We start from the raw sequence: 72089 nt of genomic DNA, 5'->3' as shown, positions 1-72089 counted from the left end.
GACCCCGGGGTCACCACACCCCCTGTTTTCCCCCAATCAGACTGACATGACCCCGGGGTCACCACACCCCCTGTTTTCCCCCAATCAGAACGACATGACCCCGGGTCACCACACCCCCTGTTTTCCCCCCAATCAGACTGACATGACCCCGGGGTCACCACACCCCCTGTTTTCCCCAATCAGACTGACATGACCCCGGGGTCACCACACCCCCTGTTTTCCCCCCCAATCAGAACGACATGACCCCGGGGTCACCACACCCCCTGTTTTCCCCAATCAGAACGACATGACCCCGGGGTCACCACACCCCCTGTTTTCCCCCCAATCAGAACGACATGACCCCGGGGTCACCACACCCCCTGTTTTCCCCCCAATCAGAACGACATGACCCCGGGGTCACCACACCCCCTGTTTTCCCCCCAATCAGAACGACATGACCCCGGGTCACCACACCCCCTGTTTTCCCCAATCAGACTGACATGACCCCGGGGTCACCACACCCCCTGTTTTCCCCCCATCAGACCGACATGACCCCGGGGTCACCACACCCCCTGTTTTCCCCAATCAGACCGACATGACCCCGGGGTCACCACACCCCCTGTTTTCCCCCAATCAGAACGACATGACCCGGGGTCACCACACCCCCTGTTTTCCCCAATCAGAACGACATGACCCCGGGGTCACCACACCCCCTGTTTTCCCCCAATCAGAACGACATGACCCCGGGGTCACCACACCCCCTGTTTTCCCCAATCAGAACGACATGACCCCGGGGTCACCACACCCCCTGTTTTCCCCCAATCAGAACAACATGACCCCGGGGTCACCACACCCCCTGTTTTCCCCAATCAGACTGACATGACCCCGGGGTCACCACACCCCTGTTTTCCCCCAATCAGAACGACATGACCCCGGGGTCACCACACCCCCTGTTTTCCCAATCAGACTGACATGACCCCGGGGTCACCACACCCCCTGTTTTCCCCCAATCAGAACGACATGACCCCGGGGTCACCACACCCCCCTGTTTTCCCCCCAATCAGAACGACATGACCCCGGGGTCACCACACCCCCTGTTTTCCCCAATCAGACTGACATGACCCCGGGGTCACCACACCCCCTGTTTTCCCCAATCAGACTGACATGACCCCCGGGGTCACCACACCCCCTGTTTTCCCCAATCAGAACGACATGACCCCGGGGTCACCACACCCCCTGTTTTCCCCCAATCAGAACAACATGACCCCGGGGTCACCACACCCCCTGTTTTCCTCCAATCAGAACGACATGACCCCGAGGTCACCACACCCCCTGTTTTAGAACTCTCCCTGATCATTTCACACTTTATTTTATAAATCATAACTGTCCCGTATATCAGGAGCTCCGCCCAGCGAGGCAGAAATAGCGGAAATACAAAATCTGCCCCCTATAGGGGACCTGCACTCCAAGTGCCCCTGGGATGGTGCTCTACTGACACCCTGTGGTCATTATGATAAGTGCAGACAGTGGTGATCACTCAGGATATACAATATATTGAAGATAAGACGTTTCTGCTTCTCCTCCTGTCCTGTCTTTGTGTCGGGGGATGGGGGGGGAGGGGGATGGGGGGCACCTCTCAGGGGAAGCCGGAGACTGACCCCCGACTGCCAATGGGCATATCTGCAGACAGGAAAAGGACAAAGTGGAGGGAAATCTGTGACATTGGAAGTATTTGTCTTTGATGGCACCAACACTGACTGTAGAGGAGTCACCGCACTGACACCAAGGACCGCCATCATTAGCCCCCTATAACTGGAGACCCCCAATGGGTCCTTCTCCTCTGAGTGCGGTATACAGCCCCCCCCCCCCGGCTCTATGAAGACTCCATTGAACCACGTGTGTGGCATGGTTGTTGGTGGCAGACGGCCGGTCTGAGGATTTCTGGGATTTTCACACACAACCATCTCTCGGGATTACAGAGAATGGTGGGAAAAAGAGAAAATATCCAGTGAGTGGCGGTTGTGTGGAGGAAAATGTCTTGTTGATGTCAGAGGCTGCGCACCCCCCACCCCAAAGGACCTTTTCCCATGTTGATGTCCCCAGAGCCTCTTCCCGACAACCCTGGGCTGTGGTTGTGGGGGGTCTGCGGGCGGGAGGGGCTGATCGGAATCTGGAAGCCCCTCCCCCCCTATGTAAATGGGAATCAGGTACATTGTACCCATTCACCAAAAAAAGTGTCAAAAAGTAAAAACCACAAGAAAGTTTTTTTATAAAAAATTGAAAAATAGTGTCCCTCGATGTACGTCTATCATCACGTGATTTCAGAACGGGGCGGTGCCACCAGGTGATGTAGCCGGGTGGCCCCGCCCCTTGCCTATATAAGAACGGTCAAAGTGCAGAGCGGGGATATGGCAGGAGGCCCCCCGTGATTTTTAATTTGTGACACTTTTTTGGTGAATGGGTAGGGGTACGATGTACCTGATACCCATTCACATGGGGGGCGGGATCTGGGGGGCCCCCTCATTAAAGGGCTTTCAGATTCCGATAAGCCCCCCACCCGCAGACCCCGACAACCACAGGTCAGGGTTGTCGGGAAAAGGCCCTTGTCCCCATCAACATGGGGACAAGGTGCTTTGGGGTTGTTAGGTACCTGGTAGTAGAGCCTGACTTGTAGGAGAAGACCTCTCATACAACGCTGGTTAAAGAGCCACTGGAGTGGGGACAGTGGTCTCGTGAGCACAGTGGGGTAGGAGTGTCTGTTGAGATGAAAGGCTCTGATGCTGGAGCAGAGTAGAGATCCCTCCAGGGATGGCTGGACTGCAGGTGAGGTGGTAACAGGAAGCAGCAGGCTGCAGCGCTGAGGATGCAGAAGTCCCTGGAGCAGGAGCTGAGGGTGCAACAGCACAGCAGCAAACGGCAGGCACAGGCAGGGTCAGACAGTCCGGATCAGCAGGCAGAGGCAGAGTCGGTAGGCAGGCAGAGGTCGGTAACGATACTGGTAGATGTAGTAGCAGGGTCAGGCAGGCCGGGTCGGATTGGAGAAAGAGGATGGTCAGACAAGCCGGGTCAATAGGGTAATCAATCAATCAGGTACAGGTTTAGCAGATCCACAGAGCTGAGACGAAACAGCAGCGCATCCCTGCAGTAGGAGAACTTTTATGCACCTTTTGGCGCCAAACGGCGCTAAGGCGAACGCGCGCCCGAGCGCCGCGCTGACGCACAGTAGCAGCTGGAGATTGCTGTATTGCCTGAACAGGGGCGCGCCGGCGCATAGGCGCACGCACATGCGCCGGTCTGGTGCTGACAGATCCCTGACGCCCCCCTCCAAAGGGCAGCCTCCGGATGCCCACACGCCTTCTTTTCTCAGGGTGGGCAGAGAAGTAAGCGCAAACTAATCGCCTGGCGTGGACATTGCTGTCTCCTTCCCATGAGTTACTTTCTGGGCCGTAACCTTTCCATTTAATTAGAAATTGGTTTTGTCCTTGTCTTCTTCCACAGTCAAGAATAGCCTCAACCTCAAATTCCTCGCTTCCATCTACTAAGACGGGTTCAGGAGGTCTAGTTCCTCTATCAGGGAAGGGATCAGGTATAGCAGGTTTAAGCAGAGACACATGAAATACCGGGTGAATCTTGAGAGAATCAGGCAAGGTCAGTTCATAAGATACTTCATTAACTTTCCACTTAACCGGGAAGGGTCCCATAAATCTAGGTGCCAACTTCTTGGACATGCTAACTTGATATTACTGGTAGAAAGCCATACCTGATCACCAGGCTGTAACTTCAACTCCCCTCTTCTTCTTCGATCGAAGACTGTCTTGCTGTCCGCCTGGGCCTTGGACACTGCCTCCTGCAACATCTGATTGTTGTGGCTGAGGAAATCCACTGTATTCTGCACTGCCGGAACTGAGGATTCTGAAAGGAAATCGGGTAGAAAGGTTAAATGGAAGCCATAATTGGCGAAAAAAGGGGATTGACCGGTGGCTGAATGTTTGGCATTGTTGTATGCGAATTCTGCTAGGGGTAGCAGGGACACCCAATCATCCTGTGTGAAGGAAGTAAAGCATCTAATGTACTGTTCAAGAGTCTGATTGGTCCTCTCTGTCTGCCCATTAGTTTGAGGATGATAGGCCAAGGACAAGGCCAGTTCAATTTTTAGGATCTCACACAGGGCTCTCCAAAAATGTGAGGTGAATTGTACCCCTCTGTCCGAAACTACTTGCAGGTACTCCTTGTAATCTGATGATTTCCTTAATGAATATGCGGGTGGTTTCAATAGCAGAAGGAGTTCCCCTTAAGGGGAGAAAGTGGGCCATCTTGGTTAGACAGTCTACCACCACAAAGATGGCTGAACACCCCTCGGAACATGGAAGCTCTACTATAAAATCCATGGAAATCATTCTCCAGGGTCTATCAGGTACAGGCAAAGGTTTTAACAGACCCCAAGCTCGATTTCTAGACGTCTTATTCTGGGTGCAGGTAGGGCAGGAGCTGACATATTTTTCACAATAGTCCTTCAGATTGGGCCACCAGAATGTGCGTTGCACAAGTTCCAGGGTCTTGCGGACCCCAAAATGGCCTGCCAGTGGATGATCATGAAGAAGCGTCAAGACCTTGACCCGAACCTTCTCAGGGACAAAAATTTGACTTCCCTTCCATAGCAATCCATCTCTAGATGTCAGAGTAATCCCTGTGGGCCTAGATGACTCAGAGGATGCTTCTTTAATCTGGGAGAGTAGGTCTGTTTGCAGGAGTAGGAAATTGTTTGCGGGCAAGATGTTGTCATGAATGGATAAGTCCTTCGGGTTGTCATGCATACGTGATAATGCATCCGCTTTGATATTTTTTGAGCCTGGCCGGTAAGTTATATGAAAACAAAAACGTGAGAAAAACAGAGCCCAGCGGGCTTGCCGAGGCTTCTGTCGTTTAGCGGATCTCAAATACTCTAGGTTCTTGTGGTCTATGTAAATTAATACTGGATGCATGGCCCCCTCCAACAGGTACCTCCACTCCTCCAGAGCAGTTTTAATAGCGAGAAGCTCCCGGTCGCCAACATCGTAGTTCTTCTCCGCAGGAGAAAGTTTACGGGAGAAAAACCTCACAGGGTGTATTAGATCTTTGCTGCCCCTTCGTTGTGAGAGTATTGCACCCACCGCTATTTCAGAAGCGTCAACTTCCAAAATGAACGGTAGTGACGGTTCAGGATGGCTGAGGATTGGGGCCGAGGTAAACAGTCTTTTGAGATTCTCAAAGGCATCTTGGGCTGACTGGTTCCAGGAAAAACGGGCATTCTGTTTAGTCAACTGCGTGATGGGTGGAATTATGGCCGAGAATCCCCTGATGAATTTCCTATAAAAGTTTGCAAAACCGATAAACCGCTGAATCCCCTTTTTGTCTAGGGGTACCGGCCAGTCCAGAACAGCGGATACCTTCTGGGGATCCATTTTAATGCTCGTTGGAGAGATTATCAATCCCAGAAATTGGATGCTTTGCTGCTCGAACTCACATTTCTCTGCCTTTGCATAAAGTCTGTGTAAGCGGAGGCGACTCAACACCCTGCAGACATGTTCTCAATGCAGATCAAGAGATTCCGAGAAGATCAGGATATCGTCCAGGTATGCGATCACAAACACGTCTAGAAAGTCCCTGAGAACATCGTTAATCAGATGTTGGAAGGTCACAGGGGCGTTGCAGAGTCCGAAGGGCATAACCAAGTACTCGTAGTGCCCGAATCGGGTCCGAAAAGCTGTTTTCCACTCATGCCCGGCCCGAATGCGGATCAGGTTGTAGGCCCCTCTTAGATCGAGTTTAGTAAAGATAACCGCAGTCCTTAAATTTTGGAATAGTTCAGGTATCAAAGGTAGGGGATACCGATTTTTAACCGTAATTTTGTTCAGTTCCCGATAATCTATACACGGGCGGAGAGTCTCGTCCTTCTTGGTGAAAAAAATATTCCGGCACCTGCTGGAGAAGTTGAGTGGCGGATGAACCCCTTAGCCAAGTTCTCATCAACATATGTTTTTAGTGCCTCCTGCTCCTTCTCCGATAAAGGGAAGATACGTCCGAATGGGATCTCGGATCCTGGCAACAACTCAATTGGGCAGTTGTAGGGGCGATGAGGCGGAAGGGAATCTGCCTCCTTCTTGCTAAAAACATCGATGAACTCATGGTAATGTTTGGGTATGGACTGGAATAGTTTCTGGTCAGTGTCAAGGCATAGCAGAGTAGCTGAAGACTCGGGATCTCCCTTCAGACAGTGTTCCTGGCAGTAGGATGATACAAACTTTACTTCTCCAGAGACCCAGTTGATGTGCGGATTGTGGGCTTGGAGCCAGGGAATGCCCAAGATAATTGGAAATAGTGGAGACGTAATGGCATCGAGGGTCAGCAGTTCCTTATGTTGGGAAGAAATGGTAGCAGGCAAGGGAAGAGTCTCCTGAGTTACCAATGTCAGGGATCTGTCAGCACCAGACCGGCGCATGTGCGTGCGTCTATATGCACCCCTGTTCAGGCAATACAGCAATCTCCAGCTGTTACTGTGCGTCAGTGCGGCACTCGGGCGTGCGTGCGTACGTGCCGGCGCGCGCACCGAGCGCCGCGCTGAAGCATAGTATCAGCTGGAGATTGCTGTATTGCCTGGACAGGGGCGCGCCAGCATATAGGCCGGTCTGGTGCTGACAGATCCCTGACAGGGGTGGGAGGGTCAGAGGGGTCAGAGCCCCCCCCCCGCCCCAAAGCACCCCCCAATGCTCACTTACACCCCCCCTTTCCTGACCTGCCAGGCTGCATGCTTGGATAAGGGTCTGGTATCTACTGAGGGGGACCCCACACCATTTTTTTAAACATTTTTCTATTGCCGGGAAATGCTTTTCTTTAATATAAATCTGTTGGTGGGGAATCCCGCTGACAGCTGATGACGGTTGTGAAGGACGCGGACGGCCGGCTTCCCTGCCCGCTGCTTAACAACCAGCTATTTCTTCACACAGAATTCGGATCGGCTGATCGTTTTTCCAATTCCGAAATCTAATTGTTCTGAAAACTTGGAATTCATTAGAGAATCAATCAATTTAATGAATTTTAACAAAAACTCAACTAAACGAAATCCATAACGAAATGAAATTAGTAACATAACGAATCTATCCGAAACTAAACCAATTTGTCTGTTCTGCACATTTCTGGTCTCAATGCGCTTTCCCCCCCTAAGGGATTAGTAGACTCTCAGTTCTCCCTTCCCCCCTTCTACTCCCACACGGACACACCTGGGTGTTCCTTTGGCTCCCCCCTACACGTATCGTCACAAATCACATGACTTCATCAGAGGATTATGCTGGGCACAGTAATGTGGATTATTCACAGATTTGCACATTTCGGTGAATTGACATATTTATAGATGATTTGGGTAATTTTTTACTATTTATTCCCTTGAATATTGGTTTTGGTGTATTCTGAGAGCAGCGCGACACTGACCTATAATATACTTCACCTTACTACATTCCCTGAATTAGGGTAAAAAATGCTTCACTACCCATTCTTCTGCCCCCCCCCCCCCACTACCTGTTCTTCTGCCCCCCAGTACCTGTTGTTCTGCCCCCCCCCTCCATTACCTGTTCTTCTGCCCCCCCAGTATCTGTTCTTCTGTCCCCCACTATCTGTTCTTCTGCCCCCCTTCTCTACCTGTTCTTCTGCCCCCCTCCATTGACTGTTCTTCTGCACCCCTCCACTACCTGTTCTTCTGCCCCCCCCTCCACCACCTGTTCTTCTGCCCCCCTCCACTATCTGTTCTTCTGCCCCCCTCCACTACCTGTTCTTCTGCCCCCCAGTACCTGTTCTTCTGCCCCCCAGTACCTGTTCTTCTGCCCCCCAGTAACTGTTCTTCTGCCCCCCTCCATTACCTGTTCTTCTGCCCCCCAGTACCTGTTCTTCTGCCCCCCAGTACCTGTTCTTCTGCCCCCCAGTAACTGTTCTTCTGCCCCCCTCCATTACCTGTTCTTCTGCCCCCCAGTACCTGTTCTTCTGCCCCCCCCTCCACTACCTGTTCTTCTGCCCCCCCTCCACTACCTGTTCTTCTGCCCCCCCTCCAACACCTGTTCTTCTGCCCCCCCTCCACTACCTGTTCTTCTGCCCCCCCTCCACTACCCATTCTTCTGCCCCCCACTATCTGTTCTTCTGCCCCCCCTCCACTACCTGTTCTTCTGCCCCCCCTCCACTACCTGTTCTTCTGCCCCCCCTCCAACACCTGTTCTTCTGCCCCCCCTCCACTACCTGTTCTTCTGCCCCCCCTCCACTACCCATTCTTCTGCCCCCCCTCCACCACCCGTTCTTCTGCCCCCCTCTACCACCTGTTCTTCTGCCCCCCTCCACTACTTGTTCTTCTGCCCCCCCCTCCACTACCTGTTCTTCTGCCCCCCACCACTACCTGTTCTTCTGCCCCCCTCCACTACCTGTTCTTCTGCACCCCTCCACTATGTGTTCTTCTGCCCCCCTCCACTACCTGTTCTTCTGCCCCCCAGTACCTGTTCTTCTGCCCCCCTCCATTACCTGTTCTTCTGCCCCCCAGTACCTGTTCTTCTGCCCCCCACTATCTGTTCTTCTGCCCCCCCCTCCACTACCTGTTCTTCTGCCCCCCCTCCACTACCTGTTCTTCTGCCCCCCCTCCAACACCTGTTCTTCTGCCCCCCCTCCACTACCTGTTCTTCTGCCCCCCCTCCACCACCCATTCTTCTGCCCCCCCCTCCACCACCCGTTCTTCTGCCCCCCTCTACCACCTGTTCTTCTGCCCCCCTCCACTACTTGTTCTTCTGCCCCCCCTCCACTACCTGTTCTTCTGCCCCCCTCCACTACCTGTTCTTCTGCCCCCCAGTACCTGTTCTTCTGCCCCCCACTATCTGTTCTTCTGCCCCCCCCTCCACTACCTGTTCTTCTGCCCCCCCCTCCACTACCTGTTCTTCTGCCCCCCCTCCAACACCTGTTCTTCTGCCCCCCCTCCACTACCTGTTCTTCTGCCCCCCCTCCACTACCCATTCTTCTGCCCCCCCTCCACCACCCGTTCTTCTGCCCCCCCTCTACCACCTGTTCTTCTGCCCCCCTCCACTACTTGTTCTTCTGCCCCCCCTCCACTACCTGTTCTTCTGCCCCCCTCCACTACCTGTTCTTCTGCCCCCCTCCACTACCTGTTCTTCTGCACCCCTCCACTATCTGTTCTTCTGCCCCCCTCCACTACCTGTTCTTCTGCCCCCCAGTACCTGTTCTTCTGCCCCCCAGTACCTGTTCTTCTGCCCCCTTCCATTACCTGTTCTTCTGCCCCCCAGTACCTGTTCTTCTGCCCCCCACTATCTGTTCTTCTGCCCCCCCCTCCACTACCTGTTCTTCTGCCCCCCCTCCACCACCCATTCTTCTGCCCCCCCTCCACCACCCATTCTTCTGCCCCCCCTCCACCACCCATTCTTCTGCCCCCCCCTCCACCACCCGTTCTTCTGCCCCCCCTCTACCACCTGTTCTTCTGCCCCCCTCCACTACTTGTTCTTCTGCCCCCCCTCCACTACCTGTTCTTCTGCCCCCCTCCACTACCTGTTCTTCTGCCCCCCCTCCACTATCTGTTCTTCTGCCCCCCCTCCACTACCTGTTCTTCTGCCCCCCTCCACTATCTGTTCTTCTGCCCCCCTCCACTACCTGTTCTTCTGCCCCCCTCCACTATCTGTTCTTCTGCCCCCCTCCACTACCTGTTCTTCTGCCCCCCAGTACCTGTTCTTCTGCCCCCCAGTACCTGTTCTTCTGCCCCCCTCCATTACCTGTTCTTCTGCCCCCCAGTACCTGTTCTTCTGCCCCCCACTATCTGTTCTTCTGCCCCCCCCCCTCCACTACCTGTTCTTCTGCCCCCCCCTCCAACACCTGTTCTTCTGCCCCCCCTCCACTACCTGTTCTTCTGCCCCCCCCTCCACTACCCATTCTTCTGCCCCCCCTCCACTACCTGTTCTTCTGCCCCCCCCTCCACTACCCATTCTTCTGCCCCCCCTCCACCACCTGTTCTTCTGCCCCCCTCCACTACTTGTTCTTCTGCCCCCCCTCCACTACCTGTTCTTCTGCCCCCCTCCACTACCTGTTCTTCTGCCCCCCTCCACTATCTGTTCTTCTGCCCCCCTCCACTACCTGTTCTTCTGCCCCCCAGTACCTGTTCTTCTGCCCCCCAGTACCTGTTCTGCCCCCCAGTACCTGTTCTTCTGCCCCCCTCCATTACCTGTTCTTCTGCCCCTCCACTACCTGTTCTTCTGCCCCCCTCCATTGACTGTTCTTCTGCACACCTCCACTACCTGTTCTTCTGCCCCCCCTCCACTACCTGTTCTTCTGCCCCCCCCTCCACCACCTGTTCTTCTGCCCCCCTCCACTATCTGTTCTTCTGCCCCCCTCCACTACCTGTTCTTCTGCCCCCCAGTACCTGACCTTCTGCCCCCCAGTACCTGTTCTTCTGCCCCCAGTACCTGTTCTTCTGCCCCCCTCCATTACCTGTTCTTCTGCCCCCCTCCATTACCTGTTCTTCTGCCCCCCAGTACCTGTTCTTCTGCCCCCCACTATCTGTTCTTCTGCCCCCCCCCCTCCACTACCTGTTCTTCTGCCCCCCCTCCACTACCTGTTCTTCTGCCCCCCCTCCAACACCTGTTCTTCTGCCTCCCCCTCCACTACCTGTTCTTCTGCCCCCCTCCACTACCTGTTCTTCTGCCCCCCTCCACTACCTGTTCTTCTGCCCCCCCTCCACTACCTGTTCTTCTGCCCCCCTCCACTATCTGTTCTTCTGCCCCCCTCCACTACCTGTTCTTCTGCCCCCCAGTACCTGTTCTTCTGCCCCCCTCCATTACCTGTTCTTCTGCCCCTCTCCATTACCTGTTCTTCTGCCCCCCAGTACCTGTTCTTCTGCCCCCCACTATCTGTTCTTCTGCCCCCCCCTCCACTACCTGTTCTTCTGCCCCCCCCTCCACTACCTGTTCTGCCCCCCCTCCAACACCTGTTCTTCTGCCCCCCCTCCACTACCTGTTCTTCTGCCCCCCCTCCACTACCCATTCTTCTGCCCCCCTCCACCACCTGTTCTTCTGCCCCCTCCACTACTTGTTCTTCTGCCCCCCCTCCACTACCTGTTCTTCTGCCCCCCTCCACTACCTGTTCTTCTGCCCCCCTCCACTACCTGTTCTTCTGCCCCCCTCCACTACCTGTTCTTCTGCGGTAGGGGACCCCAGAAGAGGAGGTAAGGAACCAATATCATTACAGAGCTGCTAATTAAAACTTAAAAAAATTGTATTGAAAAAAAAATTGGTCTGGTCTCCGCCCCCTCCTGTAGTGGGTGTAGCCTACTGGGCACCTCCCACAGCTCTGCTCTCTCTCCTCTTGTGCTGGGGGAGTGGTCCTGTCTCCACCCCCTCCTGTAGTGGGTGGAACCTACTGGGCCCCTCCCACAGCTCTGTGCTCTCTCCTTGTGCTGGGGGAGTGGTCTTGTCTCCGCCCCCTCCTGTAGTGGGTGGAATCTGCTGGGCTCCTCCCACAGCTCTGCTCTCTCTCCTCTTGTGCTGGGGGAGTGGTCCTGTCTCCACCCCCTCCTGTAGTGGGTGGAACCTACTGGGCCCCTCGCACAGCTCTGCGCTCTCTCCTTGTGCTGTGGGAGTGGTCTTGTCTCTGCCCCCTCCTGTAGTGGGTGGAACCTACTGGGCCCCTCCCACAGCTCTGTGCTCTCTCTTTGTGCAGGGGGCATGGTCCTGTCTCCACCCCCTCCTGTTTATTTTTAAAAAAATGGCGTGGGGTCCCCCCCGAACCATCCCAGACCACATTCACCAAAAAGTGTCAAAACGTAATAAAAACACAATTCCTTGACACTAGTTTTTTTTTTTTTTTTTTTTAAGGAATTGTTAAAAACTGTGTTTTTATTACGTTTTGACACTTTTTTGGTGAATGGGTACTATGTACCCCATACTCATTCACATGGGGGGGCTGGATCTGGGGGACACCTTCTTAAAGGCGGCTTCCAGATTCCGATAAGCCCCCTGCCTGCAGACCCCCACAGCCCAGGGTTGTGGGGAAGAGACTTTTGTCCCCCTGGGGACAATGTGCTTTGGGGTGGGGGACACAGAGCCCCCCCCCGCCCCAAAGCACCCTTCCTGTTGGCCAGGCTGCATGCTCAGATAAGGGTCTGGTATGGACTGGAGGGAGGGGGGACCCTACGCTGTTTTGTCTTCTTTTATATAGCCGGGTGCCAGCAATTTAAATGTGATTTGACTTGTTGTTGTTTCTTTATAAATGTCAGTTTTGCTGCAGCAGGTTCTATACATGGTACAGATGCTCCACCTTTCAGGCAGATTAAGGGACCCCCCCCCCCCCCAGGCACTATATTGAAAGGAATTTTTCATTTTTATTATTTCACTTTAAATATCAGTAAATCACTGCACCTTTAAAAATGATTGTTTTTAAAATATATGTCTTTATTGATACATGTCCTCCAGGGCAGGACCCGGACCCTCATACCCTGTTATGGCCAATTACTTGCATATACCCCTTTAAAATGGGAACTTTTGATTTTTCAAGTTCGGCTCCCATAGACTTCAATGGGGTTTGCCGTTTGGATCAGAACTTTTTCTCTGTGCTGGAGTTCTGCTGCGAACCAAACTAGGTGGTGTTCTGGCCATCTTACCTGACAACCAATCTAACCCACTGACTCGGAATAAGTACAAATGATAAAATATAGCCACTAGATGCCGACACTATACCACACAATCTAATATAAACTTTCTGCTATGAAGATGATGCAGTATGGGGAACAGCCCCTAGATGCCGACATTGTACTACACATAGATGATGCAATATGGGTAATGGACACTAGATGCCGACATTGTACCACACAATCTAATATAAACTTTCTGCTATGAAGATGATGCAGTATGGGGAACAGCCCCTAGATGCCGACATTGTACTACACATAGATGATGCAATATGGGTAATGGACACTAGATGCCGACATTGTACCACACATTGTGTTATAAAGATGATGCAATATTGGAAACGGCCACTAGATGCCGACATTATACCACACATTCTATTAAGAGTTGTCGTGGAGTTTAGATGAGTTCACCTCTGTGTTCTGGGAAGCTAAGAGATGTAACCAATGACTTCTTGTCTGAATGACTCTGACCTCCGCACCCCCCTTTAGTCTTCCATAGGTGTACCGCCTCCTCACCTGTACTGAAATAGCTTCCTCTGATTTCACCGCACACTGTGAGCATCTCCCAATGTGCATTAAAAGCTGCAGCAAGTCAGATGTCCCGGCTGGAGGACGTCCAGCATTATATAGCTCTTTCTTCCCCAGCCTGACTGCCCCTGGCTCCGCCCCTTTCATTAATTGGATTCCAGTACTTTCAATCAAAGAGGCACAGCATCACATTTGGGCGCTGCCTAGGGTGGTCTGCATGCAAATGAAGCCTACTTAGAATCACCCACTCACCAGCCAGGCCGAAACATCCCAAGGCAATGAGGAAGCAATGCTACCCTCCATACTGCCCCGCCTTACCACTGAGAGGGGAAAGCAATGAATCACCAGAAACCAACTGCGTTTATACTACCCCCTTCCACCAAATGTGGTGCTAGTCATTTTATAAAGGGTGCTGTAGGGGAGCTGACTTGTAAAGGGACAATATGAGTAAAAATCTCTAGCACTTTCTTGTAGCACGCCACTCTTTTCTGGACTCATGCCACTCATTCTGGACGTCTCCCTGGTCTCTTGGCATCCTAGAAAGCACATTCCCCCTCTCTGGCATCTCCTGAAAAGTGTCCCCAATCTATGGGTGTCTCCCAAGGCATGACCCCAGTCTCTGAGCATCTCCTGAAGCATGTCCCCAGTCTCTGGGCGTTCCCAGAAGCATGTCCAGAGTCTCTGGGCGTTCCCGGAAGCATATCCCCAGTCTCTGGGCGTTCCCGGAAGCATATCCCCAATCCTGGGCCTTCCCAGAAGCATGTCCCCAGTCTCTGGGCCTTCCCATGAGCATGTCCCCAGTCTCTGGGCCTTCCTAGAAGCATGTCCCCAGTCTCTGGGCCTTCCCATGAGCATGTCTCCAGTCTCTGGGCCTTCCCAGAGGCATGTCCCCAGTCTCTGGGTCTTCACAGAAGCATGTCCCCAATCTCTGGGCATTCCCATGAACGTGTCCCCAGTCTCTGGGTGTTTGCAGAAGCATGTCCCCAGTCTCTGAACATCTCCTGAAGCATATCTCCATCTCTGGGTGTCTCTCAAAGAACGTCTCTATCTCTAGGCTTCGCCTGAGGCATGTCCCTGGTCTCCAGGAGTCTCCCAAAGACCATCTACGATCTTCAGGCATCTCCTAAGATGCATTCTCCGGTCTCTCAGTTTCCTCCGAAGCAAATCTCCAGTCCCTGGACATCTTCTGAAGCACATCCCCATCTCTGCGCATCCCCAGAAGCATGTCCCCAGTCTCTGAGTGTCTCCTGAAGTGTGTTCCCAATCTCTGGGCATTTTGAAGTGTGTCCCTGGTCTCTGGGCTTCTTCTGAAATGCATCCCCAATCTATGGGCATCTCCCTACGTGCATCCCCTGTCTCTCAGCATCCCCAAAGCACATCCCCAGAATCGTGTCCCCAGAAGCACATTCCCAGTCTCTGGGCATCTCCCAAAGGTTTTTCCCTGTCTCTGGGCATCTCCCAAAGGTTTTTCCCTGTCTCTGGGCATCTCCCAAAGGTTCTTCCTCGTCTCTGGGTGTCTCCCAAAGAACATGCCTAATCTCAGGGCATCTCCCATAGTGTGTTTTCAATCTCTGGGTGTCTCCCGAGGGGTATCCACAGTCCCCGATGTCTCCCAAGGTGTGTCCCTAATTTTTGGACATCTCCTGAGGTGTCCCCCCAGTCTCTGGGCATCCCCTTAAGCATTTGTCTAGTTTCTAGGTGTTTCCAGTCTATGGGTGTATACTGAACCACGTCCCCCCATTTCTGGGCATCTCCAACTGTGTATCCCTAATCTCTGAGTGTCCCCTGAGGTGTGACATTCTCCTGAGATTCTGCGAATCCCTCAAAGTGTGTTCCCAATCTATGGGCCTCTTCTGAAGTGTGTCCCTTGTCTCTCAGCATCCCCCAAAGCACATCCCCAGAAGCACATTCCCAGTCTCTGGGCACCTCCTGAAGCATTTCCCTATCTCCGGGCATCTCCCGAATCATGTCCTCGTCTCTGGGCATCTCCCAAAGTGTGTTCCTAATCTATGGGAATCTCCCTACTTGTGTCCCCTGTCTCTCAGTGCCCACCAAAGCACATGCCCAGAATTATGTCACCAGAAGGACATTCACTGTCTCTGAACTCCTGAAATGTGTCCCCAATGTCTGGGCATCCCCCAAAGTGTGTTCCCAATCTATGGGCTTCTTCCAAAAAGTATCCCTGTCTCTCAGTGTCCCCCAAAACACATTCCCAGAATCACATCCCCAGAAGCACATTCCCAATCTCGAACGCCTCCTGTAGTAGTTCTGCAGTCTGTCCTGGACCATGGGCAGTCCCTGGGTACATTATACTATATATAGATTTTCTTTTTTTTTTAAACATTGATAATTTTATTTACAGGTTATTGACCTCATTTACATACAGTTCTGAAAAATGTGTAGATACCCTTTAAATGGAATTTGGGGGGTGGGGTGGGTATCACTGTAGTGATGGTGTCTGACATTTTCTAGTTGGTTTGGGTGGAATGTCCAGGGGCTGTTGTCGGAGGTCTGGTGTTGGTGAAGGTTGATGAATAGGGATGGACAGATTGGGGTTATAATGTACTTTTTATTATATTTATAGATCTCATAGTTTGGTTGAGCTTATTTTTCATATCACATCAATGGCATCAACAGAGAGATAAAGGCACCTCTATAAAGGGCCCCTGTTGGCTTCATAGAGCAGTTAGTGAGATATGACCCCCACCCTGCTGTACAGGCTCACCAGTAGGTCTGTCCTTGCCATGGCAGCCATGGGGAAATATCTCCTTATTATTGATAATCCATGGTTAATCCACTGACCAATTCATAGTCCATGGGCCATGATTCCTCGGTGTGGAGACATTACGTGTTGGCTCCATAGAGCAGTCCTACAGATATGACCCTAATCCCCTATTACAGCTTCACCATCCAGGCTAAATTACCAGCAGGTCTGTCCTTGCCACGGCAGCCATGAGATAAATATTTATGTATTAAGGAAGCCTGGTGACCAGTCCATGGGCCACCATTCCTTGGTCTGGAGACATCATCTGATGGCTTCATAGAGCAGTCAGTGAGATATGACCCTAACCCCCCCCCCCCCCCCCCCCATACAGCCTCACCTTCCAGTCTAAATTACTAGAAAGTCTGTCCCTGCCATGGCAGCTATTGTGAAAATATCACTTTTTTAAGGTAGCCTGGTGTCCAGTCTGTGGGCCATCGTTCCTCCGTCCGTAGACATCACCTGTTGGTAATATACTCTCTGCTCCATAGATACGGTCTTACATTCCAGGCTAAATTACCAGCAGGCCTGTCTTTGCCATGGCAGCCATGGGGAAATATCCCTTTATTAGGGAAGCTCGGTGCCCAGTCCATGGGCCATATTTTCTTCGTCCGGAAACATCACCTGTTGGCTCCACAGAGCATGTCAGTGAGATACGACCCTAACCCCCCCATTACAGTCTCACCATCCAGGCTAAATTACCAGCAGGTCTGTCCCTGTCATGGCAGCCATGAGGGAAACATCTCTTCATTAGGGAAGCTTTGTGACCAGTCCATGGGCCATTGTTCCCCAGTCCAGAAACAGCTCCTCCTTGAAGGGCCATGTTGGCCCAGTAGAGCAGTGAAATACGATAGAGAGATATGATGGTTTAAATAATGATGGCGGAAAGAGTACCCCTTTTCTAAGGAAGTCTGGTGTAGAGTCCATGGTCCATTGTTCCGCAGACCATGTTCCTCACTAGCGCTTCCTCCAATCAGTCAGTGAGGGGACTCAGACCATATGATGCCACAACTCCAAATTATATGATAATCCTTGGGCCGCTTGGCGTTCTGTGCAGAGGAGGTCACATGTTTCTCTGATAAGCAATGCAGTTTCTGCTCTGACCATCAGCTGGCATCATAGAGCACATTTTTATTATTTGTGGCCAAGTGCCCCACAATCCATAGACTTGAGTTACAGATCCATCCAGAGCCACACTGCTCCTCCTTGCTATACGTATCTGCACCGCATTTAGGAGCTGGAAGGTAATTCCTCCCGAAAGAACAACCTTGGCACAGACTTAGCTCTCTTGTGACCACTGCAATCTTTTTCAACATTTAATATATAATAGTTCCTCTGTACGCTGCAATGGAAGCATTTGGACAAACCATCCACTAAGGATCCTGAGAAACCGCCTGAACAAGTTGGGAATGTAGATTGGAAAAGCTCATGGACAATTCAATATCTACTGCTTCTGAGTACACCATGCCCCCTTGTACTGGGCTAAAGGAGCCCTTTGGGGAGCACTTTATGTCCTGAGTTGAAGGGGGAGGGGCGTTTTCGGTGATGCCTCACCTTCCTTGCTCAGCAGGGGCTGTCTTTAACAAGTAAAGGAGTGGCCATCAAATGAGGCCATGTCCAAAGAAGGCTTCTGCAAGAAGCGGGCCAGTTTGTCAGCGAGGTTGTCCAGCTGGTTGGCATCGGCATTTTTCAGCAGATTCGCCCGTCGGACAAAGTAATGGCGCAGGAAGCGTTGTCTGGAACACTTCAGAAGTCTGCGGACCAGACGAAGGAAGCAGGATCCGAAATCCAGCCATGACTTCGAGGACGGGTTGCTTTCACACTCCCAAAGGAGGATCATCTGCCGAGAACAAAGAAAGATGGTGACACAGATATGGAATGTCTCCTCCCAACAACATGGAGTCTGTCTCCTCCCACTGTATGGAGTCTGTCCCCTCCCTCTTGATGGAGTCTGTCTTCTCCCACTACATAGAGTCTGCCCTCACCCAACAATATGGAGTTTGTCTCCTCCCCCTATATGGAGTCTGTCTCCTCCCTCTTGATGGAGTCTGTCTCCTCCCACTATAGGGAGTCTGTCCCCTCCCACTATAGGGAGCCTGCCCCCTCTCTCTGGATGGAGTCTGTCCCCTCCCTCTTGATGGAGTCTGTCTCCTCCCACTATATAGAGCAGTGGTTGTGCGTTCATTAAGGGCGCACGGGCACCGCCCCCTCTATCCATTGCCACTGTATGAATCTATCCATTGCCACTGTAGCCACCCCCTATTCAGGTGTCCGGCCCCTTTTTGGACGCCGGGAGCCTGAATTACAGCTGCGGGGGTGTTTTTGAAGCACCTGATTGGAGCCCATGGCTCTAATATGCTTAAAAAAAGTTTACCTGCGAGTGCAAAGAGCAATGAATATTTGCTTTCCTAAAACTGAACCTCCTCTCAGCCAATCAGGTGCTTGGGTCTGTTACCCAGTTTCAGGGGGGACACAAAGTAAAAGTATCCCATGTCAGGATGGAACCCACCATAGACACAATATGAACCCAATCTTTTCCTTTTCTTGAAAATAATTGTACCTGGAGATGTTGCGATGTGATGACGGGGCGATTTCCAGGACACCACACGTCCTCCTTCAACTGCCGGACAACCCGCAAACATTTCATCCGGCACCCTCCATCCTCTTCCATCCCCTCAAGCAGGAGGCGCTCAGCACGTAGGAAGGACAACTGCCAGTGGTAATTGGTCCGAGCGATGAGGTCAAAGCCAAAGGACTGTAAGATCGAGGAAGGGATCAGATGTTAGTGATTTGGACTCAAAGGGTGGAAGGATGAATGGAAGTCCAAGAGGTGTAGGAAGGGGTCAAAGGAGACGGTGTGGGTGAGAAGTATGTAGGAACCCAATAGGAAACATTTTTCCTCAAATTCTCCATTACCAAAAATAATCTTATCAAAGTCTCCAAATGTTGGTGTCACTGCTGATCTTTATGACACCATTTGGACAGAGTGACTGAATGAGATGAATTGTCAAAGGGGAAATTCTCAGGGTTTCGCTCATCTCTGATGGGGAACATTTGGTGTGGAGATGGGTGGACAAACTCTTTACACGGAAGATAAAACATATCCTGTTTTTGGTTTTCAGTTGTCCTCATACCTTAACACATCGTGCCTTGTCTTTGGAGGGCCATCGTTTGAAGAACCGTGGCCAGTGGGCCGACCTGGGCCAACTGCCAGGAATTTCAACCATAGGAACCAAATCCACGTCCACCATCTGAACGGAAGTCTCCACATTTACTCTGATGATTGGGCCAATGGACTCCATCACACTCACCTTGTCTGTAGGAGAGAGGGTGCAAAACATGGACATTGGTGACTGTGCTGAGCAATTATAATGAAAATGAGTGTTACACTCACCTCTCCATGGTTCCATCATCCGTCCTATCCCTCACTTAGAGTGCTGGCGCTGCAGCCAACCAAGAGGCAAATCTCAGTGACTCCTGTGCTCCTATCTCACCAGTGACTCCTGTGTCTGCAGTGACAAGTGTGTCCTCCTATCTCACCAGTGACTCCTGTGTCTGCAGTGTCTCCTGTGTGCTCCTATCTCACCAATGATCCCTGTGTGCTCCTATCTCACCAGTGACCCCTGTGTGCTCCTATCTCACCAGTGACCCCTGTGTGCTCCTATCTCACCAGTGACTCCTGTGTGCTCTTATCTCACCAGTGACTCCTGTGTGCTCTTATCTCACCAGTGACTCCTGTGTGCTCCTATCTCACCAGTGACCCCCGTGTGCTCCTATCTCACCAGTGACTCCTGTGTGCTCTTATCTCACCAGTGACTCCTGTGTGCTCTTATCTCACCAGTGACTCCTGTGTGCTCTTATCTCACCAGTGACTCCTGTGTGCTCTTATCTCACCAGTGACTCCTGTGTGCTCTTATCTCACCAGTGACCCCTGTGTGCTCTTATCTCACCAGTGACCCCCGTGTGCTCTTATCTCACCAGTGACCCCTGTGTGCTCCTATCTCACCAGTGACCCCCGTGTGCTCCTATCTCACCAGTGACTCCTGTATGCTCCTTTCTCACCAGTGACTCCTGTGTGCTCTTATCTCACCAGTGACTCCTGTACCTCCAGTGACCCCTGTGTGCTCTTATCTCACCAGTGACCCCTGTGTGCTCCTATCTCACCAGTGACTCCTGTGTGCTCTTATCTCACCAGTGACCCCTGTGTGCTCTTATCTCACCAGTGACCCCTGTGTGCTCTTATCTCACCAGTGACTCCTGTGTGCTCTTATCTCACCAGTGACTCCTGTGTACTCTTATCTCACCAGTGACTCCTGTGTGCTCTTATCTCACCAGTGACTCCTGTGTGCTCCTATCTCACCAGTGACTCCTGTGTGCTCTTATCTCACCAGTGACTCCTGTGTGCTCTTATCTCACCAGTGATCCCTGTGTGCTCCTATCTCACCAGTGACCCCTGTATGCTCTTATCTCACCAGTGACCCCTGTGTGCTCTTATCTCACCAGTGACTCCTGTGTGCTCCTATCTCACCAGTGACCCCCATGTGCTCCTATCTCACCAGTGACTCCTGTGTGCTCTTATCTCACCAGTGACTCCTGTGTGCTCTTATCTCACCAGTGACTCCTGTGTGCTCTTATCTCACCAGTGACTCCTGTGTGCTCCTATCTCACCAGTGACCCCTGTGTGCTCCTATCTCACCAGTGACTCCTGTGTGCTCTTATCTCACCAGTTACCCCTGTGTGCTCTTATCTCACCAGTGACCCCCGTGTGCTCCTATCTCACCAGTGACCCCTGTGTGCTCCTATCTCACCAATGATCCCTGTGTGCTCCTATCTCACCAGTGACCCCTGTGTGCTCCTATCTCACCAGTGACCCCTGTGTGCTCCTATCTCACCAGTGACTCCTGTGTGCTCTTATCTCACCAGTGACTCCTGTGTGCTCTTATCTCACCAGTGACTCCTGTGTGCTCCTATCTCACCAGTGACCCCCGTGTGCTCCTATCTCACCAGTGACTCCTGTGTGCTCTTATCTCACCAGTGACTCCTGTGTGCTCTTATCTCACCAGTGACTCCTGTGTGCTCTTATCTCACCAGTGACTCCTGTGTGCTCTTATCTCACCAGTGACTCCTGTGTGCTCTTATCTCACCAGTGACCCCTGTGTGCTCTTATCTCACCAGTGACCCCCGTGTGCTCTTATCTCACCAGTGACCCCTGTGTGCTCCTATCTCACCAGTGACCCCCGTGTGCTCCTATCTCACCAGTGACTCCTGTATGCTCCTTTCTCACCAGTGACTCCTGTGTGCTCTTATCTCACCAGTGACTCCTGTACCTCCAGTGACCCCTGTGTGCTCTTATCTCACCAGTGACCCCTGTGTGCTCCTATCTCACCAGTGACTCCTGTGTGCTCTTATCTCACCAGTGACCCCTGTGTGCTCTTATCTCACCAGTGACCCCTGTGTGCTCTTATCTCACCAGTGACTCCTGTGTGCTCTTATCTCACCAGTGACTCCTGTGTACTCTTATCTCACCAGTGACTCCTGTGTGCTCTTATCTCACCAGTGACTCCTGTGTGCTCCTATCTCACCAGTGACTCCTGTGTGCTCTTATCTCACCAGTGACTCCTGTGTGCTCTTATCTCACCAGTGATCCCTGTGTGCTCTTATCTCACCAGTGACCCCTGTGTGCTCTTATCTCACCAGTGACTCCTGTGTGCTCCTATCTCACCAGTGACCCCCATGTGCTCCTATCTCACCAGTGACTCCTGTGTGCTCTTATCTCACCAGTGACTCCTGTGTGCTCTTATCTCACCAGTGACTCCTGTGTGCTCTTATCTCACCAGTGACTCCTGTGTGCTCCTATCTCACCAGTGACCCCTGTGTGCTCCTATCTCACCAGTGACTCCTGTGTGCTCTTATCTCACCAGTTACCCCTGTGTGCTCTTATCTCACCAGTGACCCCCGTGTGCTCCTATCTCACCAGTGACCCCCGTGTGCTCGTATCTCACCAGTGACTCCTGTGTGCTCTTATCTCACCAGTGACTCCTGTGTGCTCCTATCTCACCAGTGACTCCTGTGTGCTCTTATCTCACCAGTGACTCCTGTGTGCTCTTATCTCACCAGTGACTCCTGTGTGCTCCTATCTCACCAGTGACTCCTGTGTGCTCCTATCTCACCAGTGACTCCTGTGTGCTCCTATCTCACCAGTGACTCCTGTGTGCTCTTATCTCACCAGTGACTCCTGTGTGCTCTTATCTCACCAGTGACTCCTGTGTGCTCCTATCTCACCAGTGACTCCTGTGTGCTCCTATCTCACCAGTGACCCCCATGTGCTCCTATCTCACCAGCGACTCCTGTGTGCTCTTATCTCACCAGTGACTCCTGTGTGCTCTTATCTCACCAGTGACTCCTGTGTGCTCTTATCTCACCAGTGACTCCTGTGTGCTCTTATCTCACCAGTGACTCCTGTGTGCTCCTATCTCACCAGTGACCCCCGTGTGCTCCTATCTCACCAGTGACTCCTGTGTGCTCTTATCTCACCAGTGACTCCTGTGTGCTCTTATCTCACCAGTGACTCCTGTGTGCTCTTATCTCACCAGTGACCCCTGTGTGCTCTTATCTCACCAGTGACCCCCGTGTGCTCCCATCTCACCAGTGACCCCCGTGTGCTCCTATCTCACCAGTGACTCCTGTGTGCTCTTATCTCACCAGTGACTCCTGTGTGCTCTTATCTCACCATTGACTCCTGTGTACTCTTATCTCACCAGTGACTCCTGTGTGCTCCTATCTCACCAGTGACTCCTGTGTGCTCTTATCTCACCAGTGACTCCTGTGTGCTCTTATCTCACCAGTGACTCCTGTGTGCTCCTATCTCACCAGTGACCCCTGTGTGCTCCTATCTCACCAGTGACCCCTGTATGCTCTTATCTCACCAGTGACCCCTGTGTGCTCTTATCTCATCAGTGACTCCTGTGTGCTCCTATCTCACCAGTGACTCCTGTGTGCTCCTATCTCACCAGTGACCCCCATGTGCTCCTATCTCACCAGTGACTCCTGTGTGCTCTTATCTCACCAGTGACTCCTGTGTGCTCTTATCTCACCAGTGACTCCTGTGTGCTCTTATCTCACCAGTGACTCCTGTGTGCTCCTATCTCACCAGTGACCCCTGTGTGCTCCTATCTCACCAGTGACTCCTGTGTGCTCTTATCTCACCAGTGACCCCTGTGTGCTCTTATCTCACCAGTGACCCCCGTGTGCTCCTATCTCACCAGTGACCCCCGTGTGCTCGTATCTCACCAGTGACTCCTGTGTGCTCTTATCTCACCAGTGACTCCTGTGTGCTCTTATCTCACCAGTGACTCCTGTGTGCTCTTATCTCACCAGTGACTCCTGTGTGCTCTTATCTCACCAGTGACTCCTGTGTGCTCTTATCTCACCAGTGACTCCTGTGTGCTCTTATCTCACCAGTGACTCCTGTGTGCTCCTATCTCACCAGTGACTCCTGTGTGCTCTTATCTCACCAGTGACTCCTGTGTGCTCCTATCTCACCAGTGACTCCTGTGTGCTCCTATCTCACCAGTGACCCCCATGTGCTCCTATCTCACCAGCGACTCCTGTGTGCTCTTATCTCACCAGTGACTCCTGTGTGCTCTTATCTCACCAGTGACTCCTGTGTGCTCTTATCTCACCAGTGACTCCTGTGTGCTCTTATCTCACCAGTGACTCCTGTGTGCTCCTATCTCACCAGTGACCCCCGTGTGCTCCTATCTCACCAGTGACTCCTGTGTGCTCTTATCTCACCAGTGACTCCTGTGTGCTCTTATCTCACCAGTGACTCCTGTGTGCTCTTATCTCACCAGTGACCCCTGTGTGCTCTTATCTCACCAGTGACCCCCGTGTGCTCTTATCTCACCAGTGACCCCCGTGTGCTCCCATCTCACCAGTGACCCCCGTGTGCTCCTATCTCACCAGTGACCCCCGTGTGCTCTTATCTCACCAGTGACTCCTGTGTGCTCCTATCTCACCAGTGACTCCTGTGTGCTCCTATCTCACCAGTGACTCCTGTGTGCTCCTATCTCACCAGTGACTCCTGTGTGCTCTTATCTCACCAGTGACTCCTGTACCTCCAGTGACCCCTGTGTGCTCCTATCTCACCAGTGACCCCTGTGTGCTCCTATCTCACCAGTGACTCCTGTGTGCTCTTATCTCACCAGTGACTCCTGTGTCCTCTTATCTCACCAGTGACCCCCGTGTGCTCGTATCTCACCAGTGACTCCTGTGTGCTCTTATCTCACCAGTGACTCCTGTGTGCTCTTATCTCACCAGTGACTCCTGTGTGCTCTTATCTCACCAGTGACTCCTGTGTGCTCTTATCTCACCAGTGACTCCTGTGTGCTCTTATCTCACCAGTGACTCCTGTGTGCTCTTATCTCACCAGTGACTCCTGTGTGCTCTTATCTCACCAGTGACTCCTGTGTGCTCTTATCTCACCAGTGACCCCTGTGTGCTCTTATCTCACCAGTGACCCCCGTGTGCTCCTATCTCACCAGTGACTCCTGTGTGCTCTTATCTCACCAGTGACTCCTGTGTGCTCTTATCTCACCAGTGACTCCTGTGTGCTCCTATCTCACCAGTGACCCCTGTGTGCTCCTATCTCACCAGTGACCCCTGTATGCTCTTATCTCACCAGTGACCCCTGTGTGCTCTTATCTCACCAGTGACTCCTGTGTGCTCTTATCTCACCAGTGACTCCTGTGTGCTCTTATCTCACCAGTGACTCCTGTGTGCTCTTATCTCACCAGTGACTCCTGTGTGCTCCTATCTCACCAGTGACCCCCGTGTGCTCCTATCTCACCAGTGACTCCTGTGTGCTCTTATCTCACCAGTGACCCCTGTGTGCTCTTATCTCACCAGTGACCCCTGTGTGCTCCTTTCTCACCAGTGACTCCTGTGTGCTCTTATCTCACCAGTGACTCCTGTGTGCTCTTATCTCACCAGTGACTCCTGTGTGCTCTTATCTCACCAGTGACTCCTGTGTGCTCCTATCTCACCAGTGACCCCCGTGTGCTCCTATCTCACCAGTGACTCCTGTGTGCTCTTATCTCACCAGTGACTCCTGTGTGCTCTTATCTCACCAGTGACTCCTGTGTGCTCTTATCTCACCAGTGACTCCTGTGTGCTCTTATCTCACCAGTGACTCCTGTGTGCTCTTATCTCACCAGTGACCCCTGTGTGCTCTTATCTCACCAGTGACCCCCGTGTGCTCTTATCTCACCAGTGACCCCTGTGTGCTCCTATCTCACCAGTGACCCCCGTGTGCTCCTATCTCACCAGTGACTCCTGTGTGCTCCTTTCTCACCAGTGACTCCTGTGTGCTCTTATCTCACCAGTGACTCCTGTACCTCCAGTGACCCCTGTGTGCTCCTATCTCACCAGTGACCCCTGTGTGCTCCTATCTCACCAGTGACTCCTGTGTGCTCTTATCTCACCAGTTACTCCTGTGTGCTCTTATCTCACCAGTGACCCCCGTGTGCTCCTATCTCACCAGTGACCCCCGTGTGCTCGTATCTCACCAGTGACTCCTGTGTGCTCTTATCTCACCAGTGACTCCTGTGTGCTCTTATCTCACCAGTGACTCCTGTGTGCTCTTATCTCACCAGTGACTCCTGTGTGCTCTTATCTCACCAGTGACTCCTGTGTGCTCTTATCTCACCAGTGACTCCTGTGTGCTCTTATCTCACCAGTGACTCCTGTGTGCTCTTATCTCACCAGTGACTCCTGTGTGCTCTTATCTCACCAGTGACTCCTGTGTGCTCTTATCTCACCAGTGACCCCTGTGTGCTCTTATCTCACCAGTGACCCCCGTGTGCTCCTATCTCACCAGTGACTCCTGTGTGCTCTTATCTCACCAGTGACCCCTGTGTGCTCTTATCTCACCAGTGACTCCTGTGTGCTCTTATCTCACCAGTGACTCCTGTGTGCTCTTATCTCACCAGTGACTCCTGTGTGCTCTTATCTCACCAGTGACTCCTGTGTGCTCTTATCTCACCAGTGACCCCTGTATGCTCTTATCTCACCAGTGACCCCTGTGTGCTCTTATCTCACCAGTGACTCCTGTGTGCTCCTATCTCACCAGTGACTCCTGTGTGCTCCTATCTCACCAGTGACCCCCATGTGCTCCTATCTCACCAGTGACTCCTGTGTGCTCTTATCTCACCAGTGACTCCTGTGTGCTCTTATCTCACCAGTGACTCCTGTGTGCTCTTATCTCACCAGTGACTCCTGTGTGCTCTTATCTCACCAGTGACTCCTGTGTGCTCCTATCTCACCAGTGACCCCCGTGTGCTCCTATCTCACCAGTGACTCCTGTGTGCTCTTATCTCACCAGTGACTCCTGTGTGCTCTTATCTCACCAGTGACCCCTGTGTGCTCTTATCTCACCAGTGACCCCCGTGTGCTCCTATCTCACCAGTGACCCCCGTGTGCTCCTATCTCACCAGTGACTCCTGTGTGCTCCTATCTCACCAGTGACTCCTGTGTGCTCTTATCTCACCAGTGACTCCTGTACCTCCAGTGACCCCTGTGTGCTCTTATCTCACCAGTGACCCCTGTGTGCTCCTATCTCACCAGTGACCCCCGTGTGCTCCTATCTCACCAGTGACTCCTGTGTGCTCCTTTCTCACCAGTGACTCCTGTGTGCTCTTATCTCACCAGTGACTCCTGTACCTCCAGTGACCCCTGTGTGCTCCTATCTCACCAGTGACCCCTGTGTGCTCCTATCTCACCAGTGACTCCTGTGTGCTCTTATCTCACCAGTTACTCCTGTGTGCTCTTATCTCACCAGTGACCCCCGTGTGCTCCTATCTCACCAGTGACCCCCGTGTGCTCGTATCTCACCAGTGACTCCTGTGTGCTCTTATCTCACCAGTGACTCCTGTGTGCTCTTATCTCACCAGTGACTCCTGTGTGCTCTTATCTCACCAGTGACTCCTGTGTGCTCTTATCTCACCAGTGACTCCTGTGTGCTCTTATCTCACCAGTGACTCCTGTGTGCTCTTATCTCACCAGTGACTCCTGTGTGCTCTTATCTCACCAGTGACTCCTGTGTGCTCTTATCTCACCAGTGACCCCTGTGTGCTCTTATCTCACCAGTGACCCCTGTGTGCTCTTATCTCACCAGTGACTCCTGTGTGCTCTTATCTCACCAGTGACTCCTGTGTGCTCTTATCTCACCAGTGACTCCTGTGTGCTCCTATCTCACCAGTGACCCCCATGTGCTCCTATCTCACCAGTGACTCCTGTGTGCTCTTATCTCACCAGTGACTCCTGTGTGCTCTTATCTCACCAGTGACTCCTGTGTGCTCTTATCTCACCAGTGACTCCTGTGTGCTCTTATCTCACCAGTGACTCCTGTGTGCTCCTATCTCACCAGTGACCCCTGTGTGCTCCTATCTCACCAGTGACTCCTGTGTGCTCTTATCTCACCAGTGACTCCTGTGTGCTCTTATCTCACCAGTGACCCCTGTGTGCTCTTATCTCACCAGTGACCCCCGTGTGCTCCTATCTCACCAGTGACTCCTGTGTGCTCTTATCTCACCAGTGACCCCTGTGTGCTCTTATCTCACCAGTGACCCCCGTGTGCTCCTATCTCACCAGTGACTCCTGTGTGCTCTTATCTCACCAGTGACTCCTGTGTGCTCTTATCTCACCAGTGACCCCTGTGTGCTCCTATCTCACCAGTGACTCCTGTGTGCTCTTATCTCACAAGTGACCCCTGTGTGCTCTTATCTCACAAGTGACCCCTGTGTGCTCTTATCTCACCAGTGACTCCTGTGTGCTCCTATCTCACCAGTGACTCCTGTGTGCTCTTATCTCACCAGTGACTCCTGTGTGCTCTTATCTCACCAGTGACTCCTGTGTGCTCTTATCTCACCAGTGACTCCTGTGTGCTCTTATCTCACCAGTGACTCCTGTGTGCTCCTATCTCACCAGTGACCCCCGTGTGCTCCTATCTCACCAGTGACCCCCGTGTGCTCCTATCTCATCAGTGACTCCTGTGTGCTCTTATCTCACCAGTGACTCCTGTGTGCTCTTATCTCACCAGTGACTCCTGTGTGCTCTTATCTCACCAGTGACTCCTGTGTGCTCCTATCTCACCAGTGACCCCGTGTGCTCCTAACTCACCAGTGACCCCCGTGTGCTCCTAACTCACCAGTGACTCATGTGTGCTCTTATCTCACCAGTGACCCCTGTGTGCTCTTATCTCACCAGTGACTCCTGTGTGCTCCTATCTCACCAGTGACTCCTGTGTGCTCTTATCTCACCAGTGACTCCTGTGTGCTCTTATCTCACCAGTGACACCTGTGTGCTCCTATCTCACCAGTGACCCCCGTGTGCTCCTATCTCACCAGTGACTCCTGTGTGCTCTTATCTCACCAGTGACTCCTGTGTGCTCTTATCTCACCAGTGACTCCTGTGTGCTCTTATCTCACCAGTGACTCCTGTGTGCTCTTATCTCACCAGTGACTCTTGTGTGCTCTTATCTCACCAGTGACTCCTGTGTGCTCTTATCTCACCAGTGACTCCTGTGTGCTCTTATCTCACCAGTGACTCCTGTGTGCTCTTATCTCCACAGTGACTCCTGTGTGCTCTTATCTCACCAGTGACTCCTGTGTGCTCTTATCTCACCAGTGACCCATGTGTGCTCTTATCTCACCAGTGACTCCTGTGTGCTCTTATCTCACCAGTGACCCCTGTGTGCTCTTATCTCACCAGTGACTCCTGTGTGCTCTTATCTCACCAGTGACTCCTGTGTGCTCTTATCTCACCAGTGACTCCTGTGTGCTCCTATCTCACCAGTGACCCCTGTGTGCTCTTATCTCACCAGTGACTCCTGTGTGCTCCTATCTCACCAGTGACTCCTGTGTGCTCTTATCTCACCAGTGACCCCTGTGTGCTCTTATCTCACCAGTGACTCCTGTGTGCTCTTATCTCACCAGTGACTCCTGTGTGCTCTTATCTCACCAGTGACTCCTGTGTGCTCTTATCTCACCAGTGACTCTTGTGTGCTCTTATCTCACCAGTGACTCCTGTGTGCTCTTATCTCACCAGTGACTCCTGTGTGCTCTTATCTCACCAGTGACTCCTGTGTGCTCTTATCTCACCAGTGACTCCTGTGTGCTCTTATCTCACCAGTGACTCCTGTGTGCTCTTATCTCACCAGTGACCCCTGTGTGCTCCTATCTCACCAGTGACTCCTGTGTGCTCTTATCTCACAAGTGACCCCTGTATGTTCTTATCTCACCAGTGACCCCTGTGTGCTCTTATCTCACCAGTGACCCCTGTGTCCTCTTATCTCACCAGTGACTCCTGTGTCCTCTTATCTCACCAGTGACCCCTGTGTGCTCTTATCTCACCAGTGACTCCTGTGTCCTCTTATCTCACCAGTGACCCCTGTGTGCTCTTATCTCACCAGTGACTCCTGTGTGCTCTTATCTCACCAGTGACACCTGTGTGCTCCTATCTCACCAGTGACCCCTGTGTGCTCTTTTCTCACCAGTGACCCCTGTGTGCTCTTATCTCACCAGTGACCGCTGTGTGCTCTTATCTCACCAGTGACTCCTGTGTCCTCTTATCTCACCAGTGACCCCTGTGTGCTCTTATCTCACCAGTGACTCCTGTGTCCTCTTATCTCACCAGTGACCCCTGTGTGCTCTTATCTCACCAGTGACTCCTGTGTGCTCTTATCTCACCAGTGACACCTGTGTGCTCCTATCTCACCAGTGACCCCTGTGTGCTCTTTTCTCACCAGTGACCCCTGTGTGCTCTTATCTCACCAGTGACCGCTGTGTGCTCTTATCTCACCAGTGACTCCTGTGTCCTCTTATCTCACCAGTGACCCCTGTGTGCTCTTATCTCACCAGTGACTCCTGTGTGCTCCTATCTCACCAGTGACCCCTGTGTGCTCTTTTCTCACCAGTGACCCCTGTGTGCTCTTATCTCACCAGTGACCGCTGTGTGCTCTTATCTCACCAGTGACCCCTGTGTGCTCTTATCTCACCAGTGACACCTGTGTGCTCCTATCTCACCAGTGACCCCTGTGTGCTCTTTTCTCACCAGTGACCCCTGTGTGCTCTTATCTCACCAGTGACCGCTGTGTGCTCTTATCTCACCAGTGACTCCTGTGTCCTCTTATCTCACCAGTGACCCCTGTGTGCTCTTATCTCACCAGTGACTCCTGTGTCCTCTTATCTCACCAGTGACCCCTGTGTGCTCTTATCTCACCAGTGACTCCTGTGTGCTCTTATCTCACCAGTGACACCTGTGTGCTCCTATCTCACCAGTGACCCCTGTGTGCTCTTTTCTCACCAGTGACCCCTGTGTGCTCTTATCTCACCAGTGACCGCTGTGTGCTCTTATCTCACCAGTGACTCCTGTGTCCTCTTATCTCACCAGTGACCCCTGTGTGCTCTTATCTCACCAGTGACCCCTGTGTGCTCTTATCTCACCAGTGACTCCTGTGTGCTCCTATCTCACCAGTGACTCCTGTGTGCTCTTATCTCACCAGTGACCCCTGTGTGCTCCTATCTCACCAGTGACCCCTGTGTGCTCTTTTCTCACCAGTGACCCCTGTGTGCTCTTATCTCACCAGTGACCGCTGTGTGCTCTTATCTCACCAGTGACTCCTGTGTCCTCTTATCTCACCAGTGACCCCTGTGTGCTCTTATCTCACCAGTGACTCCTGTGTCCTCTTATCTCACCAGTGACCCCTGTGTGCTCTTATCTCACCAGTGACTCCTGTGTGCTCTTATCTCACCAGTGACTCCTGTGTGCTCTTATCTCACCAGTGACCCCTGTGTGCTCCTATCTCACCAGTGACTCCTGTGTGCTCTTATCTCACAAGTGACCCCTGTATGTTCTTATCTCACCAGTGACCCCTGTGTGCTCCTATCTCACCAGTGATCCCTGTGTGCTCTTATCTCACCAGTGACCCCTGTGTGCTCTTATCTCACCAGTGATCCCTGTGTGCTCTTATCTCACCAGTGACCCCTGTGTGCTCTTATCTCACCAGTGATCCCTGTGTGCTCTTATCTCACCAGTGACCCCTGTGTGCTCCTATCTCACCAATGATCCCTGTGTGCTCTTATCTCACCAGTGATCCCTGTGTGCTCCTATCTCACCAGTGACCCCTGTGTGCTCCTATCTCACCAGTGACTCATAGCCTGGTAACACCTGTGTGCTCCTGTGTCTCCAGTGACTCCTCTGCAGTCTTGTGTCTCAGGGGCCCCTATGTGTTCCTTTGGGTCCATTGACCCCAGTTACTGATGTGCGCTCTGGTGTCTTCAATGACCCCTGTGCAGTCCTCCATGACTCCAGTGCCCCCCTGTGTCTCCTCACAGTCTCCAGTACATCCAGCCATTGTCTGGCCAGCTACACCCCACCCTCAGGTAGTCTCCTCCAATCACTTAGACTATCCTCCTCTCTGTGGATATGGACATCTGTTTGTGTCAATGAACCAAGTCACCCAGAGAGGAGACCTGACTTCCTGAGAACTGGTAACTGAAATTATTGGGTTCAGATGAAATCAGATCAGAGTGATGGTCTATTGATCATGGAAGCCTGGGACACAACCTCAGGAAATGATTGGCATAGAAACCATCGTATCTTCAGAGATGGTGGAGAAGATGAAGAGAGGAAGATGAAGACAATAAGAGGACATTGTATAGAGGAGAGACGGATCCTCTTACCAGACAAGTTACAGGCAGGAATAGCTCGGTGGAGGAGCCCATGGAAGACATTCACCACTCGGGCCGGCACCAAATCACCCTGAATGTTAACATCACCGTCATGCCACTGGGGGGTGCTCTTCTGGAATTGCTCCACTTCCAGCCATTGGTGGAGTTTCTCTGGCTCCATGACAGGGGTGAGGAGGCGGACACCACTAGGAGTGTAATACCGCCAACGCCGAGAACGTCTATGGCGGAAACCACTGAGGCCTCGAAGGGGAACTGTGACCAGAAGCTGGGAGGGCGCCATCACCTGTCAGGAGGAATAGAGAGAGTTATGATACCTCTGAGCTATCTGTGAAATCAGCGACTGTACTGAATATATTGTGATAGTAGTGACAGTACTGGCTATATATTGTGATGGTAGTGACAGTACTGGTTATATATAGTGATAGTAGTGACAGTGCTGTTTATATATAGTGATAGTAGTGACAGTACTGGTTATATATAGTGATGGTAGTGACAGTACTGGTTATATATAGTGATAGTAGTGACAGTGCTGGCTATATATTGTGATAGTAGTGACAGTTCTGTTTATATATAGTGATAGTAGTGACAGTACTGGTTATATATAGTGATGGTAGTGACAGTACTGGTTATATATAGTGATAGTAGTGACAGTGCTGGTTATATATAGTGATGGTAGTGACAGTGCTGGTTATATATAGTGATAGTAGTGACAGTACTGGTTATATATAGTGATAGTAGTGACAGTGCTGGTTATATATAGTGATGGTAGTGACAGTACTGGTTATATATAGTGATAGTAGTGACAGTGCTGGGTATATATAGTGATGGTAGTGACAGTACTAGTTATATATAGTGATGGTAGTGACAGTGCTGGGTATATATAGTGATGGTAGTGACAGTACTAGTTATATATAGTGATGGTAGTGACAGTGCTGGGTATATATAGTGATGGTAGTGACAGTACTAGTTATATATAGTGATGGTAGTGACAGTGCTGGGTATATATAGTGATGGTAATGACAGTGCTGGCTATATATATTGATAGTAGCGACAATGCTGGTTATATGTGATAGTAGTGACAGTACTGGTTATATATAGTGATAGTAGTGACAGTGCTGGGTATATATTGTGATAGTAGTGACAGTGCTGGTTATATATAGTGATAGTAGTGACAGTGCTGGTTATATATAGTGATAGTAGTGACAGTACTGGTTATATATAGTGATAGTAGTGACAGTACTGGTTATATATAGTGATAGTAGTGACAGTGCTGGTTATATATAGTGATAGTAGTGACAGTACTGGTTATATATAGTGATAGTAGTGACAGTACTGGTTATATATAGTGATAGTAGTGACAGTACTGGTTATATATAGTGATAGTAGTGACAGTGCTGGGTATATATAGTGATAGTAGCGACAATGCTGGTTATATATAGTGATAGTAGCGACAATTCTGGTTATATATTGTGATAGTAGTGACAGTGCTGGGTATATATTGTGATAGTAGTGACAGTGCTGGTTATATGTGATAGTAGTGACAGTACTGGTTATATATAGTGATAGTAGTGACAGTGCTGGTTATATATAGTGATAGTAGTGACAGTGCTGGTTATATATAGTGATAGTAGTGACAGTGCTGGGTATATATTGTGATAGTAGTGACAGTGCTGGTTATATGTGATAGTAGTGACAGTACTGGTTATATATAGTGATAGTAGTGACAGTGCTGGTTATATATAGTGATAGTAGTGACAGTGCTGGTTATATATAGTGATAGTAGTGACAGTGCTGGTTATATGTGATAGTAGTGACAGTACTGGTTATATATAGTGATAGTAGTGACAGTGCTGTTTATATATTGTGATAGTAGTGACAGTACTAGTTATATATAGTGATAATAGTGACAGTGCTGGTTATATATAGTGATAGTAGTGACAGTACTGGTTATATAAAGTGATAGTAGTGACAGTGCTGGGTATATATTGTGATAGTAGTGACAGTGCTGGGTATATATAGTGATGGTAGTGACAGTGCTGGCTATATATAGTGATAGTAGTGACAGTGCTGGTTATATATAGTGATAATAGTGACAGTGCTGGTTATATATAGTGATAGTAGTGACAGTACTGGTTATATATAGTGATAGTAGTGACAGTACTGGTTATATATAGTGATAGTAGTGACAGTACTGGTTATATATAGTGATAGTAGTGACAGTGCTGGGTATATATAGTGATGGTAGTGACAGTGCTGGCTATATATAGTGATAGTAGCGACAATTCTGGTTATATATAGTGATAGTAGTGACAGTGCTGGTTATATATAGTGATAGTAGTGACAGTGCTGGGTATATATTGTGATAGTAGTGACAGTGCTGGTTATATGTGATAGTAGTGACAGTGCTGGTTATATATAGTGATAATAGTGACAGTACTGGTTATATATAGTGATAGTAGTGACAGTACTAGTTATATATAGTGATGGTAGTGACAGTGCTGGTTATATATGTGATAGTAGTGACAGTGCTGGTTATATATAGTGATAGTAGTGACAGTACTGGTTATATATAGTGATAGTAGTGACAGTACTGGTTATATATAGTGATGGTAGTGACAGTACTGGTTATATATAGTGATAGTAGTGACAGTACTAGTTATATATAGTGATGGTAGTCACAATACTGGTTATATATAGTGATGGTAGTGACAGTGCTGGTTATATATAGTGATAGTAGTGACAGTACTGGTTATATATAGTGATAGTAGTGACAGTACTGGTTATATATAGTGATAGTAGTGACAGTACTGGTTATATATAGTGATGGTAGTGACAGTACTGGTTATATATAGTGATAGTAGTGACAGTACTAGTTATATATAGTGATGGTAGTCACAATACTGGTTATATATAGTGATGGTAGTGACAGTGCTGGTTATATATAGTGATAGTAGTGACAGTGCTGGTTATATATAGTGATAGTAGTGACAGTACTGGTTATATATAGTGATGGTAGTGACAGTGCTGGCTATATATAGTGATAGTAGCGACAATGCTGGTTATATATTGTGATAGTAGTGACAGTGCTGGTTATATATGTGATAGTAGTGACAGTACTAGTTATATATAGTGATAATAGTGACAGTGCTGGTTATATATAGTGATAGTAGTGACAGTACTAGTTATATATAGTGATGGTAGTCACAATACTGGTTATATATAGTGATGGTAGTGACAGTACTGGTTATATATAGTGATAGTAGTGACAGTGCTGGTTATATATAGTGATGGTAGTGACAGTACTGGTTATATATAGTGATAGTAGTGACAGTACTGGTTATATATAGTGATGGTAGTGACAGTACTGGTTATATATAGTGATGGTAGTGACAGTGCTGGTTATATATAGTGATGGTAGTGACAGTACTAGTTATATATAGTGATAGTAGTGACAGTACTAGTTATATATAGTGATAGTAGTGACAGTGCTGGTTATATATAGTGATGGTAGTGACAGTACTAGTTATATATAGTGATAGTAGTGACAGTACTAGTTATATATAGTGATGGTAGTGACAGTGCTGGTTATATATAGTGATAGTAGTGACAGTGCTGGTTATATATAGTGATGGTAGTGACAGTACTAGTTATATATAGTGATAGTAGTGACAGTACTGGTTATATATAGTGATAGTAGTGACAGTACTGGTTATATATAGTGATGGTAGTGACAGTACTGGTTATATATAGTGATGGTAGTGACAGTACTGGTTATATATAGTGATAGTAGTGACAGTACTAGTTATATATAGTGATAGTAGTGACAGTACTGGTTATATAGTGATGGTAGTGACAGTACTGGTTATATATAGTGATGGTAGTGACAGTACTGGTTATATATAGTGATAGTAGTGATAGTGCTGGTTATATATAGTGATAGTAGTGACAGTGCTGGTTATATATAGTGATAGTAGTGACAGTACTGGTTATATATAGTGATAGTAGTGACAGTGCTGGTTATATATAGTGATAGTAGTGACAGTACTAGTTATATATAGTGATAGTAGTGACAGTGCTGGTTATATATAGTGATGGTAGTGACAGTACTAGTTATATATAGTGATAGTAGTGACAGTACTGGTTATATATAGTGATAGTAGTGACAGTACTGGTTATATATAGTGATAGTAGTGACAGTGCTGGTTATATATAGTGATAGTAGTGACAGTACTAGTTATATATAGTGATGGTAGTCACAATACTGGTTATATATAGTGATGGTAGTGACAGTACTGGTTATATATAGTGATGGTAGTGACAGTGCTGGTTATATATAGTGATGGTAGTGACAGTGCTGGTTATATATAGTGATAGTAGTGACAGTACTGGTTATATATAGTGATAGTAGTGACAGTACTGGTTATATATAGTGATAGTAGTGACAGTACTGGTTATATATAGTGATGGTAGTGACAGTACTGGTTATATATAGTGATAGTAGTGACAGTACTAGTTATATATAGTGATGGTAGTCACAATACTGGTTATATATAGTGATGGTAGTGACAGTGCTGGTTATATATAGTGATAGTAGTGACAGTGCTGGTTATATATAGTGATAGTAGTGACAGTACTGGTTATATATAGTGATGGTAGTGACAGTGCTGGCTATATATAGTGATAGTAGCGACAATGCTGGTTATATATTGTGATAGTAGTGACAGTGCTGGTTATATATGTGATAGTAGTGACAGTACTAGTTATATATAGTGATAATAGTGACAGTGCTGGTTATATATAGTGATAGTAGTGACAGTACTAGTTATATATAGTGATGGTAGTCACAATACTGGTTATATATAGTGATGGTAGTGACAGTACTGGTTATATATAGTGATAGTAGTGACAGTGCTGGTTATATATAGTGATGGTAGTGACAGTACTGGTTATATATAGTGATAGTAGTGACAGTACTGGTTATATATAGTGATGGTAGTGACAGTACTGGTTATATATAGTGATGGTAGTGACAGTGCTGGTTATATATAGTGATGGTAGTGACAGTACTAGTTATATATAGTGATAGTAGTGACAGTACTAGTTATATATAGTGATAGTAGTGACAGTGCTGGTTATATATAGTGATGGTAGTGACAGTGCTGGTTATATATAGTGATAGTAGTGACAGTACTGGTTATATATAGTGATAGTAGTGACAGTGCTGGTTATATATAGTGATGGTAGTGACAGTACTAGTTATATATAGTGATAGTAGTGACAGTACTGGTTATATATAGTGATAGTAGTGACAGTACTGGTTATATATAGTGATGGTAGTGACAGTACTGGTTATATATAGTGATGGTAGTGACAGTACTGGTTATATATAGTGATAGTAGTGACAGTACTAGTTATATATAGTGATAGTAGTGACAGTACTGGTTATATAGTGATGGTAGTGACAGTACTGGTTATATATAGTGATGGTAGTGACAGTACTGGTTATATATAGTGATAGTAGTGATAGTGCTGGTTATATATAGTGATAGTAGTGACAGTGCTGGTTATATATAGTGATAGTAGTGACAGTACTGGTTATATATAGTGATAGTAGTGACAGTGCTGGTTATATATAGTGATAGTAGTGACAGTACTAGTTATATATAGTGATAGTAGTGACAGTGTTGGTTATATATAGTGATGGTAGTGACAGTACTAGTTATATATAGTGATAGTAGTGACAGTACTGGTTATATATAGTGATAGTAGTGACAGTACTGGTTATATATAGTGATGGTAGTGACAGTGCTGGTTATATATAGTGATAGTAGTGACAGTACTGGTTATATATAGTGATAGTAGTGACAGTACTGGTTATATATAGTGATAGTAGTGACAGTGCTGGTTATATATAGTGATAGTAGTGACAGTACTAGTTATATATAGTGATGGTAGTCACAATACTGGTTATATATAGTGATGGTAGTGACAGTACTGGTTATATATAGTGATGGTAGTGACAGTGCTGGTTATATATAGTGATGGTAGTGACAGTGCTGGTTATATATAGTGATAGTAGTGACAGTACTGGTTATATATAGTGATAGTAGTGACAGTGCTGGTTATATATAGTGATAGTAGTGACAGTGCTGGTTATATATAGTGATAGTAGTGACAGTACTGGTTATATATAGTGATAGTAGTGACAGTACTAGTTATATATAGTGATGGTAGTCACAATACTGGTTATATATAGTGATGGTAGTGACAGTACTGGTTATATATAGTGATAGTAGTGACAGTACTAGTTATATATAGTGATGGTAGTGACAGTGCTGGTTATATATAGTGATAGTAGTGACAGTGCTGGTTATATATAGTGATAGTAGTGACAGTACTGGTTATATATAGTGATAGTAGTGACAGTACTAGTTATATATAGTGATGGTAGTGACAGTGCTGGTTATATATAGTGATAGTAGTGACAGTGCTGGTTATATATAGTTATAGTAGTGACAGTACTAGTTATATATAGTGATAGTAGTGACAGTACTAGTTATATATAGTGATGGTAGTGACAGTGATGGTTATATATAGTGATGGTAGTGACAGTGCTGGTTATATATAGTGATAGTAGTGACAGTGCTGGTTATATATAGTGATAGTAGTGACAGTACTAGTTATATATAGTGATAGTAGTGACAGTGCTGGTTATATATAGTGATAGTAGTGACAGTACTAGTTATATATAGTGATAGTAGTGACAGTGCTGGTTATATATAGTGATAGTAGTGACAGTGCTGGTTATATATAGTGATAGTAGTGACAGTACTGGTTATATATAGTGATGGTAGTGACAGTGCTGGTTATATATAGTGATGGTAGTGACAGTGCTGGTTATATATAGTGATGGTAGTGACAGTACTGGTTATATATAGTGATAGTAGTGACAGTACTAGTTATATATAGTGATGGTAGTCACAATACTGGTTATATATAGTGATGGTAGTGACAGTGCTGGTTATATATAGTGATAGTAGTGACAGTACTGGTTATATATAGTGATGGTAGTGACAGTGCTGGCTATATATAGTGATAGTAGCGACAATGCTGGTTATATATTGTGATAGTAGTGACAGTGCTGGTTATATATGTGATAGTAGTGACAGTACTAGTTATATATAGTGATAATAGTGACAGTGCTGGTTATATATAGTGATAGTAGTGACAGTACTAGTTATATATAGTGATGGTAGTCACAATACTGGTTATATATAGTGATGGTAGTGACAGTACTGGTTATATATAGTGATAGTAGTGACAGTGCTGGTTATATATAGTGATGGTAGTGACAGTACTGGTTATATATAGTGATAGTAGTGACAGTGCTGGTTATATATAGTGATAGTAGTGACAGTACTGGTTATATATAGTGATAGTAGTGACAGTACTGGTTATATATAGTGATGGTAGTGACAGTACTGGTTATATATAGTGATGGTAGTGACAGTGCTGGTTATATATAGTGATGGTAGTGACAGTACTAGTTATATATAGTGATAGTAGTGACAGTACTAGTTATATATAGTGATAGTAGTGACAGTGCTGGTTATATATAGTGATGGTAGTGACAGTACTAGTTATATATAGTGATAGTAGTGACAGTACTAGTTATATATAGTGATGGTAGTGACAGTGCTGGTTATATATAGTGATAGTAGTGACAGTACTGGTTATATATAGTGATAGTAGTGACAGTGCTGGTTATATATAGTGATGGTAGTGACAGTGCTGGTTATATATAGTGATGGTAGTGACAGTACTGGTTATATATAGTGATAGTAGTGACAGTACTGGTTATATATAGTGATGGTAGTGACAGTACTGGTTATATATAGTGATGGTAGTGACAGTACTGGTTATATATAGTGATAGTAGTGACAGTACTAGTTATATATAGTGATAGTAGTGACAGTACTGGTTATATAGTGATGGTAGTGACAGTACTGGTTATATATAGTGATGGTAGTGACAGTACTGGTTATATATAGTGATAGTAGTGATAGTGCTGGTTATATATAGTGATAGTAGTGACAGTACTAGTTATATATAGTGATAGTAGTGACAGTACTGGTTATATATAGTGATAGTAGTGACAGTACTAGTTATATATAGTGATAGTAGTGACAGTACTGGTTATATATAGTGATAGTAGTGACAGTACTGGTTATATATAGTGATAGTAGTGACAGTACTAGTTATATATAGTGATAGTAGTGACAGTACTGGTTATATATAGTGATAGTAGTGACAGTACTGGTTATATATAGTGATGGTAGTGACAGTACTGGTTATATATAGTGATGGTAGTGACAGTACTGGTTATATATAGTGATAGTAGTGACAGTACTAGTTATATATAGTGATAGTAGTGACAGTACTGGTTATATAGTGATGGTAGTGACATTACTGGTTATATATAGTGATGGTAGTGACAGTACTGGTTATATATAGTGATAGTAGTGATAGTGCTGGTTATATATAGTGATAGTAGTGACAGTGCTGGTTATATATAGTGATAGTAGTGACAGTACTGGTTATATATAGTGATAGTAGTGACAGTGCTGGTTATATAAAGTGATAGTAGTGACAGTACTAGTTATATATAGTGATAGTAGTGACAGTGCTGGTTATATATAGTGATGGTAGTGACAGTACTAGTTATATATAGTGATAGTAGTGACAGTACTGGTTATATATAGTGATAGTAGTGACAGTACTGGTTATATATAGTGATGGTAGTGACAGTGCTGGTTATATATAGTGATAGTAGTGACAGTACTGGTTATATATAGTGATAGTAGTGACAGTGCTGGTTATATATAGTGATAGTAGTGACAGTACTAGTTATATATAGTGATGGTAGTCACAATACTGGTTATATATAGTGATGGTAGTGACAGTACTGGTTATATATAGTGATGGTAGTGACAGTGCTGGTTATATATAGTGATGGTAGTGACAGTGCTGGTTATATATAGTGATAGTAGTGACAGTACTGGTTATATATAGTGATAGTAGTGACAGTGCTGGTTATATATAGTGATAGTAGTGACAGTACTGGTTATATATAGTGATAGTAGTGACAGTACTAGTTATATATAGTGATGGTAGTCACAATACTGGTTATATATAGTGATGGTAGTGACAGTACTGGTTATATATAGTGATAGTAGTGACAGTACTAGTTATATATAGTGATGGTAGTGACAGTGCTGGTTATATATAGTGATAGTAGTGACAGTGCTGGTTATATATAGTGATAGTAGTGACAGTACTGGTTATATATAGTGATAGTAGTGACAGTACTAGTTATATATAGTGATAGTAGTGACAGTGCTGGTTATATATAGTTATAGTAGTGACAGTACTAGTTATATATAGTGATAGTAGTGACAGTACTAGTTATATATAGTGATGGTAGTGACAGTGATGGTTATATATAGTGATGGTAGTGACAGTGCTGGTTATATATAGTGATAGTAGTGACAGTACTAGTTATATATAGTGATAGTAGTGACAGTGCTGGTTATATATAGTGATAGTAGTGACAGTACTAGTTATATATAGTGATAGTAGTGACAGTGCTGGTTATATATAGTGATAGTAGTGACAGTACTAGTTATATATAGTGATAGTAGTGACAGTGCTGGTTATATATAGTGATAGTAGTGACAGTGCTGGTTATATATAGTGATAGTAGTGACAGTACTGGTTATATATAGTGATAGTAGTGACAGTGCTGGTTATATATAGTGATAGTAGTGACAGTACTGGTTATATATAGTGATGGTAGTGACAGTGCTGGTTATATATAGTGATGGTAGTGACAGTGCTGGTTATATATAGTGATAGTAGTGACAGTATTGGATGATGTCTGCTTACTTGTTATGAATAGACCAATAAAAATGAAGATTTTGGACATAGAAATGGGTGGGGGGGTTACAGGTGGGTGAAGTAATTGATGAACATGGTGGAGCCCCCTGGGGTTTAGTCAGGGAGCTCCTCACAAATTTTCTTGCCAGGAGTAGTCATCTTGGTCAATTGATAGAGATCTATTGATTTCTCCCTAAGTTTGGCCTTGTTGTACTTTTCTCTTCTACCACTCGGTGGCCGGGAACTTGGTGGTATTAGATATGAAAAGGGCAGCCCAAGGTCAGGTTATGGGTATATGGGGTATCTCAGCCAATGAGCAGGGGTTTTCTCTGCTGGGAGAACCTATATATTCAGGTGGAGTGAGATGATCTGTGTTCTGTGTCACCTGGACGGCCATCTGGGTGGACGAGTGTCATGTTGCCCTGGGCTGCTAGGCCAGAGATTGGGCCTATCCCGGGACCATCTGGCTGCCAGGCTGTCTGAGGGCCTATCCAGAAGCAAGAGAGCAGAGCAGGGTTGGGATTGCGGCTTGCAGTCCAACCAGAAGTGACGGTTCTGCCGGCCGGGGAACCTGTCAGTGGTCGGAGGTAGAAGGGAAGCTGTCACCACTAAGGGACCAATCACCTTATTACCAGGGACCACAGTGAGTAACTGAAGACAGTACTGGAATCATATTCTCACTGAAGGGCACGGTGGAGAGTCGGGGAACTTCAGGTGGTGATCAAGTCAGGGACCCAACCAGCGGATCAGACTCTTGCAGAACAGCCTTGTGTGTCAAGCCAGGGACCAAGCCGGTCAGCAGGGGGTGAAGCTTGAGGAGTATCTGGAGTGCCAAGCCAAGGACCCAGCAGGGAAGCGGGGTTAATGCTGGAGGAAGATACCACCGCAAACCTTGGAGGAGCTCCAGGGGTTCAGAGTCAGTGAATCAGAGGGTCTAGTGAGAGATCGGGAGCTCAGTATTGAAGAACTACAAGAAGCAGTTGTAGTGGAGCTAAAAGGAACTGATACGTTTGAGTTAGGAACTGTTAAAGGACTGTTACCATAGGAGACAGCAATCCTGCACGTGCAGAAGTGGCGCCTTGCTGGGGCCTTTCCCTGCACGACTGTCCTCCTATTGAAGTCTCGGAGTCTACCAATTGAATCTACAACTACTTAAGGGTGTCCTGGCCCTAACCCTCCTTCCCCAAAAATATAAAAAGGACTGTCAAAAGAAATAAAACCTCTTTTACATCCAAGAAGTGTCTGGCACCCAATGACTTTCATCATCTTTGCACCTACCATGCCTCACAACCCACCACATATTGAAGGATGTCGGCTATCTTTGGCCTTGGAGGTCCTCATTAGACTGGACAAAGCCGGAGACCTTGCTACAATTACAAAGCGGAAATCCCATTCCTGCCCCCCTCACTGACCTCCTCTCTGTGATAATTTTCCCTCCAGAACTCCTCTCCATTCTCTGATATTGCAGCCGGAACACACAGATGGGGTCCTGGAGAGGATCTGGGGGGGAGGGGTCATCATGCAGTGGATCGGGGTGACACACACTTTCTATAAATTCCTGGTTACCTGTATACAGGGGTGCAGTGAGCGGCGCCCCCTCAGCAGCGCCATCCAGTGGGCCAGTAAGTCCGGCTGTTCCTGATTCCACACGCAGCCAAGGAGAGAGAGAAGATGGTGACAATGACAGAAAACGACCGCCTATGGCCGATGCCGGTCCCTGCCCCCCCCCCACCAGATGAAGCTCTGTGTTATTCTGGGCTATGTGTCGATTGGAGGGTCTCTTTTACTTCCTGCCCTGGTCATCATGTGGTCACTGGGACAGGAAGTGAGGAGAGATCTCTATGAGCATCAGGTGTTTCCCCTCCCCCAAAAGCTGGAGTTTAACGTATGGAAGATGATTGGATTTCCTGGATTTGATTTCAGTGAATTTGTCGTGTTAGAATCGTGAAGTGTTGCTGCCTTCAGTAGGGGCCCTCCGCACCAATCCCAGTGAGGGCCACAACATTGCCATCCAAGTGCCCCTGGAATGACCCTCCCCTATCTGAACCCTCCCCCATGGTGCTGGATATGTGATGTAATGGGCCCTGTTTATGTCTCCCGCCCATCTGATCTCTCTCTTACAGTGCCAGACAGGTACTGTAATGGGGTCCCTCTTATGTCCCTCCCCATCTGATCCCTTCCCCAAAGTGCCAGACAGGTGGTGTAATGGGGCCAGTCTTATGTCCCCGCCCCTCTGATCCCTTCCCTAAAGTGCCAGACAGGTAGTGTAATGGGGTCCCTCTTATGTCCCACCCCATCTGATCCCTTCCCCAAAATGTCAGACAGGTAGTGTAATGGGGCCAGTATTATGTCCCCGCACCTCTGATCCCTTCCCTAAAGTGCCAGACAGGTGGTGTAATGGGGTCTCTCTTATATCCTTCCCCATATATTCCCTCCCTCATAGTGCTGGATATGTGATGTAATGGGCCCTGTTTATGTCTCCCGCCCATCTGATCTCTCCCTTACAGTGCCAGACAGGTACTGTAATGGGGTCCCTCTTATGTCCCTCCCCTATTCAACTCCTTCCCCATTGTGCCGGATATGTGGTGGAATTTGGCCCCTCCTATGTCCCCCATCTAAACCCTCCCCCACAGTGCTAGACATGTGGTGTAATGGGGCCTCTTTTATATACCCCATCTGAACCCTCCCCTACAGTGCCAGGCAGGTGGTGCAATAGGGCCCTGATCTATTTGATCCCTCCTCTTCAGTACTGGACAGCTGGTGTGATGGGGCCCCTCTTGTGTCCCCCCTCAACTTTATCCCACCCTCAAGGTACCAGGCAGGCAGTGTAATTAGGCATCTATATTGTCCTTCCCCACAGTACCAGAGAGGGAGGTGTCACAGCCAGCCACACCTCTTCCTATTGTCATCCAGTCAGATCCCGGCTGTTGTTCTGGTGCTGTCTAGGAAATGAAAGCTCCCTTCACTTCCTGTTCCAGAGACACAACAGGAAGTGAGAGGAAATCCCCGCTCACCAGAACAGGTCTCCTCATTGGGCGATTTCCCTTCTGTTTCTCTTCTGGATTGATTCCCTATTACTTCCTGTTTTGGGGTCACCAGGACAGATAGAGATTACATTTTACCAGTGGAGACAGCAATAAAAACCTGACAGAGGGTCTAACCCTCCCCCGCTCCATCCAAAACTGAAAGAAGAAGTTTAGGCTCTGCACACACTTCAACCCCCTCTGCTCATTCAGTCCTGCAGGGCGGCGCTGTCAGGGGTCACAATGATACTGGGGTGTCTCACCTTTAGGTGGTCGCTGTGGATGCCGGAGTTGGAAATGCTTTGAAATCGGGAATCCCAGGAACTGACCTGCGCTGTCAGCGCCAGTATGACTGTCTGCACCTCCTCCACCATGCGGGCCACACGACGGTGCCGGGCGTCCCCCTGGGGGCAGAGACATGGCAGTCAGGATTAAAGGATCGTGGGGGAGGAGGGAACATTTTCAAGGCAACGGAGCAATTCCCAATGAATATTTCCAGAGGAGGCGACACCACAACTACTATACATTTCATCATAGAGAGGTATGGGAGCGCCCTCTAGAGGCTCCTTGTATATCAGACAGTGCAGATACACCCCCGCTGAACATAATTCTCCATAAAAGTCTATTGTCAGATCTCTGTCCATAGACAAACACTACACCCCATTTGGCCACTAGATGGCGCTAAGAACTTCCTATGATTATTTATTTCAGGTACTTATATAGCGCCATCAATTTACACAGCGCTTTACATATACATTGTACATTCACATCGGTCCCTACCCTCAAGGAGCTTACAATCTACGGTCCTCAACTCACATACACTACGGCCAATTTTTAGACAGGATCCGATTAACCTAACGGCATGTCTTTGGAGTGTGGGAGGAAACCTACACAGGGAGAACATGCAAACTCCAGGCAGATGGTGTCGTGGTCGGGATTTGAACCAGCAACCCTTTTTGCTGCAAGGTGAAAGTGCTAACCACTACACCACTGTGCCACCCACTACACCACTGTGCTGCCCTAAATGATTGATCTAAAATGAGAAAATACATGTGGCCATTAGATGGCGCTAAGTATCACAGGACAATCCTATGACTGATTTAAAATGTAAAAAAAAAAACACATTTTGGCCACTAGATGGCGCCAAGTATCATAGGGAATTCCTATGAATTTCATGGATTTAAAATGGAAAATACCACATTAGACCACTGGATGTCGCTAATGTATCACAGGACATTCCTATGATTGATTTAAAAAGAAAAAAATATCCATATCTGACCACTAGATGGCTGGGGGGGTTGTATGATGTGAGCTGAAATTTAATGGTGTCAAGGGGGGGGTGTAAGCGAGGATTGGACTGTGTGTGTGAAGGGGGGGTTGTATAATGTGTGGGAGGATTGGACAGAGTGTGTTGGATGGAAGGAATGTTGGTCAGTGCAGGAAGTTGTCCTCGCAGTGTTTATACTCCTCGTACTCAATGTTTATACTCCTCATGCTCAGTGTTTATACTCCTCGTACTCAATGTTTATACTCCTCTTACTCAGTGTTTATACTCCTCGTAGTCGGTGTTTATACTCCTCGTAGTCGGTGTTTATACTCCTCGTATTCTATTATTGGATTTGGTTTACTATAAACGTAATAACAGAAGCTGGGGGTGACCCCACAGGGAGGACAACCTCCCCTCTCCTCAGCATTTCTATTTACGGGACAGTTCTGGCTCCGGCCGGTCGGAATTCAGGGAAGGTTCAATTTCTATCATCTCTGGAGGAAGTGGGAATCCCCCAATTCACAAATTAAATCCGCCCATTACCCCTCCCCCTCCTGTATTCCAGATAGATTTCCCCCCCATTCCTCACCAGTCACCCCCATTCCTGATCTGGATTCCCAATTCTCGGATGAAATCCTCCCATTCCTGAGTGAACGCCTCCAACTCCATCCAGACTCCCCAACTGCCTCCAGACCCTCCAACTCCCTCAAGACTCCCCAACTCCCTCCAGACTTCCCAACTCCCTCCAGACCCCCCAACTCCCTCCAGACTTCCCAACTCCTTCTAGACTCTCCAACTCCATCCAGACTCTCCAACTTCCTCCACACTCCCCAACTGCCTCCAGACCCTCCAACTCCCTCAAGACTCCCCAACTCCCTTCAGACTCCCCAACTCCCTCCAGACCCTCCATCTCCCTCAAGACTCCCCAACTCCCTCCAGACTTCCCAACTCCTTCTAGACTCTCCAACTCCCTCCAGACTCTCCAACTCCCTCCAGACTCCCCAACTCCCTCCAGACTTCCCAACTCCTTCTAGACTCTCCAACTCCCTCCAGACTCTCCAACTCCCTCCAAACTCCCCAACTCCCTCCAGACTTCCCAACTCCCTCCAGACTCCCCAACTTCCTCCAGACTCCCCAACTCCCTCCAGACTCCCCAACTCCCTCCAGACTCCCCAACTCCCTCCAGACTTCCCAACTCCTTCTAGACTCTCCAACTCCCTCCAGACTCTCCAACTCCCTCCAGACTCCCCAACTCCCTCCAGACTTTCCAACTCCTTCTAGACTCTCCAACTCCCTCCAGACTCTCCAACTCCCTCCAAGACTCCCCAACTCCCTCCAGATTCTCCAACTCCCTCCAAACTCCCCAACTCCCTCCAGACTCCCCAACTCCTACCAGACTCCCCAACTCCCTCCAGACCCTCCAACTCCCTCCAGACTCCCCAATTCCCTCCAGACTCCCCAACTCCCTCCAGACTTCACAACTCCCTCCAGACTCCCCAACTCCTTCTAGACTCTCCAACTCCCTCCAGACTCCCCAACTCCCTCCAGACTTCCCAACTCCTTCTAGACTCTCCAACTCCCTCCAGACTCTCCAACTCCCTCCAAGACTCCCCAACTCCCTCCACATTCTCCAACTCCCTCCAAACTCCCCAACTCCCTCCAGACTCCCCAACTCCTACCAGACTCCCCAACTCCCTCCAGACCCTCCAACTCCCTCCAGACTCCCCAATTCCCTCCAGACTCCCCAACTCCCTCCAGACTTCACAACTCCCTCCAGACTCCCCAACTCCTTCTAGACTCTCCAACTCCCTCCAGACTTCCCAACTCCCTCCAGACCCCCCAACTCCCTCCAGACTTCCCAACTCCCTCCAGACTTCCCAACTCCCTCCAGACTCCCCAACTCCCTCCAGACTTCCCAACTCCTTCTAGACTCTCCAACTCCATCCAGACTCTCCAACTCCCTCCACACTCCCCAACAGCCTCCAGACCCTCCAACTCCCTCAAGACTCCCCAACTCCCTTCAGACTCCCCAACTCCCTCCAGACCCTCCATCTCCCTCAAGACTCCCCAACTCCCTCCAGACTTCCCAACTCCTTCTAGACTCTCCAACTCCCTCTAGACTCTCCAACTCCCTCCAGACTCCCCAACTCCCTCCAGACTTCCCAACTCCTTCTAGACTCTCCAACTCCCTCCAGACTCTCCAACTCCCTCCAAACTCCCCAACTCCCTCCAGACTTCCCAACTCCCTCCAGACTCCCCAACTTCCTCCAGACTCCCCAACTCCCTCCAGACTTCCCAACTCCCTCCAGACTCCCCAACTCCCTCCAGACTCCCCAACTCCCTCCAGACTTCCCAACTCCTTCTAGACTCTCCAACTCCCTCCAGACTCTCCAACTCCCTCCAGACTCCCCAACTCCCTCCAGACTTTCCAACTCCTTCTAGACTCTCCAACTCCCTCCAGACTCTCCAACTCCCTCCAAGACTCCCCAACTCCCTCCAGATTCTCCAACTCCCTCCAAACTCCCCAACTCCCTCCAGACTCCCCAACTCCTACCAGACTCCCCAACTCCCTCCAGACCCTCCAACTCCCTCCAGACTCCCCAATTCCCTCCAGACTCCCCAACTCCCTCCAGACTTCACAACTCCCTCCAGACTCCCCAACTCCTTCTAGACTCTCCAACTCCCTCCAGACTCCCCAACTCCCTCCAGACTTCCCAACTCCTTCTAGACTCTCCAACTCCCTCCAGACTCTCCAACTCCCTCCAAGACTCCCCAACTCCCTCCACATTCTCCAACTCCCTCCAAACTCCCCAACTCCCTCCAGACTCCCCAACTCCTACCAGACTCCCCAACTCCCTCCAGACCCTCCAACTCCCTCCAGACTCCCCAATTCCCTCCAGACTCCCCAACTCCCTCCAGACTTCACAACTCCCTCCAGACTCCCCAACTCCTTCTAGACTCTCCAACTCCCTCCAGACTCCCCAACTCCCTCCAGACTTCCCAACTCCTTCTAGACTCTCCAACTCCCTCCAGACTCTCCAACTCCCTCCAAGACTCCCCAACTCCCTCCACATTCTCCAACTCCCTCCAAACTCCCCAACTCCCTCCAGACTCCCCAACTCCTACCAGACTCCCCAACTTCCTCCAGACCCTCCAACTCCCTCCAGACTCCCCAATTCCCTCCAGACTCCCCAACTCCCTCCAGACTCTCCAACTCCCTCCAGACTCTCCAACTCCCTCCACACTCTCCAACTCCCTCCACACTCCCCAACTCCCTCCAGACCCTCCAACTCCCTCCACACTCCCCAACTCCCTCCAGACCCTCCAACTCCCTCAAGACTCCCCAACTCCCTCCAGACTCCCCAACTCCTTCTAGACTCTCCAACTCCCTCCAGACTCTCCAACTCCCTCCAGACTCCCCAACTCCCTCCAGACTTTCCAACTCCTTCTAGACTCTCCAACTCCCTCCAGACTCTCCAACTCCCTCCAAGACTCCCCAACTCCCTCCAGATTCTCCAACTCCCTCCAAACTCCCCAACTCCCTCCAGACTCCCCAACTCCTACCAGACTCCCCAACTCCCTCCAGACCCTCCAACTCCCTCCAGACTCCCCAATTGCCTCCAGACTCCCCAACTCCCTCCAGACTTCACAACTCCCTCCAGACTCCCCAACTCCCTCCAGACTTCCCAACTCCTTCTACACTCTCCAACTCCCTCCAGACTCCCCAACTCCCTCCAGACTTCCCAACTCCTTCTAGACTCTCCAACTCCCTCCAGACTCTCCAACTCCCTCCAGACTCCCCAACTCCCTCCAGACTTTCCAACTCCTTCTAGACTCTCCAACTCCCTCCAGACTCTCCAACTTCCTCCAAGACTCCCCAACTCCCTCCAGATTCTCCAACTCCCTCCAAACTCCCCAACTCCCTCCAGACTCCCCAACTCCTACCAGACTCCCCAACTCCCTCCAGACCCTCCAACTCCCTCCAGACTCCCCAATTCCCTCCAGACTCCCCAACTCCCTCCAGACTTCACAACTCCCTCCAGACTCCCCAACTCCCTCCAGACTTCCCAACTCCTTCTAGACTCTCCAACTCCCTCCAGACTCTCCAACTCCCTCCAGACTCCCCAACACCCTCCAGACTTCCCAACTCCTTCTAGACTCTCCAACTCCCTTCAGACTCTCCAACTCCCTCCAAGACTCCCCAACTCCCTCCAGATTCTCCAACTCCCTCCAAACTCCCCAACTCCCTCCAGACTCCCCAACTCCTACCAGACTCCCCAACTCCCTCCAGACCCTCCAACTCCCTCCAGACTCCCCAATTCCCTCCAGACTCCCCAACTCCTTCCAGACTCCCCAACTCCCTCCAGACCCCCCAACTCCCTCCAGACTCTCCAACTCCCTCCAGACTCCCCAACTCCGTCCAAACTCCCCAACTCCTTCCAAACTCCCCAACTCCTTCCAGACTCCCCAACTCCCTCCAGACCCTCCAACTCCTTCCAGACTCCCCAACTCCCTCCAAACCCTCCAACTCCTTCCAGACTCCCCAACTCCCTCCAGACCCTCCGACTCCCTCCAGACTCTCCGACTTCCTCCAGACTCTCCAACTCCCTCCAGACTCTCCAACTCCCTCCAGACTCTCCAACTCCTTCCAGACTCCCCAACTCCCTCCAGACCCTCCAACTCCCTCCAGACTCCCCAACTCCCTCCAGACTCCCCAACTTCCTCCAGACTCCCCAACTCCCTTCAGACTCTCCAACCCACTCCAGATTCTCCAGTTCCCTCCAGACTTCCCAACTCCCTCCAGACTCTCCAACTCCCTCCAGACTTCCCAACTCCCTCCAGACCCTCCAACTCCCTTCAGACTCCCCAACTCCCTCCAGACTCCCCAACTCCTTCTAGACTCTCCAACTCCCTCCAGACTCCTCAACTCCCTCCAGACTTCCCAACTCCTTCTAGACTCTCCAACTCCCTCCAGACTCTCCAACTCCCTCCAGACTCTCCAACTCCCTCCAAGACTCCCCAACTCCCTCCAGACTCTCCAACTCCCTCCAGACTCTCCAACTCCTTCCAGACTCCCCAACTCCCTCCAGACCCTCAAACTCCCTCCAGACTCTCCAACTCCCTCCAGACTCTCCAACTCCATCCAAACTCTCCAACTCCTTCCAGACTCCCCAGCTCCCTCCAGACCCTCAAACTCCCTCCAGACTCTCCAACTCCCTCCAGACTCCCCAACTCCCTCCAGACTCTCCAACTCCCTCCAGACTCCCCAACTCCCTCCAGACTCCCCAACTCCCTCCAGACCCTCGAACTCCCTCCAGAATCCCCAACTTCCTCCAGACTTCCCAACTCCTTCTAGACTCTCCATCTCCCTCCAGACTCTCCAACTCCCTCCAGACTCCCCAACTCCCTCCAGACTCCCCAACTCCCTCCAGACCCTCGAACTCCCTCCAGAATCCCCAACTTCCTCCAGACTTCCCAACTCCTTCTAGACTCTCCAACTCCCTCCAGACTCCCCAACTCCCTCCAGACTCTCCAACTCCCTCCAGACTCCCCAACTCCCTCCAGACTTCCCAACTCCCTCCAGGCTCCCCAACTCCCTCCAGACTCCCCAACTTCCTCCAGACTCCCCAACTCCCTTCAGACTCTCCAACCCACTCCAGATTCTCCAATTCCCTCCAGACTTCCCAACTCCCTCCAGACTCTCCAACTCCCTTCAGACTCTCCAACTCCCTTCAGACTCTCCAACTCCATCCAGACTCCCCAACTCCCTCCAGACTCCCCAACTCCTTCTAGACTCTCCAACTCCCTCCAGACTCCCCAACTCCCTCCAGACTTCCCAACTCCTTCTAGACTCTCCAACTCCCTCCAGACTCTCCAACTCCCTCCAGATTCTCCAACTCCCTCCAGACTCTCCAACTCCCTCCAAGACTCCCCAACTCCCTCCAGACTCTCCAACTCCCTCCAGACTCTCCAACTCCTTCCAGACTCCCCAACTCCCTCCAGACCCTCAAACTCCCTCCAGACTCTCCAACTCCCTCCAGACTCTCCAACTCCATCCAAACTCTCCAACTCCTTCCAGACTCCCCAGCTCCCTCCAGACCCTCAAACTCCCTCCAGACTCTCCAACTCCCTCCAGACTCCCCAACTCCCTCCAGACTCTCCAACTCTCTCCAGACTCCCCAACTCCCTCCAGACCCTCGAACTCCCTCCAGAATCCCCAACTTCCTCCAGACTTCCCAACTCCTTCTAGACTCTCCATCTCCCTCCAGACTCTCCAACTCCCTCCAGACTCCCCAACTCCCTCCAGACTCCCCAACTCCCTCCAGACCCTCGAACTCCCTCCAGAATCCCCAACTTCCTCCAGACTTCCCAACTCCTTCTAGACTCTCCAACTCCCTCCAGACTCCCCAACTCCCTCCAGACTCTCCAACTCCCTCCAGACTCCCCAACTCCCTCCAGACTTCCCAACTCCCTCCAGGCTCCCCAACTCCCTCCAGACTCCCCAACTTCCTCCAGACTCCCCAACTTCCTCCAGACTCCCCAACTCCCTTCAGACTCTCCAACCCACTCCAGATTCTCCAATTCCCTCCAGACTTCCCAACTCCCTCCAGACTCTCCAACTCCCTTCAGACTCTCCAACTCCCTTCAGACTCTCCAACTCCATCCAGACTCTCCAACTCCATCCAGACTCCCTCCAGACTCTCCAACTCCCTCCGGACTCCCCAACTTCCTCCAGACTCCCCAACTCCCTCCAGACTTTCCAACTCCCGCCAGACTCTCCAACTCCCTCCAGACTCCCCAACTTCCTCCAGACTCCCCAACTCCCTCCAGACTCTCCAACTCCAGACTCTCCAACTCCCTCCAGACTTCCCAATCCCCTCCAGACTCTCCAACTCCCTCCAGACTCCCCAACTCCTAACCATCCCTGATTCCTCTCCAAATTCTCCCAATTTCCAACTAGACTCCCCCCCTTCCTTACCAGATGCCCCCATTCCAGATCAGACTCCCCTATCCCAGACTCCCCTGATTTAGGATATGACTCCCGTGATTTGAAACCAGGTGCCCCCTATTTCTCACCACACACTCCCTATACCAGGAAGCCATGGACACAACAGGGTGTCATAAATACAGGAGGATACCATAGACATAAAAGGGAGGCCATAGACACAGAAGGAAGTCTACAGACATGGGAGGGCTCCATAGACACAGGATGGGGGTCATAGACATAGGAGGGAGGTCATAGACACATGAAGATGGTGATAGACATAGGATGAACACCATAGACACAGGAGGGAGGCCACAGACACAGGAGGGAGGCCACAGACACAGGAGGGAGGCCATAGACACATGAAGATGGTGATAGACATAGGATGAAGACCATAGACACAGGAGGGAGGCCATAGACACAGGATGACACCATAGACACAGGTTGGTGCAGGATGGAGGTCATAGACATAGGAGGGAGGCCATGAACACATGAAGATGGTGATAGACACAGGAGGACACTATAGACATAGGAAGAAGATCATAGACACAGGAGGGAGGCCATAGATACAGGATACAAAATAGACAAAGGAAGGAGGCCACAGATACAGAAGGAAGGTCAAAGACACAGGAGGGAGGCCACAGACATGGGAGGGAGGCCACACACACAGGAGGGAGGCCACAGACCAAGAAGGGAGGCCACAGATACAGGAGGGAGGCCACAGACACAGGAGGGAGGCCACAGACACAGGAGGGAGGCCACAGATACAGGAGGGAGGTCAGAGACACAGGAGGGAGGTTACAGACACAAGAGGGAGGTCACAGACACAAGAGGGAGGTTACAGACACAAGAGGGAGGTCACAGACACAAGAGGGAGGCACAGACACAGGAGGGAGGCCACAAACACAGGAGGGAGGTCACAGATGCAAGAGGAAGGCCACAGACACAAGAGGGAGGCCACAGACACAGGAGGGAGGCCATCGATACAGGAGGGAGGCCACAGCCACAAGAGGGAGGCCACATATACAAGAGGAAATCCATATACACAAGAGGAAATCCATATACACAAGAGGGAGGCCATAGACACAGGAGGACACCATAGACACAAGAGGGAGGCCATAGACACAGGAGGACACCATAGACACAAGAGGGAGTCCATAGACACAGGGGGACACCATAGACACGGAGGGATGTCATAGACACAGGAGGACACCATAGACACAAGAGGGAGGCCACAGACACAGGAGGGAGGCCACAGACACAAGAGCGAGGCTATAGACACAGGAGAAAATCCATAGACACAGAAGGAAGGCCATAGACACAAGAGGGAGGCCATTGACACAGGAGGACACCATAGACACGGGAGGGAGGTCATAGACACAAGAGGATGCTGATAGAAACAGGCGGGCACCATAAAAACAGGAGACAGCATAAACACAGGAGGGAGGTCATAGACACAGAAAGGGAGGCTGTAGAGACAAGAGGGGGACATAGACACAAGAGGAGGCCATAGAGTGAAGGGGGCCCAAAGACACAGGAGGGAGGCCATAGATACAGGAGAGAGGCCAGGGCACAAGAGGGTACTATTGACTGAGGAGAGAGGCCATGGACACAGAAGGAAATCCATAGAAACAAGAGGGCACTATAGACACAGGAGGACAACAGGAGGACACTATAGACACAGGAGGACAACAGGAGGACACTATAGACACAGGAGGACACTATAGACACAGGGGGACACCATAGACACAGGAGGACACCATAGACACAGGAGGACACCATAGACACAGGAGGACACCATAGACACAGGAGGACATCATAGACACAGGAGGACACCATAGACACAGGAGGACACCATAGACACAGGAGGACACCATAGACACAGGAGGACACCATAGACACAGGAGGACATCATAGACACAGGAGGACACCATAGACACAGGAGGGCACCATAGACACAGGAGGACACCATAGACACAGGAGGACATCATAGACACAGGAGGACACCATAGACACAGGAGGACACCATAGACACAGGAGGACACCATAAACACAGGACGACACCATAGACACAGGACGACACCATAGACACAGGAGGACACCATAGACACAGGACGACACCATAGACACAGGACGACACCATAGACACAGGAGGACACCATAGACACAGGACGACACCATAGACACAGGACGACACCATAGACACAGGACGACACCATAGACACAGGACGACACCATAGACACAGGAGGACACCATAGACACAGGACGACACCATAGACACAGGACGACACCATAGACACAGGAGGACACCATAGACACAGGAGGACACCATAGACACAGGAGGGCACCATAGACACAGGAGGGCACCATAGACACAGGAGGGCACCATAGACACAGGAGGACACCATAGACACAGGAGGACACCATAGACACAGGAGGACACCATAGACACAGGAGGACACCATAGACACAGGAGGACACCATAGACATAGGAGGACACCATAGACACAGGAGGACATCATAGACACAGGAGGACACCATAGACACAGGAGGACACCATAGACACAGGAGGGAGAGGAGACCAAAGAAACAGGAGGGAGGCCATAGATACAGGAGGGAGGCCATAGATACAGGAGGGAGGTTATAGACAGGAGGACACCATAATTTCAGGGGGAGGCCAAACCAGCAGACACAGTGCAATCCCCTCCCCCGCCTCCATGCTCAAAGTGCTCCATAAGTGGACGCTCTGAGGAATGTCTGTCTTTGGGGAGCGGGGGACAAGGCCTCTCATCTGGGGGGGGGACAAGTCTTCCCTCTGCCGCACTATATCGGTATTATCAGAGGGTCCCCTCAACTGTTCCATAGCCGGAGGGTTTCTGTGTCTGGGATTTCCAGCCGCAGTGTTTCCGTGTTTGCGGCGTTGACAATAAACGATCAGGCCGGGCGTGGTATATATACAACACACGGCATCCCCCATTCTCCTCTCTGTGTACAGACCAATCACAGCTGCTGTTTTGTGTCAACAAAGTGAAGGGAATGCAGGACGTTCCAAACAATCGCCAATTTTATGACACAATCTGAACAAAAAAATGCCAAAAGACATTAAAAATGGGACATAGCGGATGTGACCTCGGGGGGGGGGGGGGAGGGGGACGTTTATATCATGGACCAAAGTCACAACAACCCCAAACACAGACAGGCAGAATATTCTAAGTCTACGCGTTTCGCTTCCTCAGGACTCTTCCAGTCCCCTAGGCTTATCAAAGGATCCTATAAACTATAATAAAACAACAATCATCACCTTTATCGGATACATTCAATCGTTACATAATCTCACCTGGACGGTCCCTCACCTGTGCGGCATGTATACGGGGGGGGTGGGAATATATTAGAGGTTGGTTATTATGATGTTGGTTTCTTTGGTGGTTTAGGTTTACATTTCTCTTCTAGAGGGTTTATAATCAACAACCTCTAATATTCGGCTAAGCTGAGCCATTGTTACAATGTAACCACTTGCCGTCCAGTGACGTACCGGTACGTCCTCGGATGGGAAGGGTGACATTTCGGTGCTGCTGCATCCATTGCCGGGATATCATTTTTTTTTCAGCCAGGAATTTTGAAGCTGGTAAATGTAATCTGAGCAGCTAAAGAGTCACTGACTCACCTTTACAGGGCTCTCCCCCTCCCGCCGCCTTTACCGGGCTCTCCTGAGCAATCACTGGGGCCAAAGTATGGATGCAACCAGCTGCATCCAGTTTACTGGGACACCCTGAAGGGCAGAGGAGAGATCTAGGGTCTAATAGCCCCCAGATGTCTCCATAAAGAGGACCTGTCAAAGCCCATGCTATCATCTGCCGATCATTGACGTACCGGTACGTCCCTGGATTAGGCAGGTTTATATATAATTTTTTTCAGCTGGGAATTCTGAAGCTGGTAAAAGTAATCCAAGCGGCCAAAGAGCAGCTGGATCACTTTTTCAGATGGCAGAAGGTGGTCTCTTCCCCTCCCACCTCCAGCTTTACTGGGCTCCCCTAAGCGATCGGCGAGCCTGTTAATAGGTGCAACCTGCAGCATTCAGTTTACTGGGGCACTCTGAAGGGCAGAGGATAGATCTGGGGTCTAATAGTCCCCAGATGTCTCCAGAAAGAGGACCTGTCACAGCCCATGCTTCAGAATTGCCAGCTGAAAAAAATTATATATCAACCTTCCTAATCCAAGGACGTACCGGTATGTCAATGGTTGGCAGGTGATAGCATGGGCTGTGACAGGTCCTCTTTCTGGAGACATGTGGGGGCTATTAGACCCCAGATCTCTCCTCTGCTCTTCAGAGTGTCCCAGTAAACTGGATGCGTATCGGTACGTCCCTGGAATTAGGAAGGTTTATATATAATTTTTTTCAGCTGGCAATTCTGAAGCTGGTAAAAGTAATCCGAGCAGCCAAAAAGCAGCTGGATCGCTTTTTCAGATGGCAGAAGGAGGTCTCCTCCACTCCCACCTCCACCTTTACTGGGCTCCCCTAAGCGATTGGAGAGCCTGGTAATAGCTGCAACCTGCAGCATCCAGTTTACTGGGACACTCTGAAGGGCAGAGGAGAGATCTGGGGTCTAATAGCCTCCAGAAAGAGGACCTGTCACAGCCCATGGTATCACCTGCTGACCAGTGACGTACCGGTACGTCCTTGGATTAGGAAGCTTGATATATTATTTTTTTTAGTCATTGAATCTGAAGCTGCTAAAAATTGCTGCAAAAAATTGTTGCAACCGAACCACTTGCTGACCAGAGACATACCGGTACGTCCTCGGGTGGGACGGGTGATATCTCGGTGCAGTTGCAGCCATGACCAGGATACCTTTTTTTGAGCTGGTGATTCTGAAGCTGGTTAAAGAGCCGCTGGATCACTTTTACAGGCGATAGAAGGGCCCCTCCTCCTGTTGCCACTTTTACCGGGCTCTGCAATCTGGTAAGGATGCAACCAGCGGCATCCGGTTTACCGGGAAACTCTGAAGGGCAGAGGAGGCTATCTGTAGATTGTACTATATGTGGACTGGTGTGTCCCCTTGGTGGTGTGTGGTGGGGGCTCCCCACAGGTCAGGTCGGTCACCATACATGTGTCATGTGATTTGTTGGTTATTGACCCCCTCCCCCTTTTTTTTCCTCCGTATGCTGTACAGGTGAGGAAGAGTCCTGAGGGAGCGAAACGCGTAGATTCTGGTCTTCATTTAGAATATTCAGCCTGTGTTTGGGGTATTGTGACTTTGATCTCTGATATAAACGTTCCACCTCCCCCCCCCCTGGTCGCTTCCACCATGACGGGTATTTATTGCCTTTTGGCGGGTTTTTATTCAGATTTTGTCATGAATTTGGTGATGGTTTCCATTTATATGACTCTTGGAGGCGCATTGAACGTCCCGCATTCTGTTGGTGATTTTGGATTTGGTTTTGGCACCTCCTGTATTGTGGACCGAGGCCCGACACTCCACCCTTGACAGTTCAGTAGAGAATGTTTTCTGTATACCGATACCGGGCGCTGAAAATCTACAAGATGAGGTGGGGCAGAAATATGAGACTGTCTGAGCTGCATCACCAAGGAGATTCTCAGTGGATAACATGGCTGCTACCTGTTATTGGCAGAAATGGGCCAATCAGCAACCCCCAATCTCAACCCTTCCCCCTGGAAGTCCACCAAGAGAGGGCTTTGTATAAAGACTCAACCATAGGAGACCATGTGACTGCTATGGGGCCCGGAGCTGTCTGACCATGTGACTTCTATGGGGCCCGGAGCTGTCTGACCATGTGACTGCTATGGGGCCCAGAGCTGTCTGACCATGTGACTGCTATGGGGCCCGGAGCTGTCTGACCATGTGACTGCTATGGGGCCCGGAGCTGTCTGATCATGTGACTGCTATGGGGCCCGGAGCTGTCTGATCATGTGACTGCTATGGGGCCTGGAGCTGTCTGATCATGTGACTGCTATGGGGCCCGGAGCTGTCTGATCATGTGACTGCTATGGGGCCCGGAGCTGTCTGATCATGTGACTGCTATGGGGCCTGGAGCTGTCTGATCATGTGACTGCTATGGGGCCCGGAGCTGTCTAAACATGTGACTGCTATGGGGCCCGGAGCTGTCTGACCATGTGACTCCTATGGGGCCCGGAGATGTCCGACCATGTGACTGCTATGGGGCCCGGAGCTGTCCGACCATGTGACTGCTATGGGGCCCGGAGCTGTCTGACCATGTGACTTCTATGGGGCCCGGAGCTGTTGAACCATGTGACTTTTATGGGGCCCGGAGCTGTCTGACCATGTGACTTCTATGGGGCCCGGAGCTGTCTGACCATGTGACTGCTATGGGGCCCGGAGCTGTTGAACCATGTGACTGCTATGGGGCCCGGAGCTGTCTGACCATGTGACTGCTATGGGGCCTGGAGCTGTCTGACCATGTGACTGCTATGGGGCCCGGAACTGTCCAATCATGTGACTGCTATGGGGCCCGGAACTGTCTGACCATGTGACTGCTATGGGGCCCAAATAAATTTGTGAGGAGCTCCCTGACTAAACCCCGGGGGGATCCACCATGTTCATCAATTACTTCACCCACCTGTATCAGCCCTGGGCCTGTAGTTGGGGTTTCCTGTCAATCATTATGATGTCATAGTAAGAAGGACCCTCTAGCAGTTCACCTCCTGATTGGGATCTTCTCACTAAATCCAGCCGGACGAGGCTAAGATTTCCTCTCCACAAAACTCGATGGAAAATTGAAGGATTTGGGGGGATTATTGAAGGTGGAACAGTGACGGCGTCCAATCACATCCTATCAGATCCAATCACATCCAATCAGATCCAATTACATCCTATCACTTCTTATTAGATCCAATTACATCCTATCACTTCTTATTAGATCCAATTACATCCTATCAGATCCTATCAGATCCAATCAGATCCAATCAAATCTAATCAGATTCTCTCAGGTCCCATCAAATCCAATCAGATCCTATGAGATGCGGTCACTGTCGAAGTATTCTGCCCCCCCATCCATGCACCCGGCCCCCTAATCTACATGCAGGGGTTGTCGGGGGGTCCCGGACGACCGGGGGGTGGTTGTTGCCGCTCCCTAGAAAAAAAAAACCCACCAGCCACCACTGCTACGTATCATATAGAAGATGGTCCATGAAGCTCGCTGAGCACACAGACAGTTCACATTGCGTTTCCCTAAACAGATTTCTATGATATTTTGTCTCTCAGCCCTGATGAAGAGACCCCGAGCCCCCGAAACACGTTCTCTTCTCATGTGAAATAAAACTTCTCTATATACACCATATATATACCCTATATACACATGCGCCATATATATATACTCTGTATACACATACACCCTATACTCTCCATATATACATACACCATATACACTCACCGGCCACTTTATTAGGTACACCTGTTGAATTAATTGGTAACACAAATTGCTGATCAGCCAATCACATGGCAGCAACTCAATGCATTTAGGCATCTAGACGTGGTGAAGACGACGTGCTGCATCAGGAGAAGAAAGGGGATCTGGGTGACTTTGAACGTGACATGGTGGTTGGGGGCAGACGGGCCGGTCTGAGTATTTCTGGGATTTTCACACACAACCATCTCTCGGAATTACAGAGAATGGTGGGAAAAAGAGAAACCCGCTACTAGCAAGGGGGACCTAATAAAGGGGGTCCAATCCACAACTAGCAAGGGGGACCTAATAAAGGGGGTCCAATCCACAACTAGCAAGGGGGACCTAATAAAGGGGGTCCAATCCACAACTAGCAAGGGGGACCTAATAAAGGGGGTCCAACCCGCTACTAGCAAGGGGGACCTAATAAAGGGGGTCCAACCCGCTACTAGCAAGGGGGAACCTAATAAAGGGGGTCCAACCCGCTACTAGCAAGGGGGGCCTCATGGATGAAGTGGCCGGTGAGCATGTATACTTTATATACAAACAGACAGATGGACAGACGGAGGTGTGAGTACCGTGTCGTGAAGGAAGTTGTTGAGCTCCTCCTCAGTGATTCTCGTCTTCTTCTCCATCTCCCCTCCGGGGTCCTCTCTGTAGAACCAGAAGAGCCCGACACCCCCGATACCAAAGCGCCAATCACTCTACCAACTCCGCCACTGCACTGTCAGCCCCATAATCACCGCAGTGCCAGGAAGGATCCCAGGATCTCAGCGCCTTCCGGGTTCATGTATCCCCACCAACAGTTCCTGAACATCGACCCAACACAGCGACTCACATACCGTCTCCGGGGTACTGATCATCCCGGACTGGCCATCCAACCAATCCTCTACCAGCCGTGTATGAGTGCCGTCACCACCGTAATCACCATGACAACTGCACTGCCAGTACCAACACCGCAACTAACCTGCCAGACCAACACAGGCTTATCTGTTGCTACACAAACAGCTCTACTACCACCACAACCCTACAACTACCACCACAACCGTACAACTACCACCACAACCCTACAACTACCACCACAACCGTACAACTACTACCACAACCCTACAACTACCACCACAACCCTACAACTACCACCACAACCCTACAACTACCACCACAACCGTACAACTACCACCACAACCCTACAACTACCACCACAACCGTACAACTACTACCACAACCCTACAACTACCACCACAACCCTACAACTACCACCACAACCCTACAACTACCACCACAACCGTACAACTACCACCACAACCCTACAACTACCACCACAACCCTACAACTACCACCACAACCGTACAACTACCACCACAACCCTACAACTACCACCACAACCCTACAGCAACCACCACAGCTCTACAACTACCACCACAACCCTACAACTACCACCACAACCACCACGGCTCTACAACTACCACCACTACCCTACAACTACCACCACTACCCTACAACAACCACCACAGCTCTACAACTACCACCACTACCCTACAACTACCACCACAACCCTACAACTACCACCACAACCCTACAACTACCACCACAACCGTACAACTACCACCACAACCCTACAACTACCACCACAACCCTACAACTACCACCACAACCGTACAACTACCACCACAACCCTACAACTACCACCACAGCTCTACAACTACCACCACAACCCTACAACTACCACCACAACCACCACGGCTCTACAACTACCACCACTACCCTACAACTACCACCACTACCCTACAACAACCGCCACAGCTCTACAACTACCACCACTACCCTACAACTACCACCACAACCGTACAACAACCACCACAACCCTACAACAACCACCACAGCTCTACAACTACCACCACAACCCTACAACTAGCACCACAACCCTACAACTACCACCACAACCCTACAACTACCACCACAACCCTACAACTACTACCACAACCGTACAACTACCACCACAACCCTACAACTACCACCATGGCTCTACAACTACCACCACAACCCTACAACTACCACCACAACACTACAACTACTACCACAACCCTACAACTACCACCATGGCTCTACAACTACCACCACAACCCTACAACTACCACCACAACACTACAACTACCACCACAACCGTACAACTACCACCACAACCATACAACTACCACCACAACCCTACAACTACCACCACAGCTTTACAACTACCACCACAGCTCTACAACTACCACCACAACCCTACAACTAACCTGCCAGACCCACACAGACTTATTGTTACTATCCTAACAGCTCTACAACTATCTTTAAAGGCAGAATCCCTCTCTAGCAGTTCTACAACTGCCCTACCAGCTCTGCTTCTACCCCAGCAGCTTCACTACTATCTTATCAGCAGTATAACTACCATAGAGCTCTAGAAGTACAATACCAGCTCTATACCTATTCTACAATCCCCCCATCTACATTATGGGCTCTATGATGATTGGTAGGATAGCGGTGGTCCCAGCGGTGGAGGTCGGGGATGTTCCTCCTCTGGTGTCCTCAGTGTGTATGAGGACCGGACAATCAATGTTATCAGCTCTCCCCTCCCCACCCCACCCCACTCCACTACTCCACTCCACTACTCCTCCTCACCGCTCTCCTCCAACAAGCTTTACTGTAAACACTCAGCAATTGTCACCATCACACCCAACATCCTCCTCCACCTCATAGACTGACATTGGTCACATGACTCACACTGCTCTCATTATACAGCTCATGTGTGAGCCCAGACACTGTGCTGAGAGGAGACCATACAGCTCATAGGAAGCCACAGAGATTAGAGAGAGCCATAGAGATCAGGGGAGACCATAGAGATCAGGGGAGACCATAGAGATCATAGGACAGCATAGAGATCATAGGAGAGCATAGAGATCAGGGAAGACCACAGAGATCAGGGGAGACCATACAGATCATAGGAGAGCATAGAGATCATAGGAGGACATAGAGATCAGGGGAGACCATAGAGATCATAGGAAACCATAGAGTTTAGAGAAGACCATAAAGATCATAGGAGAGTATAGAGATCATAGGAGGACATAGAGATCAGGGGAGACCATAGAGATCATAGGACAGCATAGAGATTATAGGAGAGCATAAAGATCAGGGGAGACCATAGAGATCATAGGACAGCATAGAGATTATAGGAGAGCATAGAGATCAGGGAAGACCACAGAGATTAGGGGAGACCATAGAGATCATAGGAGAGCATAGAGATCATAGGAGAGCATAGAGATCAGGGGAGACCATAGAGATCATAGGAGAGCATAGAGATCATAGGAGGACACAGAGATCATAGTAGAGAGTATAGAGATCAGAGGAGACTCAGGAAATGAGAGGAAATCTCTCCAAAGTGGGGGGATCCCTGGTTGTCCCCATTGGAAGATTTCCCCATTGGAGGAGGTTGTTGTGGAGGTTGGTGGTGGGTTTCGGTCTTGTTGGGTCCTCCTCAGGTTGTGGAATGGGGGGGGCGGGAGGTGTACAGTCAGCACCAAGCTCACCAGCTCTACAACTACCCCACAGCTCCATAACTACCCCACATCTTTACACCCCCAGTTTTTAGGAGGTGTGTGTGGTGGAGTTCTCCTTTATATTATGTATATAGAGAAATCCCCCCTTCTATCTGCCCCCAGCCTTGTCCAAGGTGCCCCTTCCATGTTCTGCCTCCCCTCCCCCGTGTTATTATTGATGATGAGGATATCTGGGTCATCCTCCTCTTGCAGCCATACTGATCGATGTGTGCGTCCTCCCCCCTCCTCCCACATCTCCAATCCTTGGCTGTGACCGCACTGTCCGCACCCCTCCCCCCACATCTCCAACCATCAGGATAAAGTGCTGCCTCCGGGGGAAGACATTTCCCGCTGCACCCAATCATTCTCCATTCTATATTCCAGGAAGGAAAATGCCATTTGTAGCAGATAAGCTGTGACCGCACTGTCCCCTCCCCTCCCCCATATCTCCAATCCTTGTCTGTGATCACACTGTCCTCTCCCCTCCCCCTACTGCACTATATCTGTGGAGGAGCAGACTACAGAACACCTCCCTCATCCTGCTCTCTATAACATAGGGGGAGGTGCTCTGTAGTACTCTGTAGCTGCCTCGGCTCATTGTTGAGCAATTGCTGCACGTCTCTCTTCTGTCACTAGGTGGCATCAGCCACACCTCCCAACTATGTGAGTTTTGAATGAGGGACACCAATCAGCAAAGGCATGCAGACATAGGACACACCCCCGGCCACACCCTCTTACAGGAGATTTGTACAAAAAACAAGATTGGTTACACCCACAAGGGATTTTTTTTACTACTATTATTCCTTTATATTCCTTTATATTGGCTTCTGGAATTTACAAATACAGAAATCAGATGAAGTGTTTAGCACTGGAACACGTTTTGATAGATAAACAGTAAATTTTATATACAAATATATAGATCAGACCAAAATGAGGGACAAATGAGGAGGAAAGAGGGACATTGCTCCAAATCAGGGACAGTCCCTCGAAATCCGGGACAGTTGGGGGCTGTGGCACTAGATATGAGGGGGGCAACCCAAGGTCAGGTTATGGGTATATGGGGTATCTCAGCCAATGGGCAGGGGTTTTTCTTGTATCCCTTGGCCTGCTGGGATCACCTATATATTCGGGTGAGGTCAGGTGATCGGGGTTCTGTGCTACTTGGACGGCTGTCTGGGTGGACGTGTGTCATGTTGCCCCGGGCTGCCTGATAGGAGATTGGGCCTATCCCGGGGGCATCTGGCTGCCAGGCTGTCTGAGGGTCTATCCAGAAGTAAGAGGGCAGCGCAGGGTTGGGACTGCGACTTGCAGTCCAACCAGAAGTAGCAGTTCTGCCGGCCAGAGAACCTGTCAGTTGTCGGAGGTAGAAGGATAGCTGTCGCCACTAAGGGACCAACCACCTTATTACCAGGGACCATAGTGAGTAACTGAAGCAAGTACTGGAGCAGTATTCTCACCAACTGGGGAATGGTGAAGAATCAGGAAACTTCAGCATGTATCATGCCAGGGACCAAGCCAGTGGAGCTGACGCTCGCAGAGCAGCCTTGTGTGTCAAGCCAGGGACCGAGCAGGCCAGTGGGGTGAAGCTTGAGAAGTATCGGGAGTGCCAAGCCAGGGACTGAGCAGGCCAGTGGGGTGAAGCTTGAGACGTATCGGGAGTGTCAAGCCAGGGACTGAGCAGGCCAGTGGGGTGAAGCTTGAGAAGTATCGGGAGTGCCAAGCTAGGGACCAAGCAGGCCAGTGGGGTGAAGCTTGAGAAGTATCGGGAGTGCCAAGCCAGGGACCGAGCAGGCCAGTGGGGTGAAGCGTGAGAAGTATCTTGAGTGCCAACCTAGGGACCGAGCAGAGAAGCGGGGGGGTGTCGCTTGAGGAAGATACCACCGTGAAGATTGGAGGAGCTCAGGGGATTCGGTGGCAGTGAATCAGAGGGTCTAGAGAGAGACCGGGAGCTCAGTGGGCGGAAGAACTACAAGAAGTGATTGTGGTGGAAGTGAAGGAACTGTTACACTTGAGCAGTTAAGGGAAGACTGCTCCATAGTTATAAAGAATTCCGACAAAGGGGGCTTGGTGGTCGTTCAGGACGCAGACACATACAGGTTGGAAGCCTTGAGACATCTCTCAGATGGCGCCACGTACCAGAAACTTAGGAAGAATCCTATTGGTGAATTCCGTTTGGCGCTCACTACTTTGGTTTATAAGAGCATAAGGGTCGTGTTTTATCAGTGCAGAAGGGAGAAATATTGATGCCTGATGCCCCCATTGCTCCCATCTTTCATCATCTACCCAAGACCCACAAGGGATTGAACCCCCTTTGTGTGTAGACCCATTGTGGCTGGCATTGGGTCTTTGAATGAAAGGATGGGACGATGGTTAGACCACCAACTCCAGCCTTTAGTTTTTAGGTTGCCCAGCTATTTGCGTGACACAAATCATGTATTGAGATGTTGTGGGGATCATCATTGGACGGAGGGCGACGTGTGCAGAAAGAGTTCATCTTGGAATGCCTCCATTATCTTCTAACCCATAATTACTTCTCATTTGATGGGGATTTGTTTTCTTCAAAGGTGCGGAGTGGCAATGGGAGCCAGGTTTTCACCTTCTCTTGCCAATCTTTACATGGGTTGATGGGAGAGGGTGAGGATTTTTGGGTCAGATAATATGTTCCGTTCATACATCAAATTTCTCAGGTGTTATATACTGTATTTTCCAATGTATAAGATGACCTTTTACACTTTAAAAAAACGGCCTCTGTAATTGCCCCCCTCTGTAATTGCTCCCCCTCCTCTGTAATTGCCCCCCTGCTCTGTAATTGCCCCCCCTCCTCTGTAATTCCCCCCCTCCTAATTGCCCCCTGCTCTGTAATTGCCCCCCTCCTCTGTAATTGCCTCCTCCACTGTAATTGCCCCCTTGCTCTGTAATTGCCCCCCTCCTCTGTAATTGTCACCCCTCCTCTGTAATTGCCCCCCCCCTCTGTAATTGCTCCCCTCCTCTGTAATTGCTCCCCCTCCTCTGTAATTGCCCCCCTGTGTGCTGGGGCCCCGTGGTACCCCCCGTCGGCTGCCATGGGGGGTATTGAAGGGAGGAGGATTTGTGCTAGTAGGGGAAGAAGATTTGTAATGGGGGGGGATGGGGATAACAGCACCCCAATTGCAAAGCGAAACTTCTTTTGGGTGACATTCCACGATTCTGTTTACGTGATTTTGCCGCAATTTATCGGGGGTGACAATGGTGGCAAAAATCGTGCCGCGGTTGGGGTGCCATGCCGTGCGCCGCTAAAGTGTTTGGGTTTGGCTTGAAGAAAAGTTGGCGACTCTACAATCTGTGCAGATTTTGTATTCATTAATAGAATACATCGCTCGCTGTGACTGGCTCAGAGTGGGATGGTTCCAGCAAGAAGAAGGTAATATAGAAAATATGAAGCCTCGGAAGGGAGGTCGCCTTATACACCGGAAAATACAGGAGATGATCCGATACTCATTGGTTCCAGTGAGATGGCTACTTTGGATCATTTTTGGTCACATTTGAATGACAATTCTTTAAATCTCAGTTTCACCGGACAGATGGATGTTCTATGGATCTTCTATGGATGTTGTATGGATCTTCTATGGATGTTCTATGGATATTGTATGGATGTTCTATGGATCTTCTACGGATGTTCTATGGATCTTCTATGGATGTTGTATGGATCTTCTACGGATGTTCTATGGATCTTCCATGGATGTTCTATGGATATTGTATGGATCTTCTATGGATGTTGTATGGATCTTCTATGGATGTTCTATGGATGTTCTATGGACCTTCTATGGATGTTCTATGGATCTTCTAGACGTGACCTTGGAAGGTTGTGAGGGTCGTCACCAACCTTCACAGGACGCCCTTGTCTGGTGTATGGAGGGCCGACTCCGATCATCCGGCACTTTCCATTAGAGACTTTCCTGTAGGCCAATTTCTACGTTTCCGAAGGACATGTGATGTAGCAGGGATGCAGATTTTGAGGGGGAGACTCTTAATATCAGGAATGTTTTTTGTAGCGGGGTTACCCTGAAGGTTCAGTCAATGGGACTATTAATATAGCTAGAAAAACCGAGAGGAGCCATGTATTAGGCGGGAAAAAAACGTGGTGTTAAAAAGGACCATCCGTGTTCCCCACTCCATTCAGTATGTTCAGAAAGATGAAAAATATTGTTGAACACCAATTAGCAATTTTATATAATGACAGTGTGTACCCCCAAATCCTCTCCAGTGGGATATAATGACAGCGTGTACCTCCAAATCCTCCCCGGTGGGATATGACATTGTGTACCCCCAATTCCTCTCCAGTGGGATATAATGACAATATGTACCCCCAAATCCTCCCCGGTGGGTTATGACAGCGTGTACCCCCAAATATTCTACGGTGGTATATAATGACAATGTGTACCCCCAAATCCTCCCCGGTGGGATATAATGACAGCGTGTACCCCCAAATACCCTCCAGTGGGATATGACAGTGTGTACCCCCAAATCCTCTCTGGTGGTGTATATTGACAGTGTGCACCACCAAATCCTCCCCGGTGGGATATAATGACAGTGTGTACCCCCAAATCCTCTCCGGTGGTATATAATGACAGTGTGTACCCCCACATCTAGTAATAAGGGGGGGCACTTGGCTTGATTTTATGGGGAACTACAAGTGTGGCACAAAAGATTGTCCTTGTCCACGATTGATTTAGGGAGAAGGATTTAAGTCTGCAGTTAGTGGCAGTAATCAGTGTCAGGGATCTTATAAACTAAAACCAATATTTGATATACTTGATTTCCAGAGACTGAGACCTGGGGGCGGAGACACCAACAGTGAGCTGCAGGGAGACCTGAGACCGAGACCTGGGGGCAGAGACACCAACAGTGAGCTGCAGGGAGACCAGAGACTGAGACCTGGGGGCGGAGACACCAACAGTGAGCTGCAGGGAGACCAGAGACTGAGACCTGGGGGCGGAGGCACCAACAGTGAGCTGCAGGGAGACCAGAGACTGAGACCTGGGGGCGGAGACACCAACAGTGAGCTGCAGGGAGACCAGAGACTGAGACCTGGGGGCGGAGACACCAACAGTGAGCTGCAGGCAGACCAGAGACTGAGACCTGGGGGCGGAGGCACCAACAGTGAGCTGCAGGGAGACCAGAGACTGAGACCTGGGGGCGGAGACACCAACAGTGAGCTGCAGGGAGACCAGAGACTGAGACCTGGGGGGCAGAGACACCAACAGTGAGCTCCCGGGATCAGCCACTCCACCCCCATCCAATGCAGAGTGTTGTGGAGATTTTTATTAATGTATGTTGTCAGACGCCCCCCAGTGTCAGTTTTGCTGTAATATGCAGACCATTGGACGCGGAAACCTTCCCGTGGAAACGGTGGATCTGTTTGCTCTTTTAAGGATGTTCCTTTATGCCTCACCAAGGGACTGGCCACTTCATGGCGACCGCATCTACATTTCTATGTAAGCAGATCTGTGTACATGGGAACCATAGTATAACCATACAAAATGATGGCCCACTGAGCAATGATAGAGTACGGATCGCGTCATTGGTAGCGGTGAGAATGTGCACACGATCGTGTTTAGAGCCATGTAAGTAGTGTTCAAATTGTAAGACACTTTGTGGGAGGGAGCTGCTCATTCTCTGAAGGATTCTGCTAAGCTCAACGTGATACCAGCATCTGTGTTACCTGGAGATATACAAGCGCGCTTTCCCGGCATTATACGAGAGCTGTTTTTGTGCTTTTAAGTGCAAAGAAATTATTTGCTTATAGGGAGAAGCTTAAAATTTCCCTGACATTTAAAGGAAGCCAACAGATCTTCCTAATTCAGCGGACCTCGAGGGGGAAGAGACCTCCAGAACCAGCAGAGTCCGGCCAATGGGAAGACAACCATACTTCAAGTTTTTTTTAACATTTTTGCTGTTCTGTGTTCGGGATCTTGATTCTCTGTCCGCTGTATGGGGTAAGTTCTGCTCGGCCAAGAACCTTATGTTTTTTTGTCCCTTTCTGTGTGATGATGGGACTTTTATTGAAGGTTATATTTTTGTCGTTGTAAGTAGGTCTATTAATTGGGGAAGCACCTATATTTAAATCCTCTATAGGTCCCATTTAATACAAACCTAAAGTGAATGTTGTGTGTGACTGAGCAGGCTGTGTAACTGTATGTTGTGTAATATGTATATGAGAAATAAAAATGGACGAATTGTGATTATTACCTTTGTATGGGACAAGTAGATTGCATGAGTCTTGTAGATTGTTTAACTGACTCAAGATACGGATGGTTTGTATTGAAGTCATTTTGAAATGATTTTGTAGAAAGCTTTTGGTTTGAAAATGGCTGCCGCATATTCAAGTGGCCATGTGGCTGAGAGGAGGAAGGGCGGCCATGCATTGCTGGAAACACTTACAATGGGAGCTGTTTCTTGAATGGGCTACGCCCTGTTGGTGGTCTCAGGTCTCAAGGTAATAGCATGGGGGGAGTTCTGTTGACCTTCTAACTTTTCAGAGCCAAGTATTGTGTTGTATTTGGGAACAAGAGTGTAAGTTTGTTATTTTGTGCTTTATGTGAAAACTCTACTTTGCACTGAATTCTTATAGATAGTAAGACTAACTTTAACTGAGTTTTTGTACTTTTAGCGGTGTGCGTTATTTTTATTTTTAATTGTTTGGGCGTTTTCTTTGAGTTTCTCAGAGGGCAATTCATGCCCCCTGCCCCCCCATTTTGAGTTTTATCTCTTTAGCTGAGGTTTGTATTGAATATCCTGCAGTAGAAAAGAAAGACTTTGGTTGACCTCCTTGAGCCATCTTTTTGCAGGAGTTTCAGTTTTTGGCTTTAGTTGCTTTGTTGTTGTGTGGTATTTTGGTCTGAAAACTTGTGGTCTGACTGCCCAGGGGATATGTGAGTCAAGGGGGATTCCCTCCCATTTGCAATATGGGGGTTTATCCCACGCTCTCCTGGACAAAAGGTTTTTTTTGAGATGTTGATAAAGTCCAGAGGGGGTAGCCATAGATTTTTTTTAGAGTCTTGATAGACATAATATGAAGTCCAGGCTTCCCCTCCCTCTTCCTGTCCATTGATATGTAGATGGGTTTTTAGAGCTGAACATGCAACAGGAAGTTCTTTGCAGGATGTGATGTATCAACAGGAAGTGATGTATCAACAGGAAGTTGGTGGGAGGAGCTTGGGGTCTCTTGAAACAAGCATGTGAGCAAAGGGACTTGTGTTTGGAAGGACAAAATCACTTTGGTTTTTAAATTGAATTGCAGTTGTTTTGTGAAGTTTTATACTGTAATACAGTTTTGGGTAGAGAGTAAACGGGAGGCATCCACGTTATTGTTGTGAAATCTAGGTACAGATGGAAGCCATAATATTGTTTTGAATAGTGGAGGATTTTCTTGGTGTCTTTGTAGTTGTCTGACGAATGCGTTTAGAAGGCTGTATATCGTGAGACCGGTCGGGCCGCGTATAATAGTCTGAATTCCGGTTGCACAATTGTATTAGCATAAACGTGAGGAGTAGTTCTCTAGCGGCCCCGGTCAGGTCGTGTACAATAATCTGGAAGCGGGTCGGTTATAGTGATAAAGGCACAAACCATAACCGCTCCGAAAGTAAAGCGCCGGGTGCTCTGGATGCAGAGTCCACCGAAAAAAAAAGTTTGGAATCGTCATGGGCAAATGGTTGTCCTTGATAGGGAGGAAAAGGCTCCCCACCAGTCAGACAGCTGCACAATACATGAAATCTGGGTATGGGGCTAAGGCTATTAAAACCCCCTAAAGATTGGCATATATGGTCAGAGGGTACAGTAAGGTGTACTCCTTTAGAAGGTACTTTTGATGTCTGGAGGTATGAGACCCCAGAATAAAAATACCTTGGAAGTAGTTGAGCTGTGGCTTCAGAAATCTGTAATGAGTGAGTTGATGGATGTGTAGTACACGTTTGTGTGGTTAAAGATTCTCAGGCCTATTTTTGAACTTTGTGTGGCTGGTCCATGCAAGGTTTCAAGCTGCTCTCTTGTTTTTCCCATTGTATTTTTTTCTATCGCTAAAAGAGTGAAGGCAGCATTCCATCTGGTTGTTTTGTTTTTTCATTTTTGTTTTGGGAACTATGAAATATCTCCCCCACATTTGTATCTAAATGTTTGTCTCATGTTTTAGTCTTCTCA

The 72089-nt window shown here is 49.3% G+C and overlaps 1 protein-coding gene across 1 annotated transcript; it reads right to left on the bottom strand.

Moving 5' to 3' along the window:
- Positions 1 to 16278: 16278 nt before the first annotated feature.
- MAB21L3 (mab-21 like 3) lies at positions 16279 to 62951 on the bottom strand. Its single transcript, XM_073617605.1, has 6 exons — positions 60921 to 62951; positions 44931 to 45071; positions 31700 to 31991; positions 19094 to 19275; positions 18520 to 18714; positions 16279 to 17799 (listed from the first exon to the last, which is right to left on the bottom strand). Exons 1-6 carry the CDS (start codon positions 60975 to 60977, stop codon positions 17539 to 17541), a joined length of 1128 nt encoding a protein of 375 aa, XP_073473706.1. The 5' UTR covers positions 60978 to 62951; the 3' UTR covers positions 16279 to 17538.
- Between the last annotated feature and the right edge of the window lie 9138 nt (positions 62952 to 72089).

Source organism: Aquarana catesbeiana, linkage group LG02 (assembly GCF_042186555.1).
Source record: "Aquarana catesbeiana isolate 2022-GZ linkage group LG02, ASM4218655v1, whole genome shotgun sequence".
Lineage (NCBI taxonomy): Eukaryota > Metazoa > Chordata > Amphibia > Anura > Ranidae > Aquarana > Aquarana catesbeiana.
This window is presented reverse-complemented; position numbering and strand designations above follow the sequence as displayed.

What these genes read in the sequence shown, in the direction of transcription:
- MAB21L3 (XM_073617605.1), bottom strand. Translation starts at nt 60,977, where the DNA reads ATGGAGAAGAAGACGAGAATCACTGAGGAGGAGCTCAACAACTTCCTT. An exon ending in ACAAGGCACGATGTGTTAAG is followed by an intron (nt 18,715 to 19,093) that starts GTATGAGGACAA and finishes TCGATCTTACAG; the next exon opens with TCCTTTGGCTTTGACCTCAT. An exon ending in TCACATCGCAACATCTCCAG is followed by an intron (nt 17,800 to 18,519) that starts GTACAATTATTT and finishes TGTTCTCGGCAG; the next exon opens with ATGATCCTCCTTTGGGAGTG.